The sequence below is a fragment of the Pongo pygmaeus genome, chromosome 11, assembly GCF_028885625.2.
Source record: "Pongo pygmaeus isolate AG05252 chromosome 11, NHGRI_mPonPyg2-v2.0_pri, whole genome shotgun sequence".
Classification (NCBI taxonomy): Eukaryota; Metazoa; Chordata; class Mammalia; order Primates; family Hominidae; genus Pongo; species Pongo pygmaeus.
In genome coordinates, this window is record NC_072384.2 from 71,110,660 (window position 1) to 71,182,460 (window position 71,801).

General features: G+C 41.3%; 2 protein-coding genes across 4 annotated transcripts; one reads left to right on the top strand and one right to left on the bottom strand.

Moving 5' to 3' along the window:
* Positions 1–20,798: 20,798 nt before the first annotated feature.
* Positions 20,799–56,453, top strand: LOC129031128 (plasma membrane ascorbate-dependent reductase CYBRD1). 2 transcript variants are annotated; one of them, XM_054477024.2, is made up of 4 exons: positions 20,799–21,253; positions 39,933–40,141; positions 51,668–51,822; positions 52,844–56,453. In XM_054477024.2, the coding sequence occupies exons 1-4, from the start codon at positions 21,061–21,063 to the stop codon at positions 53,145–53,147; spliced, it is 861 nt and encodes a 286-aa protein (XP_054332999.1). In that variant the 5' UTR covers positions 20,799–21,060; the 3' UTR covers positions 53,148–56,453. The 2 variants fall into 2 exon arrangements, with proteins under 2 accessions (XP_054332999.1, XP_054333000.1); XM_054477025.2 differs by lacking the exon at positions 39,933–40,141 and having other exon boundaries at positions 21,061–21,253; positions 52,844–52,969.
* LOC134737692 (uncharacterized) lies at positions 20,931–26,243 on the bottom strand. Of its 2 annotated transcripts, none has more exons than XM_063647620.1 (2): positions 24,393–24,468; positions 20,931–23,453 (listed from the first exon to the last, which is right to left on the bottom strand). In XM_063647620.1, exon 2 carries the CDS (start codon positions 21,956–21,958, stop codon positions 21,239–21,241), a length of 720 nt encoding a protein of 239 aa, XP_063503690.1. In that variant the 5' UTR covers positions 21,959–23,453; positions 24,393–24,468; the 3' UTR covers positions 20,931–21,238. The 2 variants fall into 2 exon arrangements, with proteins under 2 accessions (XP_063503690.1, XP_063503689.1); XM_063647619.1 differs by lacking the exon at positions 24,393–24,468 and adding an exon at positions 24,717–26,243 and having other exon boundaries at positions 20,992–23,453.
* Positions 56,454–71,801: the final 15,348 nt, after the last annotated feature.

Genomic DNA, 71,801 nt, shown 5'->3' on the forward strand with positions numbered 1-71,801 from the left:
CCAGCACTTTGGGAGGCTAAGGCAGGCAGATCACTTGAGCCCAGGAGTTTAAGACCAGCCTGGGCAACATAGTGAAACCTCATCTGTACAAAAAATACAAAAATTACCTGGGCATGGTGGCACATGCCTGTAGTCCCAACTACTCGGAGGCTAAGGTGGGAGGACTGCTTGAGCCTGGGTGGTGAAGGCTGCAGTGAGTCCTGGCCATGCCACTGCACTCCAGTGGCTGGACAACAGAGTGAGACCCTGTCTCAAAAAAGGAAAGAAAAGAAAAGAAAAAAAGAAGCAGAAAAATACGACCAATGACCAAGAGAAAATATTAACAATAGAAGTAGACCCATGGAGGATCCAGATATCAGAAATAGCAAAGTTAAAACTGTTATAAATATGTTAAGTTAGAGGAAAATGTAGAAAAGATGCATGAAAACATGGATAATTTCAACATGGAATTGAAATATATTTTAAAAAACAGGATGAACATTCTAGAACTGAAACACATAATCTGTGAAATTAAGAACTCACTGGATGGCTTTAACAGCAGACTGGAAACAGCAGGATTGGATTAGTGAATGAAAGACAGGCTATTAGAAAACATTAAACTACAAGGAGGAAAAAGATTGTAAAGAAACAGAAAATTATGTGCTTATTGGCCACTCATATCTTTTTTGGTGAAGTATCTGTTCAAATCTCTGGGCCATTTTTTAAAAAATGTGTTGTTTGTGCTTATAGAAACAACACATTGAGTTGTAGATATTCCTGTAGATATTCCCAACACATTGAGATGTATACATCTTGAGTTGTAGATATTCCTTTTATACCCTGAATACCAGAACTTTCTCAAGTATATAGAAATATTTTCTCAAATATTCAAATTTTTTAAAAATTGAGGTGAGGCTGGGTGCAGTGGCTCATGCCTATAATCCAAACACTTTAGGAGGCCAAGGCAGGAAAATCAGTTGAGCCCAGGAGTTCGAGACCAGCCTGGGCAACATAGCGAGACTCTGTCTCCATAAAAAGTTTTAAAAAATTAGTCAGGCATGATGGCGCATGCCTGTAGTCCCAGCTACTCTGGCGGCTGAGGCAGGAGGATTGCTTGAGCCCAAGAGTTCGAGGCTGCAGTGAAATAGTATCACACCACTGCACTCCAGTCTGGGCAACAGAGCAAGATCCTATCTGAATCAATCAGTCAGTCAATCAATCAATAAAAATTAAAACTGAGGTAAATATACATAACATAAAACCATTAAAAGTGAACAATGCTGTGGCATTTAGTATATTCATGATATTGTACAACTAACATCTCTATCTAGTTCCAAAACATTTTTATTACTCCAAAAGGAAACTTTATAGTCATTAAACAGTTACTTTCCAGTCTCCCTTCCCCACAGCCCTTGGCAACCACTAATCTGTATTCTATATCTATGAATTTGCCTAATCTAGATATTTCATATAAATGAATTCATGTAATATGTGACTTTTTGTGTTTGGCTGCTTTCACTTAGTATAACGTTTCCAAAGTTCATTCATGTTGTAACATGTCACTATTTCATTCCTTTTTAGGGCTGATTAACATTCCATGGTATGTGTATGCCACAATATGTTTATCCATCAATTGATGGGCATCTGGGTTGTCTCCACCTTTAAAGTATTGTGAATAGTGCTTCTATGAACATGTATGTACATGTATGTCTTTGGGTACCTGTTTTCAATTACTTGGGGTATATTCCTAGATGTGGAATTGGTGGGTCATATTCTATGTTTAACTTTTTGAGAAACTCTCACCCCCTTTTCCACAGCATCCATACCATTTTACATTTCCATAAGCAATGTATGAGGACCTCTATTTCTTCAAATCCTTACCAAAGCTTATTATTTTCCCTTTAAAAAAGTTATAGCCATTCTATTTCTTCAAATCCTTACCAAAGCTTATTATTTTCCCCTTTAAAAAAATTATAGCTATACTAGTTGGTATGAAGTGATATCTCATTGTGGTTTTGATTTGCATTTCCCTAAAGACTCATGATGTTGATCATCTTTTCATGTGCTTCTTGGCCATTTTTTATCTTCTTTGAGAAATATCTTTTCAAGTTCTTTCCCCATTTTTAAATTGGATTGTTTGTATTTTTGTTGTTGAGTGATTAAGAGTTCTTTTTCTAGATGTTAGACCTTTATCAGATGTATGATTTGCAAATATTTTCTCCCTTCTCCCATTCTGTAAGTTGTCTTTTTACTGTTCTTGATAGTGTTCTTTGATGTACAAAAGTTTTTAATTTGGATAAAGTCCAATTTGTTTTATTTTTATTTATTTATTTATTTATTTTTCAGACAGGGTCTCACTTTGTCACCCATGCTGGAGTGTAGTAGCGCCTACCAGTAGGCTGGTCTCAAACTCCTGGACTCAATCGATCCGCCCACCTTAGCCTCCCAAAGTGCTAGGATTACAGGCATGAGCCACTGTGCCCAGCCTTTAATTTATTTTTGTTGTTGTTGTTTCTCTTGCTTTGGTGTCATATCTAAGACTCCATTGCCAAATCCAAGGTAATAAAGATTTCTTTCTATGTTTTCTCCCAAGAATTTTATGGTTTTAGTTCTTCTATTTAGGTTCTTGTCTTAGCCTGTTGGGGCTGCTATAACAGAATACCATAGACGGGTGACTTATACACAACAGAAATTCATTTTTTGTAGTTCTGGAGGTTAGGAAGTTCAAGATTAAGGTGCCAACAGATTTGCTGTCTGGTGAGGGCTTCCTGGTTCATAGATGCTACCTTTTTGTTGTGTCTTCACATGCTGGAAGAGGCAAGAGAGATCTCTGGAGACTCTTTTATAACTGCAATTATTTTTGCACTAGCCTAATAGAAGGACACTAATCTCATTCATGAGGGCTCTGACTTCATGGCCTAATCACCTACCAAAAGCCCTACCACCTAACACTACCATATTGGGAGTTAGGTTTTCAATGTATGAATTTTAGCGTGACACAAGCATTCAGTCAATAACAGTTGTTGATCTATTTTGAGTTAATTTTGTATATGGTGTGAGGTAGAGGTTCAATTTCATTCTTATGCATGTGGATATTTAGTTGTCATGTACTCTTTGAAAAGACTATTCTTTCCCCCCTAGAATGGTCTTACCAACCTTGTTAAAAATCAATTTGCCATAGATGGATGAGTTTAGTTCTGGACTCTCAATTCTATTTAATTGGTTTATGTGTCTATCCTTATGCCAGTACCGCACTCTTTTAATTACTGTAGTTTTGTAGTTAAGTTTTGAAATCAGAGAGTGTAAGTCTTCCAACCTTTTTCTTCTTTTATATTATTGGATCAATTTTTCCATTTCAGCAAGAAGAAAGTTATGGCATTTTGATAGGGATTCCATCAAACCTACAGATTGCTTAGATAGTATTGCCATCTTAACATTGTTTTCCAATCCATGACACAGATCATCTTTAATTTCTTTCAGCAATGTCTTACACTTTTCAGTGCCCAAGCTTTACCTCTGTGGAGGCCAAAGCAACTCCATCTTGGCTGCTAATCCACCACATGGGCTTCTGATTAATCCAAGTTCTGGAAAGGCCTCTAAGATTTCTAGTTTACTTATTGTTCCTTGTTTAAGAGCAGGTACTAACCATAAATCCTGTGCTTTTGTCAAACAACCTTGATGTTATTGTACTTCAATTGTCCTACACATCCCTTCTGAATCACTCTTTCCCTGTGGTAGATAAGCCCTGGGTCTGAGGGGTAATGGTGCAGGGATCCACCATCTTGTCTCACCACCACCCAAGACACGGACATGACTTCTGTTCTTAAGTTCCTATTAAATGTTTCTTTCCAAGAAATTGGATTTATCAATCTCTTTCTTCACCCTCTCAGCTTCCTCAGACTTTGGGGCAGATTTGCGTAGATCTGCCCACTGCAGAACAACCTCCTTGGATAAATCTATTCCTAGGTATTTTATTCTTTTGGACATTATTGTAAATGGAATTATTTTCTTAATTTTCTTTTGAATTTGCTCATTACTGACATATAGAAACACTGCTGGCCAGGAGCGGTGGCCCACATCTGTAATCTCAGCACTTTGGGAGGCTAAGGCAGGTGGATCACTTGAGGTCAGGAGTTCGAGACCAGCCTGACCAAAATGGTGAAACCCCATCTCTACTAAAAATACAAACAATTAGCTGGGTGTGGTGGCAGGCACCTGTAATCCCAGCTGCTCTGGAGGCTGAGGCAGGAGAATTCCTCGAACCTGGGAGGCAGATGTTGCAGTGAGCCCGGGTTGCGCCATTGCACTCCAGCCTGGGCGACAGAGCAAGACTCCGTCTCAAAAAAAAAAAGAATGAAAAAAGGAAATGCTACTGACTTTTGTGTGTTGATTTTGTACTCTGCAAATTTGCTGAATTTATTAGCTCTAGTGGTTTTGTTGTTAGTTGTGGTGGTGGTATTTTGTGTGCGTGTGTGTATTCTTTGGGATTTTCTGTATATAGGATCATGTCATCTGCAAATAAAGATAATTTTATTTCTTCTTTTCTGATTTGGATGCCTTTCTTTTTCTTGCCTGATTACTCTCACTGGAATTTCCAGTACAATGTTGAACCGCAGCAATGAAAGCAAGCATCCCAATCTTTTTCTTGATCTTAAAGGGAAAGCTTTCAGTCTTTCCTCAGTGCGTGCGATGTCAACTGAGGGCTTTGTGTATGTTGGAGGGAAGTGTCATAAATGCTCTTTATCATGTTAAGGAAGTTCTCTTTTTTTTCCTGGTTCTCTGAGTGTTCCTTATCATGAATGGGTGTTGGATTTTGTCAAATGCTTTTTCTTCATCAATTGAAATATCATCTGCCTTTTTTTCTTCATTCTATTAATGTGGTACAAAACATTGATTGATTTTCTTATGTTAAACTGCCCTCAGGTATACATTTTGGAAATATTCTTTCACAGTCTGTGGTTTGCTATGTTTCTTTTTATTCATTTATTTATTATTTTATTTTATTATTTTTAAGACAGGGTCTCGCCCTGTTGCCCAGGCTGGAGTGCAATGGTATGATGTTGGCTCACTGCAACCTCCGCCTCCTAGGCTTAAGTGATACTCCTGCTTCTGCCTCCCAAGTAGCTGGGACTACTAGCGTGAGCCACCACGTCCAACTAGTTTTCATCTTTTTTGTAGAGACGGGGGTTTCACCATGTTGGCCAGGCTAGTCTCAAACTCCTGAGCTCAAGCAATCCATCTGCCTCAGCCTCCCAAACTGCTGGAATTACAGGCATGAGCCACCACATCCAGACCTATATTTCTTTTCAATGGTGCCTTTTGGTGAGCCAAAGTTTTTAATTTTGATGAAGTTTATCATCTTTTCTTATATGGCGAATGCTTTCTGTGTCTTATCTAAGGACCTTTTACCTATCTCTGAATATGAAGATATTCAATTTCCTCTAAAAGTTTTATGGTTTTAGCTTTTATATTTAAGTTCATAATCTATCACAAATTAAGTTTTGTATGGTGTGAGGGAATTAAAAAGTCCAAGAAGAGGATAAAATCAGCTCTTTTGCTTAGAGATGCATACAAAGATAGTAAATTTATAAAGTAGAGCAGGATAACTAGTATAATAGAAGTCAGGATACTGATTATATCTTGGAGGAGAGATAGAATTATTATCAGAAAGGCATATGCATGTAGCTTGTAGGGTGCAATGATAATCTACTTTTTGACCTGGGGAGTGAGTTATGTGGTTATTTGCTTTGTTACAGGTCATGGCCTTAGAATAGTAAAGAATATATGAAAAAAGATCCAAACTATAACAACCACAAAATAAAAGACTGATAATTCAACCACATTAAAATTAAGAACATCTATTCCTCAAAAGACTCCATTGTTATTGGATATTATTACACATCCTTTTCTAGGAGCATTATTTTTCTTTTCTTAGCTAGGTCTTGCATATCCCTGGAACTGATTTTTGTGTTTTTAAAAAACTTTCTTAAACATTTTATTTATAGCTTTTTTATATTTTTTTATTGTTTATGCAGATTCTCACTAACGGTGGCTTGCTTTGCCTTCTTATGAACTTGATCATCTTTGATTGCAAGCTTGATCTGAATCTGTGGGTCCTATAGCTCCAAAGTGGAAAGCTCTCTTCCAGAGAGGATTTGTTCCTGCTTCTGTTTGTAGCCAAAGATTCTAGGTTGGTGCAAAAGTAATTGCAGTTTTTGCAATTACTTTTAATGGCAAAACCACAATTTCTTTATTTTTTTATTTTTTATTTTTTATTTTTTAAGATGTAGTCTTGCTTTTGTCACCCAGGCTGGAGTTCAATGGCACAATCTCAGCTCACTGCAAACTCCACCTCCCAGTTTCAAGTGATTCTCCTGCCTCAGCCTCCTGAGTGGCTGGGATTACAGGTGCATGCCACCAAGCCTGGTTAATTTTTGTATTTTTAGTAGAGTTGGGGTTTCACCATGTTGGCCAGGCTGGTCTCCTGACCTCAGGTGATCCACCTGCCTTGGCCTCCCAAAGTTCTGGGATTACAGGCATGAACCACCACACACGGCCAAAACCACAATTTCTTTTGCACCAACCTAATACCATTTCAGGACCACTTCAGCGTCTTGGCTCAATTCATCCTTCCCAACCATGCGTTGGCCAAAACTTTAGTATCTTAACAGCAGTGCTACTACTATCAGCATTTTGCTCAGGACAACTCTAGTTTTGTTTTCTTTTTTGGAGGGGAAGTTTCTTTAGAGACCTTCGCTACCTCTTAAGAGACTAACACTGTCTCAGAGAAATGAATCTATCCAAGGTCTAATTATTCCATAGCAGAAGGGTGCTTCAGCAAACCTAGTCAGCCTTTATAGGATATTTGAAAGTCCCTAATAATATATTTTGCACAGTGCTCCAGCTGCTTCATTTTATAAGGCTGCATAGCCATCTGTTGTATGGGATCTATTTAGCCAGTTTCCCAATTATTGATCCGTAGATTCCATCCAATTGTTTGCTATCACAAGCAATGTTGCAGTGTCATTTCACACCTGTGTGAGTACATCTGTATTATAAATTCCTAGAAATAGAATTACTGGGTCACATTTCCTCTATAGAGGTTGTATCAATTTATAATTTTATATTGTTTATACATGCTGACATTCACATGGAATAGTTGCTTTATGTAATTTAAAAGAAATATACCATATTCCTTTTTGACAAAGAATCAATGCAGTGTTACAATTTGGATATTTCATTGAACTCATTAAGAAGGAGATTTTATGAGATTTGAAGGAAAAAGTAAAACTTTCCAAGTACACATGGAATACTAAGCAAAATTGATCAAATGCAAGTTCATTGCTTCATGAGCTCCAAGTGTCTCAAATGCTATTCTTTACATGCGGAAGAATATCTTATTTTTCTTTCCCTATCAAGAACCAATCTTTACAAAGATTTATTACTGTCAAACTTTTAATCTAGTCAATAAATTTGTGAATCATTTATTTGAAAGTAGTTTAAATGAGCATGCAAGTCTGAAGTCTCACAACAGATTAGATGTCATGGAATTAAAGGTATGATGCTAAAACGAGTAACAGATTCTTTTATGTTTCTTCCTTTGCACACAGAAGTTAATAGCACCTTCCCATGATATTTTTATGATAGAAAACTAGCCCTGCCTCTTAAGCATTCATAAACCAATAAATCTAAATGATAAGAATATAAATAATCATTAACTTAGTACATTACTAATTGAACTGAAGTCCATTTCTTGCTTTAAGATTATAGTTGTAAGGTTTTGGAAGCAAATAAAGAAAAAGGACGTTCATGTCTTCCAAGTTTTCCGGTTTAGAACACCAGGGTTTCTAATGCAGAATATCTTCAGAGTAAAGCACGTTAATGCTCACATTACTTGATGTCTTCAAGGACCAAATAGCTTATGTGTATTTTACTAGCAGAATATATTCTTATACTTTCTTTGCTTGAGCCATTGATTAAGTTATATTTGATTAAATAGTAAAGAAAGCCTTTATGATGTTACAGAAGGAAAGCCAGGAGGTTACTAACAACTTTTTAGTACTTTAGAGCTAAGTAATCATCTTGACATACCTCAAATGTAAATGTATTACCTACGAGACGGTAAGGTGGGCTTGGAGGAATTTCTAGAAGCTGGTTTTGTCATAGTTTGGAACATGGCTGGACCTGGACTTGGTTTGGTTGATGGCTATGATCTGGGTTGTGCTGCTTTCTATAGTTTCTCATTTCAGAATTAATTGGCCTACCAGGTTGAAGAAGACCCTGAAGGGACAGACCCAGCTAATGATGACCATGAGTGGATGTCCAGCCCAGCAGTCAGAACATGGTATCCAAAAGCTATGGCCATAAACAACAGTTAGAAATACCAAGGAAATAACAGGAAAATGCAACCTAAGGGATCATAAAACTGATCTAGGCTCCCACATATGGTTGTTCAGATCATGCACTGCACAACCCTAGATGATGCTATTTACGTAGATGGTATGTCCTAACAAATAGACCAAGCATAGATTGGGAATGCAGGAATGATAAATAAATAGTTGTCCAAATAGGAAATACCTACAGTTGGAACAGAGAAAGCCTACTAATAGTCAAAGATTCAGAGGTAGGACTCCAGACTAAGAAGATGGACCCAAAAGGAAATATTTCTGTCTTTAACAGAAAACAGAATCTTAAAGGTTTTGGCAGCTCAGGGTGTCATCAAGGAGTGATTCAGTAGGTGTCACCTTGAATTTCACCTCCTCTGGATTCTTGCTATTGCCATGGGCACTGTGGCTCAGTGGTGCACTACTCTGCCATTAAAGTTCTGGCACAAGTGGGCAAAAATACCTTCTTTTAATTCTTGATAGAATAGAAATAAACTGGAATTTTTCTTAAAAAAAGATTTTACTAAATACAAAAAAGAACAAAAAATAAATATTTAAGGTAATATAAAATTGAACTAACTATCTTTACTCAGCTTTTGCATGTCTAGGAATTTATCCAAAGGAAATAATCATGAATGTCAATTAAGGTTTGATCAGAGAAGCAGAACAACTATGAATGATTCAGAGGGATTTGTGTAGAGGACAGACTTTACACATTAAGTCAGTATAGGAGCTGGTTGTGCAGTCTTTGTACAACTGTGGTCGTTTGTGTGGTACTGAGCCTGAAGTTAGCAGGGCCTGTAGTTAGGAAGGGAAGATGCACGTGAAGTGAGAGTGAGCAAGGACAAATGGGGATTCACAGGTTGAGCTAAAACTGATAAAGTGAAACTAAAATTTGCATCTGCCTCTCATTGTTTCCAAACATCCAACTTCAATGATGTGGAAGACTTCGAGATGATCTAATGCATTCCACCATGGAGCTGCACATGTACAAGGGCCAAAATCTGGAGAAGGTGAAAGCTGGATCTGTTGGACCCAGATATTACCCCATGGAGACAGAGCTGGAATTTCTACTGGTCTGGTTGCTGGCTCCTTTAACAAGGTGAGGCAGCATGACAATGTACGCGAGCTGCAATGGTGCCTGACCCTGCACCAATCTTCCAAGCCTAAGCATGATTGCTGCTACTATTCCACCATCCAAATCTCATGCAATTTTTTTATGGTTCTCATTAGCTCAGAAGCATGCAGGGAGGCGGGGTCTGGGAAATGTAAAGTCCAGTTTACGTGACACCATACAAAGTCACTGTGTAATGCGTGTCATAAATTAACTACAGAGATTTTTATTGCAGTATTACTTGTGATAATAAAGAATAGGATACAACCTAACTTCCAACAATACAGAAATGGTTAAAAATGTGTGAAACATCCACACATTAGAACATACTACATTACAAAGGGGGCTGGGTGTGGTGGCTCATACCCATAATCCCCAACTTTGGGAGGCCAAGGCAGGTGGATCACTTGAGCCCAGGAGTTCAAGACCAGCCTGACCAACATGGTGAAACCCCCGTTTTTACCAAAAATATAAAATTGGCTGGGTGTGGTGGCACACGCCTGTAATTCCAGCTACTCAGCAGGCTGAGGCTCGAGAATCTTTTGAACCTGGGAGGTGGAGGTTGCAGTGAGCTGAGATTGTGCCACTGCACTCCAGCCTGGGCGACAGAGTGAGACTCTGTCTCAAAAACAAATTAAAATTAAAATATAATATAAAGGACGTAAAAGGATGTTTAAGCCCACGAATGTATGTTCACAATACATTATTATTGTACCTGGTTGTGTAAATACGAAGTGTTATTGAGTCACTATGGCAAATAGACTAACAGCATCCCAAAGATGGCCACTTCCTAATCCCAGAACTTGTGAATGTGTTAGCTTACACAGCAGAGGAGAATTAAAGTTACAGATAGAATTATTAAGGTTGATAATCAGCTGACTTTAAAGTAGAGATTATTTTGAATTATCTAGGTGGAATATTTAAGAGTGGATAAAAGTGGAAGAGGGCAGGAGAAGAGGGTCAGAGAAAGAGATGTGATGATGGAAGAAAGGCTCAGAGAGATGCAGGTATTGTTTGCTTTGAAGTGGAGGAGGGGGCCGTGAGCTAAGGAATGTCGGTGGCCTATAGAAGCTGGAAAGGCAGATAAATGGATTCTCCCCTAGAAGCTTCAGAGAGGAGCTCAGCAGCCCAGTGAACCCTTGATTTTGGCCCAGTGAGACCCATGTCAGACTTATATGCTCCACAACTGTAAGATAATACATTTGTGTTAGCTAAGCTGCCATGTGGTCATTTGTTGCAGCAGCAATGGAAAACTAATACTGCACTGTAACATAATAAATGGTCAAGGCCACCATGCATGCCACAATACCAAGTGGAAATTTCCAAGTGGATGGCCTAGAACATACGATGTGGCTCTCAAACTCAAAAGAAGATATAGGAAGATGGCAAAAGCAGAGATGGACAACTTTATGAGGTTTTCTTTGGGCAGAGCTGTGACTTTGCACTCCCCCTCCCAGCAGGAGAGGGGGACAGAGGGTAACTTCCCCTTCCCTTCACTAATTAGAGGGGCTTTAATAACTTAGTCTGTATCCCCTGGAGTTTGGGGCCACAAAGGACTGAGTCTAACTGCTGCTCAGGAAACCTAAAGGGCAAGAAAGATGAGCTGGTGATCTGCTTTGGTTTCAGAGGATGAAGGTCTGCAGCTGCATTCGGCTCAGCCTGTCTCTCCCAAAGTTTGTCAGGACAGAGTAAATAGGTCATTTCTGTGGAACAAGTGTTTTTGCTCCTGCCTTAGGGAATAGGAAGCAGATGATGAAGTTGCAATAGGAAGAGTCTGAATGAAAAACCCAGAGCTTGAGCGGGTAACAGTAGCCGAGGAATAGGCTGTACAGCAGTGGCAGGGGAATTATAGCTAGAGGGGCTCAGCAGGGGAGTCCCCAAAGAACCCATGGGTGTTTTTCCATGAGAGGTATTCAGCTTTGCATGTGTGCCAGCCTATGACAGTAAATCAAGTAAGAACTTCCCCCTTCTCCCTCCCTACAAAGTAACTAGGGTTACTTTGAAGAAGTGCTGGGTATAATTGATAAATTGAGATATCTGCAAAAATTCTGATGCAACATGAAATTATATTTATATTGGTGATTATATTGGTGACAAGGTCACAGGTCCTATGAATACTAGTGGGGTTTGTTGTCTGTATTCATAATAAAGAGATTGCTAAATTTCAGTTAGGAGTTACTGAAAATAAAGATGCAATTTCCCCTCATCCATGTTCTGTCCACATATACCGGGTTAAGAACACTAATCTAGTCCCAAAGTGTCCTGTCACGGATTAGCAAACTGCAGCCCAGTTTTTGACCCCTGTGAATTGTTTGATGACAAAGTAAACTAGTAGCAGATTGAAGGCCTAGAACAATATCTATTCCCTTATTCCAAACTGCTTCATGTTGACTAGAATCTCAAGGATTCAGCATTGGCTTTAGCAACATGCAAATGACAGAAGTCAAGCTAAATTATTTTGCAACAAAGGTAAAATGCTGACTTATACCATTTGATTTCTCTTTTAAAAAAAGCTTTATCTGCTAACAGAAATGGAGTCAAGCCTTCCTAAGATCCACTGAAGTGTAAGATAAAGTTTATAGGCAAAATTTATCTAGCCAAACACTTGACCTATTAAGAGGGCCTCTCTGGTCTACATTCAGAGTTCTTTTTGGACTTGCATGATTCCTTCATACTTCGATAAGGCCCTCAGATCTATGAGCCAAAATTCTGAGACACTGCCAGTGAACGTCCTTTAAAAAATGCATGTGATAGAGATTATAATTAGAACATTTGTTCCTGTTATTACAAAGCCAAACGAGAAAGCATCCAATAAAAGTTCTCCAGGGCCAGGCGTGGTGACTCAGGCCTGTAATCCCAGCACTTTGGGAGGCTGAAGTGGGCGGATCACGAGGTCAGGAGATCAAGACCATCCTGGCTAACACGGTAAAACCCTGTCTCCACTAAAAATACAAAAAAATTAGCCGAATGTGGTGGCATGCGCCTGTAGTCCCAGCTACTCAGGAGGCTAAGGCAGGAGAATCGCTTGAACCCAGGAGGTGGAGGTTGCAGTGAGCCAAGATTGCGCCACTGCACTCCAGCCTGCGCAACAGAGCAAGACTCCGTCTCAAAAAAAAAAAAAAAAAAAAAGAGTTCTCCAAAGGTAAAACAATGTTTCTGGCTACTCTATAATAATAGTATAACCCAGTTCTTACATACTAAAATGTGCCATCCAAACAGTCCAATGTCGTAAATTTGGTTATAAGAAAAATGTGCCAGGGCATTTCTTTCCTTGCTAATTCTCTGTCTTAGGCTCTCTAAACTTCTCGTCAGTCTGTCAGCCAGTCAGTGCTTGAATGTGTTTTTAACGGCCTCTTCTCTGTTGACAGCTGTTCTAGGCTATGTTAACTATTTGTCTGTATTCTTAGATCTCTGGCATGTGGAGCCTTGTGGACCTGGGGAACCACTCCTCTCAGAGTTAACTAATTCCTAAAGATAACAATTTGCCTACCAGCACATCTTTGATATGCAAACCAACCAATTAGGGTTCCACACCCCAACCTACCTCGTTTTATCAGATCACTACAGGGCCTGCTGAAATTATTCAAACTGTCCAATCATAAGGTTGTTCTGCTTGCTTACTTCGCTTTCCCCTTTCCTCTTTTCAAAAGCCACAATAAAGGCTTCTGCCCTTTCTGCCTGCTCATGTGGCTTCGGTGCTTCCCTCTGTGGCCCTGCCTGCCATGCCTTGCCTCCTGTTTCTAGGGGACTGTGAACATAAAAAACCTTCCTTCATGGCATTTTGTGTCTGTGTGTTGTACTATATCTGCTCAAAACAATTTCCAGGTACATTTTTAGACAACAGGCTGGAAGAACAGCAGCAAGTAAGACACACCAAATCTGTCCTTGAAAAGCTGAAGATCCTTGAAGGAGCTTATATTTTAGCCTAGGGTTTATACATTTGCATGCGCGTGGGCTCTAAAATAAATGGAACCTAGATGTGACCAAGCACCATTCTTTTCTTCCCCATCTGGGTATTTTCTGCTAACATATGGGATAAAGGTAGTAGATGAGAATTGGGGAATCAAGGATTTAATCCTAATTCTCTTTTGCCTGGATAAAGAGCAGACTCTGCCTAGAGCACACTCCACCTACTAATGCCTAGGCTGGGGAGAAAGGACCAGGATGGGGTCCTTTTAATTTTATCTTGCCACATGATTAGGAAGATGCAAGATGATTAGGAAGAGGTGTGGTGACTCACACCTGTAATCCCAGCACTTTGGGAGGCTGAAGCAGGAGGATCCCTTGAGTCCAGGAGTTCAAGATCAGCCTGGGCAATATAGGGAAACTGTGTCTCTATAAAAAATTTAAAAAATTAGCTGGGTGTGGTGGCACACACCTGTATTCCCAGTTACTCGAGAGACTGAGGTGGGAGGATTGCTTGAGCCCGGGAGTTTGAGGCTGGAGTGAACTGTGATCATGCCACTGCATTTCAGCCTAGGTAACAGCGGGAGAGCCTGTCTCAAAAGAAAAAAAAAAAGGAGGGGGAGGGAGATGATTAGGAAGACTTACCAATGTCTTTCCTGAGTGCTTCCTGCCTTACCAGTTTTCCTTAAACTAAACTTGCACTGGATGGTGACAGAAGTGTGAAAGGAAAGTAACTTTTGGGGCCCCCAAATCACTCAGCTAAAGGGAAAAGTCAAGCTGGGAACTGCTTAGGGCAAACCTGCCTCTCTATTCTATCCAGTCATCCCTCTGCTCACTGAGATAAATGCATATCTGATTGCTTCCTTTGAAAACGCTAATCAGAAACTTTAAAAAATGCAACTTTCTATAACCTGGAAGCCCCTCCCCACTTTTAGTTGTCCTGCCTTTCCAGAGCGAACCAATGTACATCTTACATATATTAATTGATGTCTCATGTCTCCCTAAAACGTGTAAAACCAAGCTGTGCCCCAACCACCTTAGGCACATGTCGTCAGGACCTCCTGAGGCTATGACATGGGCACATGTCCTTAACCTTGGCAAAATAAACTTTCTAAATTGACTGGGACCTGTCTCAGATACTTGGAGTTCACAGAAGTATTTAAAATTTAAATGGAGGATCAGGCAGATCTTACAAAGCAGTGTAATGTGGAGGGAACAGAAGTCATGCCTAGGTCTAACCTACTCTTCTTCCCATGCTCTTCTTCTCCCATGCTCCCCACATAGCACAAAAGAGGCTCTATTGAATTAGACATTTTGCTTGAATGCCTCTCAAAGATGCTCTGCTCACTCCCCATTCTCCCAGATACCTTCCTCTTATCCTTGTGTCTGCTTGTCAGTCCACTGTCTTACTCTGTTCCCTTAGTAAGAGAGTTTCTTCCTGACTCTTCTCAAAGGAAGAGGCTATGGACCAATACAAATGAAACCTTCCACTGCCCCAGCCCTGCCCACATGGGGCAGGTGGACCCAGAGCCTCTTGAATTGGAGAACTGGTAGAGGCTGCTTCCACAGCCAGTATCCCCACAGTGAGAGCAGAGGCTAATCTCTCCAGTTCCCTCAGAGGAAAAATCCCTCAGCAATGCAGGTGTTTCTTCTAGACAACACAGTCCAGCCTCACATGAAGAAAGCTTATTCCTCCCATTAGCATGGGTTTGGCTATGTTCTCTTCAAAGCAGTAATCCTTGCTTTATTTCATCAAGAAGCCTCTGACCACTCTGGGGCTTGGCTTGCCTCATGAGTCATGTTGCCGGCAGGGAGTTCCTTTGTCTTGGTCATCCGGGGCAGCTTTCTGGTCCAAATCTTTGTTTTTTTTTTTAGATGGAGTTTCACTCTTGTTGTCCAGGCTGGAGTGCAATGGCACGATCTTGGCTCACTGCAACCTCCGCCTCCTGGGTTCAAGCGGTTCTCCTGCCTCAGCCTCCCAAGTAGCTGGAATTACAGGCACCCACCTGGCTAATCTTTTGTATTTTTAGGAGAGATGGGGCTTCACTATGTTGGCCAGGCTAGTCTCGAGCTCCTGACCTTGTGATCCACCCACCTCGGCCTCCCAAAGTGCTGGGATTACAGGCGTGAGCCACTGTGCCTGGCCACTGGTCCAAATCTCTTAACCAGCAGAAGGGAGGAAAAGAGAAAGTGGGAAAGTATGTGAGCTCATCCCTCCTGCCTGTGATTTTCTCACACTGCGTCCATTCCTCCATTCATCATATGTCTTCAGAAGGCATGAACAAAAGGCTAGGAGAACAGTAGTATTAGGTCAGAATATTTTCCCCACTTGTATCTGGTCTTGCAAGAAACAGCTGATTTGCACAAAGGATTTAATTGAAGTGAGTTTAATAAATGGACTATTAACAGAGGTGCAACAGCCTTAAGGGAACTCGGCAAAGAGTGGTGAAGACCAGGGACAAGCACAGCAGGAAACCAATGCCACTCATAGACGCGTAGAAGCAAGTGGTGATGGTGTTACCAGACCCCTGTGAGAGCCGCAGCTGTGGAGGAGGGAACACTTGAAAGTCCCGTGGCAAAGAGGAATGCAGCCACTGCAAAACCATGTCCCAACAAGGAGTCGCAGTGGGATAAATAGGCTGACCTGGCTTCCTGCCTTCTAATCCCCAGTCAGCACCAACCATCAGCCAAACCCAACTGGAAGCCAGAGGACAAGGAGGGTCAGATGACACAGTCTGTAGGCGTCAGCCTCCCAGAGCACAAGCCAAGGCAAAGGGTGGAGAGTGGAGGGGCAAACATAGAGGAACCAACACACAGTCAACAATCAGAAGTGAAAAATGTTTGGCTTATCCCACAAAGCAAACCACTGTGTTCAGCTTATTACGACTTTCTGTTAGCATACTGGACTTCTGTATGCACCAGAAGAAATGCAACATTACTTTGTGGAAGTTCAATAGACAGATGGCATCTAGGGCACCCAGTGCCTCATCTCTTGATGGGTGGGATTTGGATTTTCTTTCCACAACCCTCACAACATGTCTCCTTACTCTACATTCTACATCTGTGCCAGGGACAAAAAATTCTGCATCAGCATGTTTCTAGCATCCAGGTTTTTTTGTTTTTGTTTTTGTTTTTTGAGACAAAGTCTCGCTCTGCTGCCCAGGCTGGAGTGCAGTGGTGTGATCTCGTCTCACTGCAAGCTCCGCCTCCCTGTTTCACACCATTCTCCTGCCTCAGCCTCCCAAGTAGCTGGGACTACAAGTGCCCGCCACCATGCCCGGCCAATTTTTTGTATTTTCAGTAGAGACAGGGTTTCACCGTGTTAGCCAGGATGGTCTCCGTCTCCTGACCTCGTGATCTGCCCGCCTTGGCCTCCCAAAGTGCTGGGATTACAGGCATGAGCCACCGCGCTCGGCCAGTATCTAGGTTTTTAGGAAGGCCATCTTCTTCAATGCTCTCCCCCACCTGCTACATCAGGAATCACCCAACAGCATTGCTGACAGGTTATTGAGTCTGATTAGATACTTTGGTGACAAACTGCTTACAACCTCCAGAGGGAAACTTCTATCATTTAACAACTCTGTTTTAAAAAAGTTCACAGGCCGGGGTGGTGGCTCATGCCTATAATGCCGGCACTTTGGGCAGCCAAGGCAGGTGGATCTCCTGAGCTTAGGAGTTCGAGACCAGCCTGAGCAACATGATGAAACCCCCTTTCTACCAAACATACAAAAATTAGCCAGGCATGGTGGCACATGCCTGTGGTCCCAGCTACTTGGGAGGCTGAGGTAGAAGGATGAGTCCAGGAGGTGGAGGTTGCAGTGAGCCAAGATCATGCCACTGCACTCCAATCTTGGTGACAGAGTGGGACCCTGTCTCAAAAAGAAAAATAATTAATTAATTAAAAGGTTAACAGTAAGCCACAACAATATTTATTGAAAAATTTCCCCTTCTCAGTGACAGTTTTATTTAATATCAAAGTTAGGTTCTTAAAAGATAACTTAAACGTTAAAATTCTCTCAGTTTTACATATAACTTCAAGATGATTTAACACCGTTGGTACCATTTGGCCATGTTTTCATCCTCCCGAAATGTTTTGTTAAATGGGGTCTGGAATCCCAGAGATTCTCATCTGCTGCTGCTATGAAACAAAATTAACTCAAGAGTGGAGTGAAGGTGTTAGGTCAAGGGGGTGAAAACATTAATTGAGGACAAAGACTAGATACTTTTAGGGAGAGGGATAGGGATACAATGACGTCGTTATAGAATTACAAGCTAAAGTTCACAAAGGAAAAGAATCAGTGTAAGATGAAACAGGGAATGTTTGCAGCACTCAAGAACAAAAAAAAAGTTCTGAAAAAATAAAACTGGAAGATTCAGGGATAGTTTCCATTTATTCCTAGGGATCTGCTCTCACTCTTCTCTCTTCTGCTCTGTGCCCTAAGTTGACCTGGGATGGATTACATGGACTGCCCTGTGGCGTCTGATTAGGTTCTGGTTAGCCCCTGGGAGACCCTAGGCAGAAGGTCAGACGGGAGAAGAGTAAGGCTGGAATATTTATCTGCTTCCATCTTTCTCCCTGTGGGGTCTCTGCAGGCTGGCTGCATCGCTGTACTCAAGGCCTCTATCGGACCTCCCCCTCCGCACAATTTTCTCTCTGGATTCCGGTAATTCTCTGTCCTTCAGACCTGGGGCACTGCCTAACCCTGAGGTTTCCTACACACTGCACACAACTTCATAAACAGTCTTGTTCATTATTAAATTACTCAATTCCAATATGCTGTTTGTTTTCTGCCAGGACCCTGATTAACACACTCAGTCTCATTAGCCTCCCAACACATGTTTATTGAGTAACTACCACATGCCAAGGAGGAATAAAATGATTAATTAGAGAATCAATGCCTTCAATAGGGCAGTCTGAGAGTGGAGACAGCCAGAGAAGCAGATCATTATATTACATCCTGACAGGTGACACAAGGAGGCACTGGATGGGGAGGTCAGTGGGATATAAAAGTCTGGGCAGGGGCAGACTCAGGGAAGGTTTCTCAGTGGAGATGGGGGTCAGGGAAATTTAGAGGTAGTGGTGTGGGTAGGAAGTGGTCAGAAGCTGCCAGAGCAGTTTACAGCCAAGGACATCAGGGCCAGTCAGGTTGTGGTAAGAGACTGGTAGGGGGTACTAGGCTGGACCAGATCAAAGAAAGCCTTGTGCTGGGGAAAGGTATCCTTCTCTTCCATTTGCTTACTCTCCCCACCAAGGGAAAGATAATGACACAGGTGAGGTCTACAGCCTCTTACTCTGAGCCCTTAATCCTGCCCTACTACGATGGCTTGCCACTCCTATTTCCTTAGCCTGCTTTGAAAATCATCCCCATATACTTCCTGCACATTCTAAGGTCTTTCAAGATGGCAACAAGACAATACAGCAAAGTAGTCCTTGGAGATGAGCTACAGAAGAGGGCTAGAAGTGAACATTCCCAAATGCATTCTGGAAGCCCTGGCAGTCAGAACCCCTTTTCTTATAATAGCATTAGACAATGCTGACACTGTCTTCGTCCAGTGGAGAAGGGTGAGGGTAATGTTGGAAAGACGGCAGGGAGTGAGCTTCACTTCATCAAGGAGGGGCTTTGGTTCAAATCGGTTTGGGTGGGCGGGCACTTTGAAAATCCATTTGTCACACTAAAGGGCAAGTCCAGGTCCAGGAGGTTCCTGTCTTCCCTCTCTCAACAGCAAACTGCAAGTAGTTTCATTGCAGGATAAGGCCAAGCCCACTGCTGCCCATGCTGTTTTTGTTTTGTTTCCAGACAGAGTCTAGCTGTCACCAGGCTGCAGTGCAGTGGTGCGATCATAGCTCTCCTGAGCTCAAGTGATTCTCTTGCCTCCACCTCCCAAAGCCCTGGGATTACAGCTGTGAGACACCTTATGGGGACCCGGTTTACTGGGTTTTTTGGTTTTTTTTTTTTGAGACAGAGTCTCACTGTCACCCAAGCTGAAGTGCAGTGGTGCAATCTCAGCTCACTGCAGCCTCGACCTTCTGGGCTCAAGTGATCCTCCTTCCTCAGTCCCCCAAGTAGCTGGGGCTACAGGTGCACGCATTTGTATTTTTAGTAGAGACAGGATTTCGCCTTGTTGCCCAGGCTGGTCTCAAACTCCTGGACTCAAGTGATCTGCCCGCCTCAGCCTCCCAAAGTGCTAAGATTACAGGTGTGATCCACTGTGCCCGGCCTTTACTGTTAACTTAAAACAAAAAATTATAAATTTGAAAAAAGAGGAGATTTTATTTCTTATAAAAGGTTATAGCCTGCATGGTGGCCATTCCATAGGCTGATAAACACAGCCTCTGGCCTAAGACCGGAGACAGGCACTTGGAAGGCAGAGGGGTTGGGGTAGGAGCTTTATGCTGAACAGTTTGGCCAAACATACATACGTAACAGGTTATAGGAGGAGCTATGAATATTAATGGAGGTGGTCCTTACACATGCATATTGAACAAACATGCATGTAACATGTTCTCTTTGGGGTGGAGACTTAACATTTAATTGTATTACTTCAAATACATTTAAATGTATTACTTCAAACCTATGCTTCAAAAGGTCTTTTCAGGACGTGAATGCATACAAGTGCACGATCCCTGTACACTGGCCAGAACCAGTCCATGGTCGGTGGTCTTCTTATCACGAAAAAGTTCCTGAAATCAGTCCAGTGAAAGCTGTAGTTCTGGCTGGTGCAACGGGGGTTCAGCTGGTCAGCGTCTGTGAGCTGATTAAGTTGTAATTGTTTTAATATTGCTTATCTCAAGTCAGTGCTTGTTTAGCCTCTAGAGAAAAAGAAAACCTTTGTGGCAGTTAGACCATAGTTTATTCCTTAAGTGTAGGAGTGTGTGACTTAGGTCCTTTTTATAATTTGATGTCTTATTGCTACAAACAGTCTGTTCTGTCCGCCTTATGATTTCTATTTTAAACATTAATGCTAGTCAGCTGTTGAGTCTAAATTCCAAAAGGGAGGGGGTAGACTTCCCTTCTGGCTGTAGCTAGAAACTCAGCTTTAAGGTTTTTCTGGGGTCCGCTTGGCCAAGGGGGTCCATTCAGTCAGTGAGGGGCTTAGAATTTTATTTTTAGTTTATACCACCTTACAGGTTCCTCCTTAACACCCTTTGATGTCAGAGACAGCCAATTCTCTAGCACTGTGGCTAAGGAGGCTTCATTAGTAGTTAAAAGCACACACATAACCTTACCCAACGGATCCCTCTCTTCTCTTAACCAAGAGGGCGCACCACTGCCCTACTCAGCCTCCCCACAAATAAGGACGAGACATGGGAAGCGTTAAAAGCAAGTGGTGAGTATAAAATCCTCGGAATTTTCTCTTTGAGCAACTAACTAGGTCTGTTACTGAAGCCCTCTGCGAGCTTGGATGCTGGGCGAGGGAGAGGGTGAGGCCACCAGGCAGTGAGCGCCCTCGGCGGCCGCGTGATCCCGGGGGTGGGGCCCGTTTCTGAGTTGGGGCCAGCTCCCCACCCCCAAGGGGCCCCACATTCCGGGCCAGCAGCCCAGAAAGTCCCTCCCTGCAGGCGGAGACAGCCCCAAGAAGTCGACGCCCCGGTCCCGCCGCCCGGCCACTACCCAGAGGGCTGCCGCCGCCTCTCCAAGTTCTTGTGGCCCCCGCGGTGCGGAGTATGGGGCGCTGATGGCCATGGAGGGCTACTGGCGCTTCCTGGCGCTGCTGGGGTCGGCACTGCTCGTCGGCTTCCTGTCGGTGATCTTCACCCTCGTCTGGGTCCTCCACTACCGAGAAGGGCTTGGCTGGGACGGGAGCGCACTAGAGTTTAACTGGCACCCGGTGCTCATGGTCACCGGCTTCGTCTTCATCCAGGGCATCGGTACTGGCACCTCCTGGGGGGTGCGGGGAGGAAAGCGGGGAGAGCGGCGGGGGCAGAGGGTCCTCCGTGAAGCCCTTTCCAGCTGAGGAAGTGCTGGAGGATCGCGGGGCCCGGAGGAGTGCGGTGAGGAGCGCGCAGGAAGCCAAGTCGGCGGGGCGGGAGGGAGGCTGGCTGGCTCTGGGGCGGGACAGAGCTGCGGTTCGGGCGGATAGCAGTGAACGCGGGGCCGGGGGTGCGCGGTGGAGACGCGCTGCTGGGGGCGGCGGAGCGGGGCCGGCCCCGCTTGGTTAACTCTTTGCGGCGAGTGGCTAGGACGCATTGGAGGGGCCTCCAAGACCCAGAAACTTGAGCCCGGGCGCGATGCCGGAGCGCCGCGCAGTTGGGCCGCTGCAGCCCACGCCCCCCGGAAAGTAGCCCCTGTGGACCGAGCCTGCGCAATTGGGGGCGCGGAAACACTTTCGCCTCAGCCTTTTGCTGAACTTGCTTCCAGGCTGCAGATGAGGAGGGGAAGGCAGCAGGGAAAAGATTGCCGGAGCGAGAATTTGCCCGTATTTGTAACATCCTCGGCCCTGGGTGAAGGGGCTGGCCAAGCGAGGGCGAGTGAAGCATCCTCCCTGGGTTCCTCTCCTCCTGGAGTGTTAAACTCAGTCGAGTCCGGGAAGCTGCCAGGACTTCAAAGTGTGTTTCGCCGCCCTGCCCAGTCATTGGACGGTCTTGAGCCCGACTTGTTTATGTGGCAGCAGAGTGGCGAAAGTTCCCCCTCGGGGCTTCCTATTGGGCACTGGCCCAGCATTCCGGGTGGGAGATGCCCGGAGAGGGCCCGCGGCTGCCTGGCACCGAGGGATGCCTCTGCTCGGGATGCCCCCGGCGCGAGCTGCGTCCGTGTTTGGCCCGCAGCGAGCCAGCCCCGGGCCTGCATTCTCTGGGCTGAGGCTGGCGCGGGGGTGGGGCTCAGCAGTCGCTGGCAGTGTTTGTTGTCGTTGTGTAGTGCCTCTCACAATGTCCTGACAGCTTCCTTCGGTTTCGCTTTTGGCGCAAACACCATTTATTTGTAACCACTTCCCCAAAGGCACGGCCTTGAGAAAGTAGTTAGAGAAAGGCAGCAAGGGGTGGAGTGGGGTTGTGTCGCAGAAAATAATGGAGAGGAGTAGCAAGGGTTTGGAAAGATATGCCCACTGGCCGAAATCTCTAGCTTTGCCTCCGGGCAGGCTGCCTTTTCTTCATCAAATATTTAACTCCCCACAAACGAGTGTGCAAAAGAGCGCTGACCTCATTCCTAAAGAAAAGTGATTTTGGCTTTTGTTTTTGTTGGTTGTTTTAAATTTGTACTGCAGCTTTCGCAAGTGTGGCCAGCATTCTCCTACTCTGGAATGTAGTGGAAGGTGTTACTAACCCTCAGCATTCAAAGGCTTCCCTGGTGTGAGATCGGCATCAGGGTGTGAGCACCACTGGGCACCTACGGCATTTCGTTGCGTAACTCTCAGTTATTTTGCCACTACTCTTCTAAGAGAAAAACATACTCAAGTTCCAAAGTAACTGTCAGAAGCACTCTTTCCTTCATGGTGGAGCCCTTAAGTTTGGCCCAGAGCTGTCTACACCTTGTTTGCTCAAAGATTAGAGCCAGTCTCCTCTTCTACCCAATTCTTCAGAGCAGCTTCTAATACCAAAAAGCTTTCTGGAGGTCTTAGAATATCTTCTCATAATTGAGGGTAAGGGAAACACAAGTGTTATTACTCGTTGCCTGACTTACCACAGAGGAGAAGACATCAGAATAGCTAATAGTGATTGCATGCTGTGTCACCACTAAGTGCATTATTGTCACATGTATGTAAGAGTAAACTGAGGCAGAGAAGTTATGTAACTTACCCATGAAAGTTGTTTTAAGTCTTTTCAGTGACCTTATCGTCAAAGTTGGATTCTCTGCTTTTATGGCAATATGCCATAAAAGATTTGGCAATTCTGCCAAATCTTTTTAGACAGCGAAAACCTTCATCTAAAATAAGTTTTGAAACTCTTCATTCATGTTAGAGTCCAGTATACAGTTTTCCTAAAAGGTTTTTTAATTTCTCTAAACTTTGTACTTCTCTTAATCTGTTCATACTTAACTCTTGGACAAAAATGTGTAAATTTTGGCAATTTTCATCTGCTGCTCTTATGAAAATCTTGTTTCTTTTTTTCTTTCTTTCAAGACGGAGTCTTGCTGTGTCGCCCAGGCTGGAGTGCAGTGGCGCGATCTTGGCTCACTGCAACCTCCGCCTCCCAGGTTCAAGCAATTCTCCTGCCGCAGCCTCCCCAGTAGCTGGGATTACAGATGCCTACCACCACGCCCAGCTGATTTTTGTATTTTTAGTAGAGACGGGGTTTCACCATGTTGGCCAGGCTGGTCTCAAACTCCTGACCTCAAGTGATCCGCCTGCCTCAGCCCCCCAAACTGCTGAGATTACAGATGTGAGCCACCGTATCCGGCCGATCTTGTTTTCTTTAGGTTCAATTACTGTATTTGTATCAATGGTCCAGAGTTTGTCCCGTCATTACTCATCCTGTTTCCTGTTTGGATCCTGGATGTGCAAATCACTTTAATCATGTAATGCATTTAATTGACATGAGCATAAATGTTTTCATACATGTAGGCACATGCATAGTTCTCCCCAGTTCTTTCATATCTTGGCCCACCCACCCACATTCCTCACCCTAAGTATTAGGAAGGCGCCAGTGGAAGGAGGGGGAGTAATAAATAAACTTTATAGGCTGCGAGGGACCCACACGTTACAGACTCGCCATGTTATAACACTTTTTTTTACCGTGTGTGATTGCTGCAAGGAGGAAAATTTTAGGCTATGAGATTTCAGTCTCTAACAAAGAACACGATGTAATGGAGTTCTTCTCTTCTGTAATACACAAATATTTGGAGATGGGAAGGCTAAAGTACAGTTATTACTCTAAGTATAAAATGCTTTAGAAATGCAATATACAAATAGTAAACAATATTTGAAACTAAGAACAAGTATAAGTCCTTTGAAACACCTTTAAGAAGTAAGCTCTGGGCCGGCACAGTCCAGCTACTTGGGAGGCTGAGGCAGGAGAATTGCTTGAACTCGAGAAGCGGAGGTTGCGGTGAGTCGAGATCTCGCCATTGCACTCCAGCCTGGGCAACAAGAGCGAAACTCCCGTCTCAAAAAAAAAAAAAAAAAAAAAAAAAAAAGAAGTAAGCTCTGGCCGGGCACGGTGGCTCACGCCTGTAATCCCAGCACTTTGGGAGGCCGAGGTGAGTGGATCGCCTGAGGTCAGGAGTTCGAGACCAGCCTGGCCAACATGGTGAAACACTGTCTCTACTAAAAATACGAAAATTAGCTGGGCGTGGTGGCAGGCACCTGTAATCCCAGGTACTCAGGAGTCTGAGACAGGAGAATTGCTTGAACCTGGGAGGTGGAGGTTGCAGTGAGCCAAGATTGTGCCACTGCACTCTAGCCTGGGAAACAGAGTGAGACTCTGTCTCAAAAAAAAAAAAAAAAAAAAAAAAAAAAAAGGTAAACTCCAAAGAAGCAAAGCTAACATAGAAGTTACAAAACAAATCTCCCTCTCCTTCTTTATTCCCCTTTCCCTTTCTTTCTCACCCTCTCTCTCCTTGTCCCATTTTCTCCTCTGTGTCCCTCTCTCCCTCTCCCTCTCCCTTCCTTTCCCTCTCTCTCTCCCCACCTCCCATACTCCAAGTATATTTTGGAATATGTATATATTCTAAATTAAAGTATAACAGCTCATGGGAAATCTAAAACTAAAATAAAATTTTAAACTAGTGGGAAATCTAGCTAACAGACTCTAACATGAATGAGGAAGGGTTTAGAAGAGGCTTTGTGCTTCTCTGAAAGAAATGTTTCCCATGAAATAAGTACACTACTAGGAAATCAGAGAAACGAACCTTGAAAAGAAGGCCACAGAAAAGCCTGAAACAAACGCTGTCAAAGTGGCTGTTGACCTTTTAAAAGGTTCAGCAAGGTGGAATGTGTTCTTTAGTGAAAGGTAGAAAATTCAGGTGTCTAAATTTGGCGAAAAGAAGTCTTGGCAATTCTATACTCCTTCCTTTCCTGTGTAGAACTCCTTTTACTGTATAAACTGAAGGGAGAGAAATTAAATAGTTTAGTGATCTCAAGTTGATTTCGTGAGAGAATATAACTACCTTTAAGTAACATTTAAAAGACTAACAGAAATTAAGAGCAGTTCTTAAAAAGCAGTTGGGATATCCTATTAATTTATCTAAAAGTGACCACATTCCAAGATTACTTAAATAGACTTGAAAAGGCTCTTGGGGTAAAATCCAGCAAATAAGATAATGGAGAAAGTGCCCCAAATACCTACTCTAAAAGAAGCTTCAGGGACACCATTGATAATAAAACCTATCAATCTTAGTGATACAAGGGTTTTTACAAAGCGTAAAGAGATGATTTAAAGAAATTTTGTGACCAAAACCACAAAAAAATCCCCAACATATTTTTTTGTTGTAAATAAATACACATAGATTTTTAAATAATGCAACCAATAAAAATGTTTTAGATATGACTGTGATGCTCAGTGCTATATCCCCAGTACCTAGAATAACACTGAGAACTGGCACATGGTAGACGAGTAAGTGGTTGTTGAATGAATGAGTGATTATTTCTGTACCATCATTGGATTGTTAGTAACAAAATGCAATTTACAGCCACTTATTTGTGACAATAATAATAGTGTCTAAAGTAAACACACCCTCGCTTTTCCCTAGTGATTCTCCTGTTCAGCCAGTTTAAAAGCACTGGCTTAGTCAACCTCCAGGAAGAATGGACATCATATTGCACTGGAAATGCATCTTTATTCTGAGGCCTCTAGCTGATGAGAATGTTGCTGCTTAAGTACAATCTGTACCTCCTCTTCCCTTCATCCCAGTTCTCCCTCCTTTTTCTGCATCATTAAGTTTCTCCCCCAACTGGCTTATTTCCAACATGTTATAATTTCTATCATCTTCGAAAACAAAACAAAGCAAACCAAAACAAAATCACTCTTGACCCTGTATGTCTCTCAGCTACTGCCTCAATTCTCTGCTTGCCTTACTACAAACTTTTTGAAATTTTTGTCCATACCTGCAGTTTCTAGCTCCTTTCTTCCTGTTCTTTCTCATGTTGCTAATTCCATTGGTCAATTCTCAGTCCTCATAGTGTTTGAGTGGAAGGCAGCATTTGACATAATTGACCCCTCACTCCTCCTTGGGACACTTTTTTTTTTTCTTATTTTTGTTTTTGAGATGGAGTTTTGCTCTTGTTGCCCAGGCTAGAGTGCAATGGTGTGATTTGAGCTCACTGCAACCTCTGCCTCCTGGGTTCAAGTGATTCTCCTGCCTCAGCCTCCAGAGTAGCTGGGATTACAGGTATGCACCACGATGCCCAGCTAATTTTGTATTTTTAGTAGAGACGGGGTTTCTCCACGTTGGTCAGGCTGGTCTTGAACTCCTGACCTCAGGTGATCCGCCTGCCTCAGCCTCCCAAAGTGCTGGGATTACAAGTGTGAGCCACCGCGTCTGGCCGGGACACTTTCTTTACTTGGCTTCTCTTTCTTCACCTGGTAAGTTGGGTGGCTTCCAGGACACCTGATTCTCATGGCTCTTCTCTCTTTCCTGGCTGCCCAATCCTCAGTCTCCTTTGCTGGTTCTTCCTCATCTTCCTGATGACTTCAGGTTAGAGTGCTCAAGCCTCAGTCTTCTGACCACTTTTTTTCTACACTCACTTCTTTGGTGGTCAATCTTATCCAGTCTCTTCTTGGCTTTAAGTACTATCTATACACTGAACCCTCTCAAATTTGTATATTCAGCCCAGACTTCCCTGAACTCCAAACCCAAATGTCTATTTGCCTACTCAAACTCTCTACTTGAATATCAAATAGGCATGTCCAAATCTCAGCTCTTGATCTTCCTCATGCCTGCAAAACCAACTCCTCCCATAGGTTCCACCATCTCAGTAAATGGCAACTTTATCCTGGTAGCTGTTCAGGACGAAATTATGCAGTCATCTGTGATTCTTCTCTTCCATACTTCTCAGCCATTTCACTAGAAAATCTTATAGAGTCTGAATTCAAAATACAGTATTATCTAAATTCTGATCACTGACTATTAATTTATCGTCTGTCTTTTCCTACTAGAATATAAGCTCCCAGAAGGAAGGGATTTTGTCTGTTTTCTTCAATGCTGTATCCATAGCATTACCTAACACATAATAAACATTCAATGAGTATTTACTAAATTGATGGAAGTTTGGCCAATTCTTTAAACCAGAGGGTCACACCAACAAGGATCGGTGTACAAAGTAAATAGATGAAGTAGATTTAGTATACTAGTATACAGCACCCACCAGGGTGTCTTTCTGGATTCAACTAAACATTCAGACACGAGAGACTACTGCCAGGGGTGTGGCTCACGCCTGTAATCCCAGCACTTTGGGAGGCCAAGGCGGGTGGATCACCTGAGGTCGGGAGTTCGAGACCAGCCTGACCAACATGGAGAAACCCCATCTCTACTAAAAATACAAAATTAGCCAGGCAGGGTGGTGCATACCTGTAATCCCAGCTACCCAGGAGGCTGAGGCAGGAGAATCACTTGAACCCAGGAGATGGAGGTTGCGGTGAGCTGAGATCATGCCATTGCACTCCAGCCTGGGCAACAAGAACGAAACTCTGTCTCAAAAAAAAAAAAAAAAAGAAAAAAATAGACATGACATGAGAGACTATTGAGACCATACTGGACACTAGTCTACTCAGAAGGATGTAGGACAGAAGCCAGAGCTTGCTGGCAGGACAGTGGCTGGGCAGTGGCAGTGGGCATCCTTGCAGCAGCAGTCATCATAGCCCTCAGTAAGCTATCCTTTCCTCAGGTAACAGCTCGGGCACCAGGAGATGAGATCTGCACTGGTGAGATCAGAGCTTAAAGTTCCCATGCCCCATAGGAACCATTGTCTTTTGTAGTACTCTGTATGCCTAGTTCTATGATCCCTGCAAGGGATAGGTAGTAGGTTGAATAGTGTCCCCCAAAAAGGTATGTCTAAATCCTGATCCCAGGTATCCATGAATGTGACGTTACTTGGAAATAGGATCTTTGCAGATGTTAACTATGGATCTCAAGATGAGATCACCCTGGATTTAGAGTGGGCTCTAAATCCTATGACTGGTGCCCTTATAAGAGAAAGGAGAAGGAGATTTGAGACAAAGACACACAGAGAGGAAGGCTATGTGAAGACAGGCAGAGATTGGAGTGATTTGGCCACAAGCCAAGGAAAATGGAGAATTGTCGGCGCCCCTAGAGGCCGAAGAGGGTATGGCATGGCTTCTCCCTCAGGACCATCCTGCTATTGTTAACACCTTGATTTTTAATTTCTGGCCTCCAGAACTGTGAGAGAATAAATATGTTGTTTTAAGTTACTAGATTTCTGGTAATTTGTTATAGTAGCTCTAGGGGATTAATATAGGCTATAACAGTTATCACTGCACTCTGGGAAGCCCAAAGTATTGGCATCGTCATCAGGTATTTACAGATTTTTCATTGTTTCTCTTAGTCCAGACACAGTTTACCAACTGGGTCAGTTTTTATTATAACCAGCGTTGCCTAATAACTGGTGACAAACCACTTTATCTGTTTACTAGGACAGTTAATTAAAGGTCAAATCCTCATGCAGCAGAGTATAGGTGTACACTTGTGTGAGAGGTGGGAACTGTAGGGAACTAGAGAGTGCTCACTCCTGGCAAAACAGGAAGCTTCCACTTAGCCCCAGTGGATCGTGGCTACCTGAGGATGCCAGTCCAAGGTGGCCAGGGCTTGTCATTCTCCCGAGAGAATCCAGATTTTAAAAAAATTGGTTCAAACAAAAACTAAACCAGTCACGAAAACAAAACAAAACCCCCAAAACACTGGGCTGATCAAACAAAACAACATCTTTGGAACAAATTCCAGTCCATAGCTTCCAGTTTACAGGTGACTCCTGCTAGGGTTTTCTGACTTGACTTTGCGAGGTTTTAAATTTTTCCCTTAAAAGGTAGAACATTCTTCCTTTTTAAGAAAGATAGAGGGCCAGGCACAGTGGCTCATGCCTGTAATCCCAGGACGCTGGGAAGCCAAGTAGGGAGACAAGCCTGGGCAACATGGTGAAACCACATCTCTACAAAAAAAATACAAAAATTAGCCAGGCGTGCTGGTGTGTGTTGGTAAGTCCCAGCTACTCAGGAGGCTGAGGCTGGAAGATCACTTGAGCCTGGGAGGTCGAGGCTGCAGTGAGCCGTGACCATGCCACTGCACTCCAGCCTGGGGAATAGAACAAGACCCTGTCTCAAAAAAAAAAAAAAAAAAAAAGAACAAAAGAAAGACTAGAAATCTTTGTTATAACTTTTTTCTTTATATAGAAACTTCCTTAAAAGGTCAAAACAAGCTTTGAAATGACTATACAGACTTTGGCTGTACTTTTCTAAGTTTTTGTTGTTGTTGTTGTTCATTCAATTTCTTCATATTATCCTATCCATTTAATTAACGTATTTATTAAGTACTTACTCTGTGCCAGACACTGTGTAAAACAAATATGATACAGCTCGGTCTGCAAGCTGTTCCCATTTGATTTGGTTGGACACAAGTTATGGTTTCTTTCTTTTTGCTTGTTTGTTTTGATACAGGGTCTTGCTCTGTCAGCCAGGCTGGAGTGTAGTGGTGAAATCATGACTCACTGCAGCCTCAACCTCCCGGGCCCAAGTGACTCTTCCACCCCTCTCAAAGTGCTGGGATTACAGTTGTGAACCACTGCACCATCTCAGCTCAAATTATGATGGGGTTTTTTGTTGTTTTGTTTAGAAATGTAGGTTATATTGATCCTTAAATATCTAGAGCTGGCTGGGACCTTAAGTTCTACCCTTCATTTTAGAGACCAAATGTCTGGCCAGGGTCAGACAACTAGGTAGTATCAGAGCCAGTACCCTTTCTAATCTGTCATAATATTGATATGAGGCACAAGAAAATATAGCTGATCTTTCTGAAAACACACAATTTCTGAATATTTTTAAATGTGTAGTCAATTAATTGAATTTTTTCTTTTTCTACATGTATTTGGTACCAAGTAGCTGCCTTTGCGAGGATTTTAATCACTCAGAGATGTTTCTAGGGCTAAAAATATCTTCCAAATCATCTGAATCACTTCCTTCATTTTGACTTTCCAGAGATTTTCAGTTTCATGACATTCATGCTGTGAGACAGTTTGAATGCACAGACATGTTTCAAAGCTCTAATTCTCTTTGACAGCCACTGCAGGAATCTTTTCAAGAAGTTTATTTAAAGAAGATTCTCTGCTTTTTCATTTAAACTTAAGGTCCTTTGGATAGAATCTGGTAAGCTCTTGCGTGCAGAGGGAAATGAGTTGTGGAGACTGATAATCCTGTTCTGAGCATTCTGCCAAGGAGAGTGAAATAATACTTTATTCAAAGAGGGAAGGGAAGTGTAATGGGCACACCATGTTTAAGTAGAATTCATAAGTGTTTTAAAATTCCAGTGTACTTCAAACTCAATAACTTACTCTTATTTTATTTTTGAATTCACTTCAAGTTGTTCAGTGGGTCCAAGTGCAGAATGCTTTTTACTTATTTGAAAGGGCCATTTGGTCTTCTATTAGCTAATACTTGCATCAGCAGTACAATTTTTCTTGAGTTTTTTGATTTGTGCATTTTATGGGTCTGGCATGGTGGCTTATGCCTGTAATTCTAGCACTTTGGGAGGCTGAGGCAGGAGAATCACTTGAGCCCAGGAGTTGGAGACCAGCCTGAACATCACGGCAAAACCCTGTCTCTACAAAAAAATACAAAAATTAGCCGGGTATGGTGGTGTGCACCCGTGATCCCAGCTATTTGGGAGGCTGAGGCAGGAGAATATCTTGAGCCCAGGAAGCAGAGGTTGCAGTGAGCCAAGATCATGCCACTGCACTCCAGCTTGGGCGACATAGTGAGACTCTGTCTCAAAAAAAAAGAAGACTAAAAAATAAGTGTGTGAGGTGATGGATATGTTAATTAGCTTGATTTAACCATTTCACGATGTGTGTGTGTGTGTGTGTGTGTGTGTATATATATGGAAATATGTTGTATAGCACAAATATATGCAATTTTTAATTGTCAACTCTCTTAATTAAAAAAATAAATTGTAAAAAAAGTAAAAGAGGATTTGCTCATTTGCTGGGAATACCGAATGAACTACTGTGCTTTATTAACAATTATTCCTGTGCTTTATTTAGAATTATTTGGGCCGGGCATGGTGGCTCACGCCTGTAATCCCAGCACTTTGGGAGGCCAAGGTGGGCAGATCACTTGAGGTCAGGAGTTCGAGATGAGCCTGGCCAACATGGTGATACTCTATCTCTACTAAAAATACAAAAATTAGCCAGGCATGGTAGTGCTCGTCGGTAATCCCAGCTACTCTGGAGGCTGAGGCATGAGAATTGCTTGAACCTGGGAATCGGAGGTTGCAGTGAGCCGAGATCCCGCCACTGCACTCTAGCCTGGGTGACAAAGAGAGAGACTCTGTCTCAGAAAACAAAAACAAAAACATACTTACTGAATTCCTACTATATGCCAAGCTCTATGCTAAATACTGGGATGTGACAGTGAACAAGATAGACATGTTCCCACCCTCATGAGTCACAAGATTTAAACACAGAAGAACTAGAATCAAAATGTTTTCCATGTTTGGGGACATTTCTCTCCCTCTAAGCACTCCTCCCCTACCACACACACTTTGACAGATTCTAAATTTGCACTGCCTGCTCTAAGACAAACTTGTGTATATAAATAGTTTTGTGATGGTATATGGATGGAAAGCTGGTGTCAAACCAGAGATTACATTTTAGAGAGTATACATTTTCACATATTCCCAAGTTTTGGTTATGCAACAAGGAGCTGAGACATTTTCTTTTCTTTTCTTTTCTTTCTTTCTTTTTCTTTTTTTTTTTTTTTCCTGAGACAGAAACACCAGCTCTGTTGCCTAGGTTGGAGTGGCTCACTGGGACTACAGGTGTGCGCCACCATGCCCGGCTAATTTTTGTATTTTTTTATAGAGACGGGGTTTCACCACATTGGCCAGGATGGTCTTGAAATCCTGACCTTAAGAGATCTGCCTGTCTTGGCCTCCCAAAGTTCTGGGATTACAGGCGTGAGCCACCGCACCCAGCTGACATTTTCTAATAATTAAACCCAAATTCAAGTTACTGTATTTTTCTCTTCATTGTCTTAAGATAATTATACACAGGTTTTCATTTCTTCCTCCCTCCCTTTCTTTCTTTTTATCATGCTAGCATGTTCCACCATCAATATCTTTTATTTTAAAGGATTTAAAATGTATTTCTCATATATAATGTTTGTATTTCCCCTCATTTTCTGGGAGAAATGGAATGCCAACTAGAGCCTCTAACAGCAAACCCTTGTTTCAGTCACAAGTAGCTGTTTTATACCATTTCCCCTTCTTGTGGGCTTAGGGGACCTTTTTCTTCCTTCTCATTGAACCTCAGGAATGGTGTCTAGGTAAGTGCCAAGCCAAAGAAGCAAGAAATATTTAAATTCCACTCTCCAGGCAGTTTTTATAACGGTTGAGAATAGATTCTTGTTTAGGAAATATGGCTTGATTTGTTAAGATTGCCCTTTTCTCCCAAAGTCCACCATATTTCAGTTACTTATACATTTTAAAAAGCATGTAAACAGCTTATGCAAATGCAACATTTTGCATTTATCGTTCATTTATCCAGAGAGCATTTTGAAGCATATTGAGCTTTGCAGCAGAGCCTCTATGTAGCCAGGATAGATGCTGTGAAAACTCCATGTGCTAGAGGTCACCTGCCTCACTTGTGTGAGAGCCCCTCAAATCTCTGCAAGCCGCCTATTGAGTAGGTAAGACTAATTGGCTAGTGGGTTTGCAGGCTTATGAAAATATTGTTTTAACTTTAAAACTGGAATGAGCTCTTTCAACCATAAGAAAAAACATAATAGATCCCTAAGTACCCACGACCCAGATTTAACAGATGTTAAGATTTTTAGCAACATAAAATTTTATAAGCTGTTAGCTGGGTGTGGTGGCATACACCTGTAGTCCCAGTTACTCTGGAGGCTGAGGTGGGAGGGTGGCTTGAGCCCAGGAGGCAGAAGTTGCAGTGAGCCAAGATTGCGCCACAACACTCCAGCCTGGGTGACAGAGTGAGACCCTGTCTCAAAATAAATGAATGAATAAATAAAAATAAGACATTTTATAAGCTAAAACTTAGAGCTGGTGGGAATCAAGGATAAGACAAAGTGATGGAGGAGAGAGGTTGGAAGTAGGTGCCCTAACTCAAGCCAGAAACAAAACGAGATGGAAAAACTCTTAGAGAGACCCAGGGACTCTCAAACCATAATTATATGGGCTCATTTGGATCAGAGGTGAGCACCTCTCCTGCTTCAGAAACCCCTAAGGGCTTCCCCTTAGAGTAACAGGATAATAATTGGTGTTTGATTGATGACCCCAAATGATCAATAAAAGATTGAATGTATTCTATTCATTCTACTGCTGGACAGGGAAAGCTAGTGTGCAGCCAATTTGTGTAAATGTAAAAGGTTTTTAAAAAGCAAGTTTTGACACTTAAAGGGGGCGAAGTTCAGTTTTACAGCAAATTTGACACATTTCTCTGTGATGCTTCATAGTATTAGAAAGAGTAAGAAGTCTTCACTGGGAACACAGTTGTCTTTGAATTTTTGGCTTTATTTATTTATTTATTTTTGAGACAGAGTCTTGCTCTGTTGCCAGGCTGGAGTGCAGTGGCTTGATCTCAGCTCACTACAACCTCCACCTCCTGGGCTCAAGCAATCCTCCTGCCTCAGCCTGCTGAGTAGCTGGGACTATAGGCGCACACTACCAGGTCTGGTTTATTTTTGTATTTTTTTGTAGAGATGAGGTTTCACCATGTTGCCCAAGCTGGTCTTGAACTCCTGGGCTCAAGCAGTCTACCCACTTTGACCTCCCAAAGTGCTGGGATTACAAGTGTGAGCCACTGTGCCTGGCCCCAACATTTTTTAAAAGTAAACTTTTTACTGAAGAACAACATACACGCACAAAAGTACCTAAATCAGAAGGGATGTGTTTTTATCACACGAACACATCTGGGTACCCAGACCAAGAAGCAATATTCTATGCACATCAGAACCCCCCAGAAACCCTTGTAACTCCTTTGAGTCATGATATCATGTTAGTTACTCTTTTTTTTTTTTTTTAGACAGAGTCTCACTGTGTCACCCAGGCAGAGTGGAGTGCAATGGTGCGATCTCAGCTCACCTCAACCTCTGCCTCCTGGGTTCAAGGGATTCTCCTGCCTCAGCCTCCCAAGTAGCTGGGATTACAGGCACATGCTACCACGCCCAGCTAATTTTTTGGGTTTTTTTTTTTGAGACGAGTCTGGTTCTGTCGCCCAGGCTGGAGTGCAGTGGCATGATCTCTGCTCACTGCAACCTCTGCCTCCCAGGTTCAAGCGATCCTCCTGCCTCAGCCTCCCAAGTAGCTGGGATTACCGACGTGCACCACCATGCCCAGCTGATTTTTGTGTTTTTAGTGGAGACGGGATTTCACCATGTTAGCCAGGCTGGTCTCAAACTCCTAACTTCAAGTGACCCACCCACCTTGGCCTCCCAAAGTGCTAGGATTACAGGCATGAGCCACTGCGCCCAGCCTGTCTTTTTAGCAGAGACAGGGTTTCACCATGTTGGCCAGGCTGGTCTTGAACTCCTGACCTCAAATGATCTGCCTGCCTCAGCCTCCCAAAGTGCTGGGATTACAAGTGTGAGCCACCGCTCCCGGCCTACTCTTGACTTTTAATATCAGAGATTAGTTTTTATTTTGGGAATTTTTGATATAATATGATCCAGATTGGGGAGAAAATGCTACTATGGTTCATTGTTCATAATTTGCTTTTCGAGTGTTGAAATCCTGAGTTTTTTTTTTTTTTTCCTGTATGTAGATTTTCAAGTTCACTCATCTAAAACCCCTTACCCGGAGTGGTGTTTGTATAATATGATGGTGATGATGATAACAAAAAAACAACAATATTAATTTTAAACCATGAATTGAGGAGGGACAAACTACTTAACCTCTCTGCCTCAGCTTCCTCTGTACAATAGTAATAATAATTCTATCTTCACAGAGTTGAGGTGAGAATTATAATGAAACTGTGAAGCACTTAGATGGTACTTACTACTTAGCAAGGACTCAATTGTGTGTGTGTGTGTGTGTGCATGTGTGCGTGTGTGTGTAATAAATGAGCCCAATGCAGGCAAGGGGGAGATGTGTTATTAGGTCTTCATATATCGCACATTTTTATTTTACTATTGCCTGATCACACACAGATTGCAGAAGGCTCCACTTTGTAGATAAAATGTCACTAGGTCATTGGGTAAAGAGGCATTTGCTTTCCCAGGAAACTAGAGAATTATGTAGTGTGCGCTTAGAGGAGAAAAAGCATGAGGAGGGGAAACCACAGTGTTTGAGTTGGCATCAATTTGGTTTCTAGATTTGATCAGTCTGTAGAGAGTGCTTTGTGTTTGTTTATTTAAACAATACTTATGGGTCACACATACACACAAGTAATCTAGTGAAATCTGAATAAGGGATGGAGAAGGAGGGAGAGAAAAAAATAAAAAATAAGTAAATTAAAAAAAAAAACCTGAATAAGGTCAGAGGATTGTATCAATGTCAATTTCCTGGTTGTGCTATGGTACCATAGTTATATAAGATGTTAGAGAAAACCGGGTGAAGAGTATATGAGATTTCTCTGTACTATTTCTTACAACTGCTTGTGAATCTACGATAATCTCAAAATAGTTTAAAAAATAAGTTCTAGTGTTCTATATAGCACTGTAGGATGACTAGAGTTAACAATAATATGCTATATGCTTTCAAGTAGCTAGAAGAGAGGATATTGAATGTTTTCAACAAAAAGAAATGAGTTTGAAGTGATAAATATGCTAATTACCTTGATCTGATCACTATACATTGTATGTTTTGAAACATTACTGTGTACTGCATAAATATGCACAATTATTATATGTCAAGTTAACAATTTAGGCCAGGCACAGTGGCTCACACCTGTAATCCCAGCACTTTGGGGGGCCAAGGTGGGCGGATCACCTGAGGTCAGGAGTTCAAGATCAGCCTTGTCAACATGGCAAAACTCCGTCTCTACTAAAAATTAAAAAATTAGCTGGGCGTGTAATCCCAGCTACTCAGGAGGCTGAGGCAGGAGAATCTCTGGAACCCAGGAAGTCGAGGTTGCAGTGAGCCGAGATTGCACCATTGCACTCCATCCTGGGCAACTAAGAGTGAAACTCCATCTCAAAAAGAAAAATACAGAGATTTAAAAAATACTTATGGAGGAGCTACATGCTTTGAGTCCAGGGCTGCCTTAGGCTCTGGGGATACGGTGGAGAAACAGCAAGACACATTAACGCCCTCAGAGAAGATGAAGTAGGGGTGAGAGGGGGCCTTGAGTTTGCTTTAAAAGTGTACTTTTTAAGGTATTGCATTAAATCATTTGAAAAGATTCCTTGAATATAGAAATGATTATCCAGAAAGTCTCCACATTCTCAAGGAAGTATAACCAATCGACGTTCATAGGATACCCATATACACACTAAATTTAGTAAGCAGCAGTACTTCAGGGTTGGGATTAAGTAAAAGAAATATTGTCCTAATGGTGAGGACTGTTAAGTGTTAGAATGGAACCAAAGAATAGGAAAAATGACATCCTATGCTGAAAGCTTTAAAGGGGCTGAATTCACATCTGTCTTTGTAGGTTTAGATGTGTTTCTGCCTGAAAAAGGAATAGATAATCCCTTATATTTTTATAATCCTATGAAGTTCTTGGGTGTTTGTTTGTTTTTTGAGACAGAGCCTCATTCTGTTGCCCAGGCTGGAGTGCAATGGTGCGGTCTTGGCTTATTGCAACCTCCGCCTCCCAAGTTCAAGCGATTCTCCTGCCTCAGCCTCCCAAGTAGCTGGGATTACAGGTGCCCACCACCATGCCCGGCTAATTTCTGTATTTTTAGTGGAGACCAGGTTTCACTATGTTGGCCAGGCTGGTCTCGAACTCCTGACCTCAGGTGATCCACCTGCCTCGGCCTCCCAAAGTGCTGAAATTACAGGCATGAGCCACTGCGCCTGGCCTGAAGTTTTATATATTAAAATTATAAAAGCCTTTGGTGAAGTGAGGCTCCTTTTTATTTTCTGGAATTAAGAAATGTACATGAGGCCAGGCACTGTAGCTCATGCCTGTAATCCCAGCACTTTGGGATGCTGAGGCAGGTGGTTCACTTGAGCCCAGGAGTTCAAGACCAGCCTGGGCAACATGATGGAATCCCATCTCTGCTAAAAATAGAAAAAATAGCTGGGTGTGGTGGTGCGTGCCTGCAGCCCCAGCTACTCAGGAGACTGAGGTGGGAGGATCACCTGGGCCCAGGAGGTCAAGGCTGCAGTGAGCTGTGATCGCACCACTACATTCCAGCCTGGGTGACAGAGAAAGAAAAGAAAAGAAATATACGTGATACCCTGCTGATATAGTGGAATCCATCGTCTGAGGAAGTATTCTATAAACTTTTTCAATCTGCCACACATTTCCAGATATCTAAATTTTCCCTGACACAGACTGGAGGGATGGATGGGGCAGGATTTTATCTTCAGAACAAAAATTAACTGCATGTTGGTCAAGGTGGCCATATAATTTATTGCTTAAACCAGGACACTTAAGAAAACCCTTTGTAAAAAACTTTTTTTTTTTTTTTCTGAGATGGAGTCTTGCTCTGTCACCCAGGCTGGAGTGCAGTGGCATGATCTCAGCTCACTGCAACTTCTGCCTCCCAGGTTCAAGTGATTCTTCTGCCTCAGCCTCCCAAGTAGCTGAGATTACAGGTGTGCACTACCACGCCTGGCTAATTTTTTGGTATTTTTAGTAGAGACAGGGTTTCGCCATGTTGGTCAGGCTGGTCTTGAACTCCTGACCTCAAATGATCTGCCCGCCTCGGCCTCCCAAAGTGTTGGGATTACAGGCATGAGCCACCACGCCAGGCCCATAAAAAACTTAATTGGAGTTTGTTCTACATGCAGAATGATGAATCTTCTGTCTATGACACCTGTGAAACCAGCACCTAGATTGAGAAACAGAATGTTAGTAGGAGTCTTCAAAATCCCTTGTGTGTTCCGTTGTAGTTGCTATACCCTTCCCGATGAAGGCAACTACTATCCTGACTTTTCCAATGCAGAGATGAGTTTTGCTGGTTTCTATACTTCATATAAATTGAATTACATTATATACTTGTTAATGTCTGGCTTCTTGAGATTGACATTATAGGTTGATCCATATTACTGGGTCTAGTTCTAGTCGTAGATCATTTCTTTCCATGGTGTAAATTTATTTATTCATTCTATTGATGATGGGCATTTGGGGGAGTTTCCAGGTTTTGGTTACTATAAATAGTACTGCTAATAATATTCTAGTATCTTTTGATGATCATATATACATATTTTCTTTTTGGCATATACCCGAGAGTGAAATTGCTGGACAATAAGGTATGCATAACTTTACCTTAAGTAGATACTGCCAGTTTTCCAAAGTTTTGTTCTCATTAAAGCACTCATCTGTACAACATTAGAGTTCTGACTGCTGTGTATTCATTTTGATACTTGGTGTTTTCCAGGTTTAGCCATTCAGATATGTGGTAGAGGTATTCTCACTCGGTTTAAATTTGTATGTCTCTATTGCATGGTTTAAATTTGCATGTTTTTCTGTTCCTTTCTTTTTCTTATCAAACTAAGCCTTTTTTTTTTTTTTTTTTTTTTGTCTTGCTCTGTTGCCCAGGCTGGAGTGCAGTGGTGCAATCTCGGCTCACTGCAACCTCTGCCTCCCGGGTTCAAGCGATTCTCGTGCCTCGGCCTCCGGAATAGCTGGGATTACAGGTGCATGCCACCCCATGCCTGGCTAATTTTTGTATTTTTAGTAGAGACGGGGTTTCACCATGCTGGCCAGGCTGGTCTTGAACTCCTGACCTCAAGTGATACCCCTGCCTCAGCCTCTCAAAGTGCTGGGATTACAGGCATGAGCCACTGGGCCCGGCCAAACTAAGACATTTTTAAGAAGAAAGGAGACAACAGGCATAAATCAGATTGTTAAGATTAGGAATTTGGTTTTGGATGTGGTCAGTTTGAGATGTCTGGGAAGCAAACACCGTATGGAAATACCAAGAAGACATTGGATTATGCAGGTCTGGAGCTTAGAAGACAGTTCTGGGCTGGAGATATAAATTTTTTGGAGTCCCTGCCCTGGAGACAGCATTTCAGTGAAAGAGTGAATGAGATCACCCACAGAGGGAGTGCAGAGGGAGAAAAAGCCCTAGGACCGATCCTCAGAGGCACCAAGGTTCATTCACAAGTTGGGAGTGAAGAAAATGCCAGCAAAGGAACCCCTCCACCGTCCCCTAGAGGGAGCCACTGAGAGGCAGGGGTAACATGGGGAAGAAGGGAGAAGCAAAAGCCAAGGGAAAAAGGTTTCAAAAAGGGAGTGTCCAGTGTGTCAAACTGTTCATTTTGTGTTGATTAAAAAACAAAACAAAACACATTCTGTGTCCTTTCATCTCTCCCTAGCCATCATCGTCTACAGACTGCCATGGACCTGGAAATGCAGCAAGCTCCTGATGAAATCCATCCATGCAGGGTTGAATGCAGTTGCTGCCATTCTTGCAGTTATCTCTGTGGTGGCCGTGTTTGAGAACCACAATGTTAACAATATAGCCAATATGTACAGTCTGCACAGCTGGGTTGGACTGATAGCTGTCATATGCTATTTGTTACAGGTCAGTATTGCAGTGTATTTACAAGCAAGTTATAAAAACAATTCAGAGACTGTAGATGTTTTCTTTTTTTTTTTTTTTGAGACAGAGTCTCACTTAGCCGCCCAGGCTGGAGTGCAGTGCCGCGATCTTGGCTCACTGCAACCACTGTCTCCAGGGTTCAAGCGATTCTCCTGTTTCAGCCTCCCAAGTAGCTGGGATTACAGGCACTCACCATCATGCCCGGCTAATTTTTGTATTTTAGTAGAGATGGGGTTTCACCATGTTGGCCAGGCTAGTCTTGAACTCCGGACCTCAGGTGATCCGCCTGCCTCGGCCTCCCAAAGTGCTAGGATTATAGGTGTGAGCCACCGCGCCCAGCGACTGTAAATGTTTTCTAAACATTCTTTACATTTGTTTCTATTATAACTATTTTCCCCTAAGAGGGCACCAGAATTGCAGAATTCACAGAATAAAATAATAAGAAATAAAGATTTCCTATACTAGATATGACTTTTAATCTGGATTCTCTAAAAACCAGCTTATACTCTGCTCTGTATCTTAATATGTAAAATTAAGAAATATCAGGCTGGGCACACTGGCTCATGCCTATAATTCCAGCATTTTCGAAGGCCGAGGTGGGAGGATCATTTGAGCTCCGAAGTTCAAGACCAGACTGGGTAACATAGGGAGACTCTGTCTCTACAAATAAAAGAAAGACAGAGAGAGAGAGAGAGAGAGATTGAACTAACAATTAGCAATAAAGAGAATACCTATTTAAAAATCTGTGGGTCTTGGCTGGGCATAGTGCCCTGCTCACTCCTGTGATCCCAGCACTTTGAAAAGCTGAGACCAGTGGATCGCTTAAGCCCAGGAGTTTGAGATCAGCTTGGGCAACATGGCAGAACCCCATCTCTAAAACAAAAACACAAAAATTAGCTGGGCAGGGTGGTGCACGCCTGTTGTCCTGGCTACTTGGGATGATGAGGTGCGCAGATCCCTTGAGACCAGGAGGCAGAAGTTACAGTAAGCTGAGATTATACTATTGCACTCCAGCCTGGGCAACAGAGCCAGACCCTGATCTCAAAAAAATAAATAAATAAAAATATTTGGTGTTTAATTAAAATGGTTCCCAGAGGAATAGGCTTAAATGCTTTTATTATATTTTTTGGAAAGAAAACTTAAAATACATAAGCTATTTACTTAGGTAACTATAAGGGAACAGCAAAATACACCAGGAAAAGTAAATTAATAAAGGTAACAAAAATCCATAAATAATTCATTTTCCATTGTGGTAACAAATTACCACAGACTTAATGGCCTGAAACAACATAAATTTATTACCTCACGGTATCTGTACATCAGAAGTCCAGATTGGCTTGGCTGGTTTCTCTGCTCTGGGTCTAACAAGGCCAGTATCAAGGTGTCAGCCTTCCAGGGCTCTGATTGGGAGACTGGGGTAGAATCAGCTTAAAGCAAATTTAGCTTGATGGCAGTCTAGGTCCTTCTGTGTGCAGGACTGAGGTCCCTGTTCCCTTGCTGGCCATCAGCTGGGGCTGCCCTGAGCCTTGGAGTCCTCTTTTCCTTGTACCCGGCTCCCTTCATCTCCCTGCCAGCAGTGGACATCCAGTCCATCTCGCTGGCTTGGAAACACTCTGACTTCTCCTTCTCCTTCCTCCTCATCTCTTCTCCTCAACCAGATAAAGTTCTTACCTACCCCAACCCCTAGAGGTTACCATTCTCCCGGTGTTTATTCTCATTCTCTGCTTTTTAAAATACTTTTATCACATACTGTGAATCAGTATATTGATTAAACAAGATGTTTAATTAAATAATATTGATTAATTAAACAAGATGTTTAGTTAAATATTAATTAAATAATATATTGTTTAATTTTGCTTTTTAAATGAAACTTTTTAAAAAAATGGTCTCATATATATTCTATTGCAACTTTTTTTTAACTCTACTGATTAAACTGTATTGATTCTTCTGGCTATAGTTCATTCATTTTTACTTTTGTATTCCACTGTATAAATATGCCACAAATTTACTTACCTGTTCTCTTGCTATTTTCAGTTAGAAACTATGCTGCATTGAATATTCATATATACATCTCCTGGTCCTCATATCTAAAGGTTTTTCTGGGCATATACATAGTAGTGAAATTACAAGCTCAACCTAAAAAGATAGTGCTAAATTGTTTTCCCAAGTGATTGATCCAGATTATATTCCTGCCAGAAGTTTATGAGTTCCCATATCCTTACCAGCTTGCATCCTCTTTAAACTTTAAATCCTTGCTAAACTAGTTGGTATTTAATGATGTATTCTTGTAGTTTTAATGTTCATTTCACTTGTGTTTTATCTTCTAAGACACACCTGTTTGTGTCTTTTGTCTATTTAAAAAATGTTTCTCTTTTTCTTAAAGATTTATAGGAATTCTGTATCGAATTCTTTTTCATTCATATATATTGCTATATCTTCTCCTAGTTTGAAGCTTGCATTTTCTCTTTTGTTAATATCTTTTGATAAACAGAAATTGTCAACTTTAATGCAACCAAATTAATCATCTTTTCCTCTGAGACTATCATTCTTTGTTTTGTTTTCTTTTGGTGACTTGTTTATGAAATTCTTCTCTACCCTGAGGTCAAAATATTATCTTATGCTTTCTACTAAGAGCATTAAAATTTTGTCTTTTACTTTTCTACTCTAGTACACAGAAAAAACAAACCAAAAAAACCCCAACAATATGAAAAATAGTTTTGTCTTTGATATTTAAGTACTTACTTCATCTGGAATTAATTTTAATGTGTGAGGTGATGTGATTCAACTTCATTTTTTTCCAGATGGGTAAACTATCTTCCCATCACCATTTATTGAATCATCTCTGCTCCTACTATTTATGTGCAAAGCCAATTGCGTCCTATAGAGTATCTTATCCTCTGTATCCTAGCCAGCGCAGTACAGAATTCAAGTGTGTAGAAGTACTGAAGTACGTAGAAGTGTATAGAAGACATAAGATGTAGAGAAGTAGAGAGAAAAATCTTTGACTTTTGGGGCTGGGCACAGTGGCTCATGCCCGTAATTCCAGCACTTTGGGAGGCCTAGGTGGGAGGATTGTTTGAGCTCAGGAGTTCTTGACCAGCCTGGGAAACATGGCAAAACCCCATCATACAAAAGATGTAAAAATAAGCCAGCTCTGGTGGTGCACACCTGTGGTCCCAGCTACTCAGAAGGCTGAGGCAGGAGGATTGCTTAAGCCTGGGAGGTCAAGGCTGCAGTGAGCTGAGATCCCACCACTGAACTCCAGCCTGGGTGACACAGCAAGACCCTGTCTCAAAAAAAAAAAAAAAAAGAATCTTTGACTATTTTTTATTTTAAAGAGAATGCTTGCCAAAGGCTAAAAAAGAATTAATAAATAAGAAGAATGCTTCTAATATTTTACCATTGAGTACAGATGCGTCACATTTCCTCCTATCCCTGTTTGTGCAAAGGTTTTATTTTTCTTCTTAAATCATAAATGGATGTGGAATTTTATTGAATGCTTTTGCTATCTCTGCTGAGATGAATATAGCTTTTTTTTTTTTTTTTTTTTTGAGATGGAGTCTTGCTCTATCACCCAGGATGGAGTGCAGTGCTGCCACCTTGGCTCACTGCAACACCTGCCTCCTAGGCTCAAGCAATTCTCCTCCCTCAGCCTCCTGAGTAGCTGGGATTACAGGCTCGTGCCACAACATGCAGCTAATTTTTTTTTTGGTTTTTTTTTTTTTTTTTTTTTCAGTAGAGACAGGGTTTCACCATGTTGGTCAGGCTGGTCTCGAACTCCTGACCTCAAGTGATCCACCCGCTTTGGCCTCCCAAAGTGCTGGGATTACAGGTGTGAACCACCACGTCCGGCCAATGTTTATTTATTTTTTAACTGATGTATAATAGTCGTAACATATTTTTGTGGTACATGTGATATTTTGATACAAGTATACAATGGGTAATGAACAAATCAGGGTAATTGGGATACCCATTATTTCATTTATCTTTACTTTCTGTTGGGAGCATTCCAATTCTTCTAGGTATTTTGAAATATACAATAAATTATTACTAACTATAAACACCCAACCTTAAGTTTTCTTCTTTAATATCTTAATACAGTCAATTATATAAATATATTCTATTTTTAAACCTGGGTGAGTTAAAAACATATTTGTCTCAAAATTCTCTTTTGCTTTCTGAAATATCCAGATTCATATCTTGCGTTGTTGTCTTTGTGCTAACCGAGCTTCTCAGAAATATTATTTCACAACTTCATGGCTTTGCTTAGTGGGAGGAATTTTGGCACCTGGCTTCTTTCTTGCTCAGATCCAGAGGACAGGTAGTGTTTAAGAAAACAGGATTTGCAATTAGGGAGACCTCAGTTTGGATTAGGTTCATCCATTTGATAGTTGGTGACCATGGACCAAGTTACTTCTCTGAATTTCTTTTGCTCAGCTATAAATCAAGGATTATAATCCTTCACAAAATCATAAGAATCAAAGCCAAATAATGCATCTAAATGTTCAGCCCAGGGCTTAGCACACTGGCATGACACAAATTAGCTGTTGTTATTTTAAGTGTAAATCTTGTGGTATGCCCCTTTATGACCTGCAGATGGTATTTTCCACTTCTACTATTGATCATAGGTACCTTCATGGTTAAGAACATGCATTTTATGTCATTGCAATTTTATTCCCAAATCTATTCATGTATTCAGCAGTGAACTGAATACCTGTTATGTGCCAGATACCTTGCTAGGCTAGGCTGTGTGGGTGATACCTGTTCCACAAGACAAATGTGGGCTCAAAGAGACATGCTCTCTGCCCTTGTAAAGCTTGCAGGGAAGATAGGCAATTGAGTATTTGGTAGATAGGAAGTGTTCTGGGAGACCTCTCATATAGTATGTGAGAGCTCTCATATAGGGGATAAAGGAAGTCACACCTCACACCAAGACCTGAAGCCACAAGCCTGGTGTTGAAAGGGCAGAGAGTCTTCTAGGTGGATGGAATACCATGTGGGGAAGAGTTTGTGGTATTTGAGGAGTAGGGAGGAGACCAGGCTGCCCAGAGTAGGGCATGGAAGATTAATTGGAGGCTGTACAGGCATAATTATAGGGAGACTAGCTTGCAGGTGTTTATGGAGTTAAGATGAGAAACAATGGTGGCCTAGAGGAGTAGCAGTAGCAGTGAAGCAAAGTGGATAGATTCTAAAGATATTTAGGAGGTAGAATTAATGTGATTTGGAAAGTAGATGATATAAAGAATGAGAGAGAGTCACTCACAGGCTTTATTGAGCAGGTGGGTGGCCACAAGTTTGAATAAGTGGGTGGATGAGAAGGGAAACATTGGAGGGGAGGAGAGGGCTGGAGGAGTGTTAGATGCTACTGAGGAGATAAGCAAAATAAAGTCTGAAAACTGATCATTAGGCTTGGTAACCTGGAAATCACTAATGACCCCAGAAAGCAATTTCCTGGCTTCCTTCCTAGGAACCAGACTGCAATGGATTGAAGAGGGAGCAGAAGGTGAGGAAACAGAGTGATAACTCAGTTAAGAGATTTGAGTGAGAGGGGAGGAGACAGAGAGAGTGGCAATTGGACAGGGACGGGAGTCCAAGGAGGCATTCGGGTGTTCCTTTTTTTTTTCCTACTTCTGCTTTTTATTGTGAGAAGTTTGGGCTTATGGAAAGGCTAACAGGATGGCACCAGTAAAGAAAGAGACACTGCAAACACTGGAGAGACACAGTGATCTATAGCTAGGTCCTTGGAAAGCAGGTCACAGAGCACAGCTGGAAAATTGGAGGACATAATCTCCAATGTAATTGAAGAAAAGAATTGTTGGCTTGGGGTGATTTCTTGCTTTGTTTTGTTTGGTGGCAGGAAATTGAGGCTCTTCTCTGAAGTTGCCTCTGTTTTTCCCATGAGGTGATAGTAAGATCATCCCCCAAGAGCAAGGAGGCACATCGGAGAGTCAGACATTTGAGGATGGGGGAGAATGGAGAGCTCATTGATAAATAAGACAATAGAGGTTTGCTGAGCAGGGTTGTTGAACTGCTCATAATCATGAACTTGGAGTGATGCTAGTCTCTGTGATTGCGGTTTACTCCAGTATTACCTAGCAGACCAGGGGTAGTCATGAAGATGGCTGAGCCAGGGTTGGGGTATTGCCAGGTGGATGTGATGAAAAGACAGTGTAGCAAGGAGATGTAGAATATTGGCAGGAGACTTAATGACCAGTTTGAGTGTCTGTTATGTCCTTTATAAAAAAATCTATGGGCATATTGTAGTTGGTGCTGGTTAGATTTATTTATTTATTTTTGATTTTTTTTTTAACCCCTGGAAGAAAAGTGTCATTACATTGGAGGAATGCAATTTGGCAATGACCTAAGACAGCGTTTGGTCCCTAGAACAGCAGCATTAGCATCACTAGGGAAATGAGAAAGACAGATTCTCAGCTTCCACCCTAGATCCACTGAACCAGACTCTGGGGCTGGGGCCCAACAATCTGTGCTTTAACAAGCACATAAGGTGATTCAGATTAGTGCTAATGTTTCAGAATAATTAATCTAAGAGAAAAGCCTATGAATGGTCAAAAAGTTGGACATTAACAGTAATATTAATGAAAATAAATGTGAGTTCTTTAACATTGGGAGCTTGTCTGTCTTGTGTAGCATTCCCAACACTCAGAACATGTGGGTCATAAGAGGGGCAAAACGTATGTGGAATGAAGGACTGAATGAGTTTATAAAATAGCACAAAGATGAAGGAGAGCTGGGAAGAGCTTCCATATAATAATCTATAGTTTACTTGAAAGCTCATTAAATCTACCTCTACCCTAAAAAAAAAAAAAAAAAAAAAAAAAAAAAGCAAACCATACCTATTACAAAAGCTAGCCAGGTAGATATTTTCTGGTCTCATTAATGTCTTTTGCAATAAGAGTGTTTGTTATGTCTAAAAGCTTACACACACTAAAAAAAAAAAAGAAGACAAAAGAAAAGAAAAAACCAACCTCAGGCCAGACATGGCATGGTGGCTCATGCCTGTAATCCCAACAATTTGGGAGGCCAAGGTGGGAAGATCAATTGAGGCCAGGAGTTGAAGACCAACCTGGGCAGCATAGCAAGGCCCTATCTCTGTAAAAATAAAAACAAATAAAACTCATCTGCTTCATAAAGTGAGAAACTGCCATAGTAGTACACATTTATATCTTTAAGAATAGTAATAATTAACTGAGAAATGCCCAGACATTTAAGATGGAAACTTTATTTTATTCTTTTTATTTATTTATTTATTTATTTACTGAGACAGTGTCTCACCCTGTCACCCAGGCTGGAGTACTATGGTGCAGTCTTGGCTCATTGCAACCTCTGCCTCCTGGGTTCAAGCGACTTTCATGCTTCAGCCTCCCAAGTAGCTAGGATTATGGGCCCATGCCACCACACCTGGCTAATTTTTGTATTTTTAGTAGAGACAGTGCTTCACCATGATGTCCAGGCTGGTCTCAAACTCCTGGCCTCAAGTGATCCACCCACCTCGGCCTCCCAAAGTGCTGGAATGGCAGACATGAGCCACCGTGCCCAGCCAACATGGAAACTTTAAAAGTAAACTTTTATTGTCTATTTCTAATTATAAAAGTAATACACATTAATGTTAAAGTTTATAAGATGTAGAAAGATATAAAGAAAAAACCCTGGCCATTCTGGGCACACTGCCTATGGGGTATCCCTGTTCCACAAGGAGCAGAACCTCTGCTGCTGCTACAAATTAAATAAAAAAACAAAAAATGAAAAACCCCACTGATACTGCCATAATCTAGAGATATCATTACCTTTTGGCTTATTCCTTTTAGGCTTTTATTATGCCTATGCAAATGTAGATATAGACATTTAATTTTTAAACATAATTGATTGGGTCATACTGTATTTTCACTTTCATCTCTAAGTAATAACTTTTTATGAAAGTTTATTTTTCCTTAGCTCTTAAGAACTTCCACTGTGGTGAAGAAAGCTTCCTGTAGGTGATGATTCCTAAACACTGGGGCACTTTGTTTGCATCTAATTGGCATTTAGTGTGTTTGTCGACTATATATAATGGAAGATTCCACTACCTTCTCTTTTGAGGGTTTTCCAGACTGTTTAGCCATATCTCTAGAATAATTCGAGTGAATCAACAGCAGTCGTTTTCAAACTTCAACATGTGTAAGAATCGCCTGGGCAGTGTGTTAAAAATGCAGATTCCTGGGCCCTAATCCAGAAATTGGATTTAGCAGGTCAGAATGTGGCCCAGGCATCTTTTTATTTTTTATTTTTTTGTTATTGTTGTTTTTGTTGTTGAGACAGAGCTTTGCTCTGTCACCCAGGATGAAGTGCACAATGTCAGCTCACTGCAACCTCTGCTGTCCGGGTTCAAGCAATTCTCTTGCTTCTCTGGGACTACAGGCACGTGCCACCATGCCCGGCTAGTTTTTGTATTTTTAGTAGAGACGGGGTTTCGACATGTTGGCCAGGCTGGTCTTAAAATCCTGATCTCAAGTGATCCTCCTGCCTCGGCCTCCCAAAGTGCTGGGATTACGGCAGGCATCCCTTTAAATGCATGCCTTCTGTGAACAGCACTTCCACTACTGACTTAGAGAGACAAAAGGTCTTATAATTTTCGGTCCACTAGGTTATAAATGATCACCTTCACTTGTAAGGTGCTAAGATTAAGATAGTTAAAAGGAAATAATGATTATTTATAAATTATGTTATTATAAATTATAAATACGCATCATTGTAGCATTCAGAACACTTTTAATCAAAGTTAAGTATTCTGTAATGTTTTTCTTTTCCTTTTAAATGTAATTTTCTTTTGTTGCAAAAAATGTTTAATGGTGAAAGTCAGATTTAGGGTAGTTAAGTTGCTCAGGGATCCTGTAAGCAAATTTCTGACCTCCTACCTGCTTAGACTGTTGAGCCCTACAGGATTGTGAGAGACACACATGACAAATTATGGAGGAAATGAGAGAAAACAGAAAGAATCTTAGGAATGAAAATAGGAGAGCAGGAATGAGAAATATATGTTTCTATGGGTAAGCCACAGAAAAGATATGATGATTTATGGAGATATATTTGTGCTAAATCCCTGAGCCCCATTTTCTTTTCCTTTCTTTTCTTTCTGCTTTCTTAGACAGGGTCTCACTTTGTCACCCAGGCTGGAGTGCAATGGCACAATCTTAGCTCACTGCAACCTCCATCTCCAGGACTCAAGCAATCCTCCTGCCTCAGCCTCCAGAGTAGCTGGGACCACAGGCGTGCACCACCACGCCCAGCTAATTTTTTGTAGAGATGGGGTTTCGCCATGTTGCCCAGGCTAGTCTTGAACTCCTGGACTCAAGTGATCTTCCCACCTTGGCCTCCCAAAGTGCTGGGATTACAGGCGTGAGGCATCACACTCGGCCCCCATTTTCATATAGAAAGCACAGCATGGACATCAGGAAGCTTGCCCTTTGATACTAACAGAATCACTGAAGTTCACTGAAGAAGATTTAGGAATATTCTGAACCACCAAGAGGGAACCCTCTGAACCATTTCTAACATATTCAGGCATTTTGGGTATTAACTAAATAATAAAATATGCAAACCAACCTATCAAATGCATTTGTTATTACTTTTTTATTGTAAATTACAGAATTTATTGTATTAGGATATACTTAAGAAAACAAAAGTTAATCTTGGCTATTCTTGGCCCTTTGATCTATGTAAATTTTAGAATCAATGCATCAAATTCCACCAAAAATCTATTAGGATTTTATTTAATCTATAGATGAATTTGAGAACCGACATCTGTATAATATAAGTCTTCCAACTCATTATCATGAGCCTGTTTTTTTTTAGCCTTCTCCAAAATATTGCAAAGCTTTATATTTTCTTTGTAGAGTTGTTGTCTCCAACTTATTGCTAGCTCCTTGCTATTAAAAATGGTATCATTAAAAATTAATTCACTTGTTGCCTCTACAAAAAGTGCAACTGATCTCAAGTATAAATTTATACCTAGCAAACTTGATAAACATGTTAGTAATTAATCTCAAGATTCTTTTGGATTGTGTTTTATAATCTTATGTGATTAATAAGTTTTGTTTCTTTTTCTATCATCATTTCTTTTGCTTGCCTAACTCAGTAGCTGAGACTTTCAGAAAAATGCTGAATAGGAATAGGTGATAAGGGATATAAGACAAATCCCTTCTAGATCTGAGTCATGTCTTAGAAGAGAGCTACTCTGAAATGCCTATAGACCATAAGCAGACTGTGTGTGTGCAAGAAATATACTTTTATATGTTAAGCTCTTGAAAATGGAGCCTGTTAGTTCCTATAGCATGTTCTGTCCTAATATAATCAGATTAAAATAATTATCTTCTATTGCTAGTTTGTTAAAACATCTCATACATGAATGTTGAATCCTACCAATGTTTTTCACCATCTGTTTTGATGATTTTATGATTTTTCCTCTGCAGTCTGTTAAAGTGACAAATCATACAAATTGTTTTGTTATTAGTTTCCATTTATTACTATTTTGTATTACACATGAGCTGATTCTCAGTGTGAATTAGGGCGTTGGACGCCTCACCCTGCCTCCCTTCTTCTGTCTGCCCATTAGCCATTGGATCTCAATCAAGAAAGCTGAACACTGATGTTAGTGCTTTCTCCCCACTCTCCTCTCTTTTCATAACTGTTTTGCTAGGATGGTAGATCCTAAATAGGCATCTGAAAAAAAATGTTTCTTTAAACTCAGTAATTCAGTAGCCACTAAGTCATCTTTATCTTGTTGAAGAGAGGATACTTGATGGGCAAAGGTGTGGGGTGACAAAACCGTGAAAGCGTAACAGACTTCAGTTTTTATAGGAACCTTGCTGTCTTCTCTGCAAAGATGTATCCCACTAGTGATTTAATTATCAAGGAAATGAAGAAAACTTTTCTGCAGAATTCATTTCTTTCTCATAAAACAAAAATCAACTTCTTTCCACATAGCTTTTTAGGTTGAACTGACTAAATTCTGTGTCCTAATGTATTTGGTTTTAGTGATTTAAAAAATCTTTTCCTTCCCTTCCTACTTAGCAACCTTAGGAGACTGGTAAAAACAAACAAGTAAGTACCAGAATGTTCACTATAGTCGGATTAAGGATAGCAAAAACCAAACAGAAACAGCTATAGAGAACTGTATAAATAAATTGTTATAGCCTTAGGATATTAGCCATTAAAAGGAATAAATTAGATAAATGTATAGGTATGAAAAAGATTTCCAAGACATTCTGTTAAGGGAAAAAAGCAAGATGCAGAACAATATGTATAGGGATAATAAATTTTCTGGAAGGATCCATGAGACGGTGATAAAAGGGGTTACATTAGGTAGTGGAACTGGAGTGAGGAAACTTCATTTTCTACCCTTTGGTTCTATATGAAAGGTTTTCTCATATTACACATATTGCTTTTTAAATAATTTAAAATTAGTTTAAAACTTAAAATTAAATGATAACCTTTGCACTTTTTGGTATTTAGCTTCTTGCAGGTTTTTCAGTCTTTCTGCTTCCATGGGCTCCGCTTTCTCTCCGAGCATTTCTCATGCCCATACATGTTTATTCTGGAATTGTCATCTTTGGAACAGTGATTGCAACAGCACTTATGGGAGTGACAGAGAAACTGATTTTTTCCCTGTAAGTTGCATAGTCTTCTCAATTGTAATACTTAAGCCACAAAATGTTAAATACTTGTTCACTGGGAAAATGTAATATAAATATAACAAAAATTTTTAGATATTAAAATTAAAAAATATTTTAAATAATTTGTTATATCATATAGGTAATATGATATCACTAAAAGTTTAGAAGGACCAAAAAGTCTGACAAATTGTATTACTCTTATGAAACAACTATTGAAGTTATACATTCCCTTTCAATCTTGTTGATATGCATGTTTTTATATTGTAATTATAGTGTACATACATTTTTGTTTCATCCTTTTTAAAAATTTTAAGTGATAACTGTTACTGGTGGAGGGTGTCCAGGTTCTTGGCGTTTTGAACAAAGAAGTGGACAAAACACAAAAACAAAGCAGGTAAAGAATGAAGCAACAAAAGCAGAGAGTTACTGAAGATGAAAGTACACTCCACAGGGCGGGAGTGGCCTGAGCAGCCTCTCAACGGCCCCGATACAGAATCTTCTTGGGTCCAAATAGCCCCTAGAGGTTTCCCATTGGCCACTTGGTGTTTACCCCATGTAAATGAAGTGGTGGCCCGCAGTCAGTTTGATTGGTTGTAGAAAGCAACCAATCAGAGATACTTTCAATTTTCCATCTGCCATGCAGAAAAGCGGGGTTTGCAAAGGGAGTAGCCTCCGGTCCTTTTGCTGCTTAGATGTGGAAAGTTGGGGTTTTCCTTTTGGTTTAGATCTAGGAAATCCGTGTGAATTGACCTGAGGTTGCCTGCCTCCAGACCCTACCTGCCTCAAAACAAGTGTTACAGATACTATATTATTTTCATATTTATTATTTTTAAATCAATTTCATTATATATTCCTGAGTGAATTGTAGCATAATTTATATTTCTCCTTAATAGCAAGCTTTGAGAGTTTACATTGAAACTGTTACTAGTGTGCATTTTGAGCAGATAAATTCAAGACTGTTTTGCATGTTGCTGTATCATCCTGTTTGTAATTGGATACATCTCTTATTTCATAGGAGAGATCCTGCATACAGTACATTCCCACCGGAAGGTGTTTTCGTAAATACGCTTGGCCTTCTGATCCTGGTGTTCGGGGCCCTCATTTTTTGGATAGTCACCAGACCGCAATGGAAACGTCCTAAGGAGCCAGATTCTACCATTCTTCATCCAAGTGGAGGCACTGAACAGGGAGCAAGAGGTTCCATGCCAGCCTACTCTGGCGACAACATGGACAAATCAGATTCAGAGTTAAACAATGAAGTAGCAGCAAGGAAAAGAAACTTAGCTCTGGATGAGGCTGGGCAGAGATCTACCATGTAAAATGTTGTAGAGATAGAGCCATATAACTTCACGTTTCGAAACTAGCTCTACAGTTTAGCTTCTCCTATTAGCCATATGATAATTGGGCTATGTAGTATCAATATTTACTTTAATCACAAAGGATGGTTTCTTAAAATAATTTGTATTGATTGAGGCCTATGAACTGACCTGAATTGGAAAGGATGTGATTAATATAAATAATAGCAGATATAAATTGTTGTTATGTTACCTTTATCTTGTTGAGGACCACAACATTACCACGGTGCCTTGTGCAGAATAGATGCTCAATATGTGAATATATGTCTACTAGTGGTTAATTGGATAAACTGGCAGCATCCCTGGCCTGTTGTCATGCAGTCATTTCCTGTTAATTCTGGGAGACAATGATTTCACAACTAGAGGGAAGCAGTCCTAAAAGTTTAAAATCCGATAATGAATATCTGGGACAGGGTTTAGATCATGACACTACACAGATACCATGATGAGAGTATATTAAAGAAATTTAGGAAAGCACCTGGTTCCTTTCTCCCCATGCCTGCCTTCTGCTCCCTCCCCAGCTGGTTTGGGCTCAAATTGTCCCTGGAGACTAGGGTTTATGTTAGGGTATTGATAGATTAGAGCAGGTGGTTGAAGAGATCTTCTCTGGTCAGACTTGGAAGAATTTCCAAAACTGAAGTTAGCCCCAAGACTTCTCTAGGGTTGATGTACTTTATGATCCAGATGCTAAACCTCTTAGAATGAAAATATGCTTCAACACTTAAGTAGCATACACTGCCCTACAAACCTCAAAGAGCACTTTTCCCCAAGTTCTTGTTTTTATTTTTGAAAGTACTCACATGGCACTTACTATGCTCCAAACACTCCTCTAAGCACTTTACAAATATTAGCTCATTCAGTCCCCAGACAGACGGGATGAAGTAGGTATTGTTACTGTTCCCATTTTACAGGTGAGAGATTTGAAGCCTGGGGAGGCTAGTAACTCACCCCAAGGTCACACGGCTCATACATGGTGGGACTGAGACTCAGATGCAGGCAGTCTGGCACCTCAGTCTGGATTCTAACCATTTCACTATGCTATTTTTGTCTTGTACTACTTTGACCCACCCCTGAATAAACCTCAATTGCTGGAGTGGGGTGGAGTTATTAAAGGGATGCTTTTTACCTTTTGCTGTCAGCTGAGGCAGATTCCCCAGATAACCAAGGAAAAGGGGCCACCCATACCTGGAAATAGGCCATAGGACCCCTACCACTGCCAACAAGCCATGGCCTACCTTGAGACTTGTTTGATCTTAAAATTGTGTCTTGGTAACACAAAGATTTGGACAAGCACATCTGTAGCTTTCAAGTTAATTAATTGCAATATTTTTTTCTTCAGGATTTTAGCTGCTGAACAACTTTCAGTTTGGAGCAAAAAGAGACCTATCTCATGGTCTGCCCTTCCCTGGGGCAATAGCTAGGGTCTTTCCTGATTTTTATGGAATTTTAGGGGATATTTTGAGCTTTGGGTTCTCAGTAGTGAATTGAGACTTGGAGGTGACTTTTCGTGTTTGGAGTATCATCTCTGTCTGGGCTCTGGGCTGACAAATTAAAACCTAGAGTAGTGCTTATGCTGAAATGATACTTTTCATTTTTTGGTTGATTTTTTTGCCTTCCCTTCAATTTTAAACTGAAGCATTTTAATGTGGGTAGAAACTCTACACCAAATACACTAAACATTTTGGTGCTTAGTGGATTTCTTTTTAGGTAACTGGTACTTACTTCAAAGACTGAATACAAGCCACACTCCATCATATCCCTTAAACTTCATGAAAAACCATTCAAGATCCCCTTGCTGCAACACTGTTCTCTTCCTCTCTACTACATTCTATTTCCAAAATTGGTAATAGAGCCAGAAGGATCCCCAGTACCCAGCCCTCTGCCTGGCACAAAGTGGTGGTACAATTAAATTCAGTATGGGTAGAGCATGGCACCGTCTTGCTGCCGTAGAAGGAGTAGTTGCATAGTCACACATCATTTGATAAGTTGGGTGTTCCATTACACAGAGGTACACAACATTCCAGGATTTTTGGAGGAAGGGATTAGATAGTGACTAAGCCGCCAGAATTGAGGTGGCCATTCCTTTTTATATAGGCTAAGAAACAGGTTATCAGTGAAAAGTTAATTATGGCTTTGGCACTAGAATAGCTCTGTTGCAAAGTATTTAAGCACCCCTCATCTCAGCCCTTTATTTTATCTTTCATGTGGGCTAATGTGAGGATAATCTTACAGATATTATAGGAATTTCTTTTCTATCTTTATGAAAACAACATATATAAAATATATCTAGAAAACCTTTGTTTGAGACTCTTATTTAATGGGCTTTTGATTCTAATGATAATTGTACCTTTATCTTTCAAAAGCTGATATTTCCTACCTAAGCATCTCCCCAGAAAAATATCTCATGAAAAAGCCCACAAATAATAGGGGAGAAGAAAGCCTTAGGTATCAATTCTAAAACAGTGATTGAAATTTCCCCAAATAATTATGGCTTCTGTCATCTCCAGAGATAATCTGGCTTGGTTTACCCCATAATCTAATTTCAGAAAAGAAAGCTTTATTTTAACACTCATCTGAATCAACATTAAAGCCTTTTCTCTCAAAGCATTTATTGAGAAACTCAAATGAATATACTTTTTGGATTAATGTCATCAAAAGTGTACGGCTTCCTGTGTTGCTTGTGTCAAATGGAACCTGCCCTCTAAAGCACTTTCTTTCCTTTCCTTGCGTGGTTTCATGTAAGCTGTGCTGTTTAGAAACAACATCTCAGACTCTACAAAGAAATGACAAAGAAGGCAATTGCACTTTTTAAGGGATACCGACAAGCAGTTTCTGTTTTCTAAAGGACAAAATATAGAGTGTGTGTCATTTTTAATTAGATTCTTTCCCCTGCTGAGTTGGAAATTCCAGTGCAGCACTGATTGACCACAGTTGCCAACCTAAAAGCACAAAGACAGAAGTAAAGCTTTATGCTAATTTTATTTCAATATGATAGAAAATTTATCTTGGTATGTCCTTTTTTAGATAACTCCAGCAGAAAACTGTAACTGCTATGTCTTTAGGAAAATGTAGAAGAAAGAACATTATTATTCTTTAATTCCTACGAGGTACCTGAAAACCTTAAGTGGAAAAGATTTCTATCTTTTTATCTTAGCGCATTTATGGAAAAAATATTAACTATCCTGAATATTTTATAATTTTGTAGGAAAAATATGCATCTATTTTTTCTTGACTTCTTTTATATAGTAATAAAAGTTATTTTGGAAGCTCTTTGTGTGTTATCGATTTGTCTGGGGTAGCAGGGGTAGGCATTGTTGTGAAAGTTTCTTTGCCATGGTTTTTGGTTTATTTGTTTATTTTTCAGCAGAGATAGTCTTTTTTCAATTTCTTGATTATGTTAACTGAAAAGCCAGCTTCTGTAATATATAATACATATTTTATAATATTTACTATTAATATTATATAATATTTATATATAATATTTAATATTATATATATATAAAATTTTTCGCAGTAAAGAGTTTAATTAATGCAAAGCAGCCAAGCAGAAGGACTGGAGTTCTCACTCAAATCAGTCTTCCTGAAGGCTCAGAGGTTAGGGTTTTTCAATGATAGTTTGGTGGGCAGGGGGCAAGGGAATGGATGCTGCTGATTGGCTGGGGGTGCAATCATAGGTGTGTAGAAAACAATCCTCATGCACTGAGTCCCCCGCTGGAGGGGGGCCACAGGACCAATTAAGTCATGAGTCACAAGTCCAGGTGGGGTCAGCTCTTCACTACCTGACCAATCTTAGGTTCTACAATAGTGATGTTATCTATAGGAGCAACTGGGGAAGTCACAAATTTTGTGACCTCTGGCCACCTGACTCCTGAGCAGTAAGAGGTTAGAGAAACTGATGCAGGTCAGGGGAGCCCCAACGTGGAGCTTAGCCCGTGTAGGTTTTTGTCTTTGCCCAGGAAAGAATTCAAGAGCAAGCCAGAGGTGGAAGAAAATAGCTTTACTGAAGAGGCAGTGTTACAGCACCATGACTGCTCCTGTAGAGCAGTGCTACCCCCTAGGCAGAGAGTAGCCTGTAAAATATTTTAAAGAGGCTTATTCCGAGCCAATACAAGTGTCAATGGCCTCGGGAACACAGTCTCAAGAGGTCCTGAGAAAGTGTGCCCCAGCAGTCGGAATTACAGTTTGGTTTTAGATATTTTAGGGAAGCAGGAGTTATAGGGAAAGGCATAAATCAATGCATGGAAGGTATGCAGTGGTTTGCCCCAAAAAGGTGGGATAACTTGAAACAGAAGCTTAGTTTATAGGTGGGTTCAGAGACTCTTTAATATGCAATTGGTTAAAGGAATAGAGCTCTGCCTAAAAATTTGGAGTTGGCCAGATGCAATGTCTCATGCCTGTAATCCTAGCACTTTGGGAGGCCGAGGTGTGAAGATCATTTAAGCCCAGGAGTTTAAGACCAGCCTGGGCAACAAAGTGAGACCCCATCTCTAAAAAAACAAAATTAAGAAGTTATCTAGGTGTGGTGGCGTGTGCCTGTAGTTCCAGCTACTCAGGAGGCTGGGGTGAGAGGATCACTTAAGCCCAGGAAGTCAAGGGTGCAGTGAGCCGTGATCATGCCACTGCACTCCAGCCTAAGTGACAGAGCAAGACCCTGTCTCAAAAAAAATAAAAATAATAAAAATAAAATTTGGGAGTCAACAGAAAGGAATATTTTAAGATAAGGAGCTCCATTAACCAATACACTGAATTGGGGTGAACTGTAAGGGTGTGTGACTTAACCCTTATCTGACATGGCCTTAGGTCCTGTATATAATTTGGTATTTTATTGGCATAAAGAGTCTATTTTGTTAGTTGTATGATCTCTATTTTAACATTAACGCTGGTCAGTTATACCTAAACTCCAAAAGGGAGGGGCTGTCATGAAGGGTGTCTGACCTCCCTTCTGGTAGTAGCTGGGAATTCAGTTTTTAAGACTTTTCTGGGGTCATTTTGGCCAAGAGGGAGTGTAGTCAGTGGGGGGTGGGAGGTGCGGTTAAGACTTTATTTTTAGTTTACAATAGAAAATGCTGTCCGATTTTTCTATAAAATGTATATTGGTACCATGCCTTTTACATTGCTACAAGTATCAGAGGACTGTTTGAAAATCATCATGGTGTTCCCTTCCATACAAGATCCGAATTGGAGCCACACTCTGTAGTGTAGAAAGGTGCCAGAGATGTAGGCAGCCCACACAGATGCAGTTTCAGTTGGAAAATCATGAAAGAAGAGTCTATTAAAACTGCCAGTTATTACAGAACTCTGTGTTTATAGTACATAAATTATAATGGTCCATAATTTATAATGGGTGAACTGGTTTTTTCCCAAATAAGAAAGAAGGTTAATTAGCATTCAAGTAGTGCCAAAACTCATCCACTCTTAATATGGTCACTCATTTAGCTCTTTTTCACCTACTTTTTGTTTCCATGGTGTTTTATGCCATGTTGCTGTAATAACACCATAATACTATATGTCCTATTATCCAATAAAGCTATAATGTTATGTATGCATTGAATTTTTATGTTACATCATATTTTGTCACTAACTTATATTAATTTCAGAAGAATTGTATTTCATTTCAGATTTATCTTAATTGGCAAGTACTTTTAACACATATAACTCTATGGCTCAAGCAGATTACTATACAATTTTACATATATAAATTCATTTAATTTAATTTACAGTTGCACTACATAACTACTACCTATAGTCTATACTTGTTACTTTTGCTTATTCACATTTCTAGTTATCTATCCATCTCTTTATTCAAATATTTCCTCTTAAAAATTTTTTTTTTAGATTCTCTTCTTTACTAATCATCTTAAATTTTTGACACATTTCAAAATATTGCAACATCAGTAAATTAGTGTGGCTGGCCATTCTTGGTGTGTTTACTATCATAGAATGAAAACATTCAATATTTTATCACTAAATATGTCATTATGACCTTCATCAGGTTGGGGACTTTTAATTTGCTGAGTTTTAAAATTTTAATCATGAATGGGTGTTAAATTGTATAAAATGATTTTATTTATTTATTTATTTATTTATTTTGAGAAGAGTCTCACTCTGTCACCCAGGCTAGAGTGCAGTGGCACAATCTCAGCTCACTGCAAACTCTGCCTCCTGAGTTCAAGCCGTTCTCCCACCTCAGCCTCCCAGGTAACTGGGATTACAGGCACATGCCACCATGCCAGGCTAATCTTTGTATTTTAGTAGAGATGGGTTTCACAATGTTGACCAGGCTGGTCTCGAAATCCTGAGCTGAACTGATCCACCGGCCTTGGCCTCCCAAAATGCTGGAATTACAGGCATGAGCCACCAAGCCCAGCCTCTTCAGGTAGTTTTTTAAAAAATGTTTTGCCCAGAATTTTTAGTTGTTATCTGTGGGAAGCTTGTACCAATAGAAGCGAATGCCTCCAGTACTGGAAGCCAGCACTTTGTAACACTTTTAATTGCTAGTATGTAATGTGATTTTCCAAGATAGGGAATATAATATACAGTATTTATAGTTATGATATTTTCCTAACTTACTCGATCAAGGAGTTTTTGTTTTTGTCTTTAATGGGACAGCTACAGAATCACTACTTTGCTCTGCTTTGGGAAAAGCTGGTCAAAAAACAGCTTTACTCAAGATGCCCTTACAACTGTTTGCCAAGTTACAGACTTTGCTTTTTATCCACTTAAATTTAATGTTTGCCTAATTATCATAGCTGCCTAAATCATACCTGCTTTAAATACTTTGCAATTAAAGGCAAGAGTTTGACCCTCCTTGTAGGGTAAGTATGGTAAGAGTATATTAAGTACTTGTGATCTCCACTTAAAAATGTTAAACATCGAGGTTTGGGTTATTGGACAAGAGAAAAATCCTGCATATAAGATTGCATCTGGCAGCTTGACACTTTGAGATGGAAATACGGACAAAACAAATTCATGCAAAAAATAGACACATGAAGCAAAAAGCATCATGTAAAGGCAAAGGCATTTTTTACACCTACTACTGACCAGTTCAGTCTTTTGTCCCAAGTGAGCAATCTATTCATATTTTCCCAACTTTCTTTTTTTAAATTTGAAATTGTAGAACAATTGAAAAAAGTATAATAAAGACACATACTGTCTAACAGATTTAATAATTATTTACATTTTGCATTTGCTACATTTGATTTCTTTCTTTCCATCTCTTCCCTCCCACACAGTTTTTAAGGTAAATTGCAGACATGGTAAGATATCTCCTAGGAATAAATGAATTGCATTATATCATCTAATATCCACGTAAGGAAAGCGTATATATCTTGTCCCAGATGATGTCTTTCGAATAAAATAATTCCCTCTTTAGTACAGAAATTACGTTCCCTTTCAGAAAAGAAGGGTGAAATAGAAGAGGAAAGCAAAGGGGACAAAAGAAAGAAAAGATTATGTGAAGTTAATAATGGTTATTAGTCCATAAAGTACATATGTACGTAAAGCACTATTGTACAGGATACTATAGTATTCTAGTATACTATTAATATACTCTATGGGAATAGCAAATTATTCTAAGTGGTGGTTCTCTGCTAGGTTTAAGACAAATTTCTGCTCTGTAATAGCTACAATATGGTCATGAGGATCTGGTAAAACATACTCAAATATCCTACCCAACTTTCTCCACCTTGCTAAATTCAGCATCTCCTCTAAAACTCAGATTTTAGAGCTTTTCAGCTCCTGCTTCATCTCCTTTGCCCCTGCCCCCACCACGCCTCGGTCTGGGTGGAATGTTTCTCCTCACAGCTCTCAAAGAACTTGGTTCCTGCTTCTAGCCCATCTTTTTTTTTTTTTTTTTTTTCAGTTGCAAGATTTAATAGAGTGAAAACAGAGCTTCCATAAAATGGGAGGGGACCCAAAGAGGGTTGCTGTTGCCGGCTCGAATGCCTGGGTTTATGTCCCAATCATTGTCTCTCCCCCTGTGCTCTCAGGTGATAGATGATTGGCTATTTCTTTACCTCCTGTTTTAGCCTAATTAGCATTTTAGTGAGCTCTCTTTACTACCTGACTGGTCGTGTGTGAGCTAAGTTACAAATGCCGTGCTTAAAGGTGGATGCGGTCACCTTCCCAGCTAGGCTTAGGGATTCTTAGTCGGCCTAGGAAATCCAGCTAGTCCTGTCTCTCAGTCCCCCCTCTCAACAGGAAAACCCAAGTGCTGTTGGGGAGGTTGGCCGAAGACCGCTCTAACTGCTTCCTGCTGAATTGGGACGTAGTAGGGGTCGTGCAGTTGAGATTTCCTTGGGAGGGGTGCCTTCGATGTCATTAACATCGGAGCATGAGCTAGCAGGCCGGTCCAGGGGTCCACGGTAGATCTTAGTCGTGGACTGCATCTGGGGCTCCATTTGAAGAAGGATTTGTAGTTGTACAGCTTCGATTCTGGAAGAGACAAACTTAACAAGGAGGTTAAAGATACAGGGATTGAAATGTATGGCCTGCAGTGCAGGGGATTATTTCTTTGGCACACTTCACAGGCCCTGACTATCTGCTTGATAGTTTTGAAAAGTCCTGGTGCCATAAATAATGATTTGGCCACATGATGGGTGCTTTCAATGGCTAAGTGAAAGGTTTGGTGAGGGTTTTAAGTAATTTCCATTGGTTAGCTGCAGGCAAAAGTATTTTCCCTTCTTCGGTGGCTAGCCATCCTGAGGGGAGAAAACTATGTCCCTGTGAGTTTCCCCATTCTATTTCTCCTGCTGAGTACAGAGGTGATTACGCCATACTAGGGGTCCTTCTACAAGCATTTCTAATAGAGGGTCCCACCTTGAGGCTCTTTTGGCTTCAATATCCACTTGGCGGTTCCCTTCTGAAGACCCCGACAGTGTAAGACTGCCACCTCTTTAGGTTTCTGTACAGCCAATAATAATCTCCTAATGGCTTCCTGATGTTTGATAGGTGTTCCCTCGGAAGTTAGGAATTACCTTTCTCTCCATATTGCTGCGTGGGCATGGAGGACTAGGTAAGCATACTTAGAATCTGTATATATATTTACCCTTTTTCCTTTTTACCCTTTTTCCTTCTAATTCTAGTGCCCGAGTGAGGGCTATTAGTTCTGCCAGCTGAGCGCTAGTTCCTGGAGTGAGGGGATTACTTTCAAGTATTCCATTATCACTGACCGTTGCATACCCCACTTTTCGAAGTCCTTTTTCTACAAAGGAACTTCCATCAGTATACAAGTTGAGGTCAGGATCAGTCAAGGGAATCTCTAGAAGGTCCCCTTGAGTGGCGAAGGCTTGAGCAATTACTTGTTGACAGTTATGTTCTATTTTTTTCTTCTTTGTCTGGAAGAAATGTGACTGGATTAAGAGTTGCCCAAGTGTGCAGTCGCAGCACTGGTCCCTTAAGTAATAGAGCCTGATATTTAAGCAAATGGTTGTCTGACAGCCACAAGTCTCCACACAGTAAGAGCTCTTCCCTGTATCATTTTAACTGCTTCAGATACTAAGACTGCTACTGCTGCCACTACCAGTAAAAAGTGAGGCCAACCCATTGTCACTGCATCAGTTTCCTTACTCAAGTATGCCATGGGTTGCAAGCTAGTCCCTCAGACCTGTGTAAGGACTCCTAGAGCTATTCCTGTTTTTTTCTGTTACATATAAGGAAAAGTCTTGCCCTGTTGGCAAGCTTAACACTGGGGCTTGGTTAGGGCCTTCTTTAGGGCCTGGAAAGCCGCTTCTGCTTCAGGTGTCCATCTTACTAAATGAGTATTGGCTTTCTGAGTTTTCTTAATTAGTGTATATAATGACCTGGCTATTTCGCCATACCTGGGAATCCATATTCAGCAGAAGCCTGTTATGCCAAGGAACCCTCTTAGTTGCTTTAGTGTTTTGGGATGAGGATAAGCCAGTATAGGCTGGATACGTTTCTCACCGAGGGCAAAACTTCTGGCGATTGTATCCTTTCTGCAGGAAGTAAAAATGGCCTTACTAAATAAATTAAATTTGTGTTCAAGTACTATTTCTTTACGGCACCTGGGAACAAGCATTTCAAACAACTCCTTACCATTTATTCCCCTGGGTCCACATCTCTTCTTAAAGGAATGTGGACTTTCTTCCATGATTATCGGCTATATGAAGAACTGGCTTGGAACCAAGAGAATACATCTTCACAGGATGCTAGGCTTCAGGGAGCTAGAATAGAGGAGTGGGGAGCACAAACTGAAAAGGGTTCCCCTCACTCACTACAGAGGCACAACCCGTAAGGCCAGCCATTCTAAGGACAGGCCAATTTGGGTGGGTGAGGATGCTGGATACAGGAGCGGTCCAGGAGCACATGTATGCCGACCTTTGTTCATGTCAGAGGTAGCCCACAGGGCAGTGCTCATTTATATCACCAATCCATAAGAATACATTTTTGTTTTGTCAAAAAGACAATGTCTATAGAATTATCTGAAACCTGTTTTTTCAGATCTGACTAGAGTGAGTTAGCTACCATCACTTTCCTTCTGGTAGCCGCTCAAGGGGCATGATAGGCGAGTGAGGTTTATAGAGTGAAAGGAAGAAGGCTAATGCAGGATTTGGCTGGTGAGTGTTCTATTAGGGTGAGAATTTTGGAAGGAGGAGCTTTCTGATTGACTTTCAAATACAGTTGGCAATCTGGTTGGTTTAATATCTACTGGTACATAATTAGGAAATTTCTAGGCTGAGTGGAATAGTATGAGTTTTTCTGTTTCAACTGGAAGAATATCTGGTTGTCAGCCTCAGGGTCAGAACTGTACATAAGCAATCCCTTAGTTTGGTGAATGTTACGGTAGAAATTTAGTCTGAAGTCTAGTCCAAATAAATGTTTTCTTTATTCTCATATCTATTTATATGAATCTTATCACATTAAGGCTAGACTGAGACATGTCACAAATTTCTCTCTTGTGGAATGAAGGTGAAAAAGAGAAATATAAGCATTGGGTGAATGTTGAAATGGATAAGTTCTGAGATTCCTCTTAAAGTTTAGATTCTGATGTGATTTCCTGAACAGGTACCTCTCTTGTGGCTCAGGGGCCAGAGGGACTCTGTAGAACTCCAGGGGGCCAGGCCCTAGCTCAGCCCTGGCACACACAGGCAGGCCCTAGAGTAGCCACTGGTGATGAAGGAGGAGGGTAGGAAGCATCCTTGCCCTCCCCAACCCACAACCTGGCTCCCTGTCTCTATCAGCGCTCACATTCCCCATTCAAACCTCTAGGTCTTGAGCAGATTGTAGGAGGTTCTGGCCCAGTGAACTCACCTGGAACATGCAAATGAGGGAAGTAAAAGAGTGTGAGGCAAGAGGAGCAGTGACAGCCTTAAGTGTGAGCTAATCCACCCAAGAGCATGCAAAAGTTCAAATAAAACTCAAGGGCGTGGAAGAGTGTGGAGTGATGATTACGATTTGGGCCTTTCCTTACCTAGCCTTCCTCCATTCTCTCTCAACCTCTCTCTCTCTCCCTCTCTCTCTCTCTTTCTCTTTCTCTCTCTCTCTCTCTCTCTGTCTCATTTACCAGAGCACTGGATTGCTAATGGAGTGCAAGTAGAGACTGAGAATCACCACCGTAGTGATTGTATCTGTGTGGCAAATCATCTTAAAGATTTCTTGTATTTGGAAACAATATCTAATAAAGAATGGCCAAATACAAAGTTATACTATACAAAAACTATGTCATCAAAAATTATATTGTTCAAGTGAATAGCAATATGAAAACATGTTCATAAAATATTAAGTGAAATAAATCAAATATAATAGAGTTTGTAAATGTGAATGTGCACACACTTCCAAATAACTGGAAGCATATTATACCAAATAGTTAATTAGTTAATAATGGTTATCTTTGGCCTGGTGTGGTGGCTCATGCCTGTAATCCCAGCACTTTGGGAGGCCAAGGTGGGTGGATCACCTAAGGTCAGAGGCCAGCCTGGTCAACATGGTGAAACCCTGTCTCTACTAAAAATACGAAGAAAAAAAAAAAAGACAGATGTAGTGGCGCAGGCCTGTAATCCCAGCTACTTGGGAGGCTAAGGCAGGAGAATTGCTTAAACCTGGGAGGCGGAGCTTGCAGTGAGCCGATCGCACCACTGCACTCCAGCCTGGGTGACACAGCGAGACTCTGTCTCAAAAAATAAAGTAAAATAAGATAAAATAATTTTAAAAAATTGTTATCTTTGAGACTTGGTAAGATAATGGGCATTTTTCATTTTCTTCTTTTTGTTTTCTCTGTATTTTCTATAATTATTACTTTTGTGCTAAGAAAAACATGTGTTATCAGAATCCCATCTCCCTCATTGACATCATCCAAATGTTTGCTTAGTCTAATTTATCAAGAAACTGAAGATAATATATTTTTAAGTGAAATAAATGTTTTCCTAACACCAGGAAAGAGGAACTAAAGCATTTGCCAAGAGCCTAACTTGGTCAGATACCGGAATGGCCTGAGGGACTATTTTCTTTGCAGCATTGTTAATCTCCAGATCGCAGAGACATAAACATTTACAAGTCTTCCAAAGGTAATGCAATCACTGGAAGCTGGGCAGTATATACCTGTAAGAACTTGTAAGAACTGTTCTTACTTGTAAGACAAAGCAGAAAAATCTGGATTCTTGTAGGAACTCTGTCATGGTCCAGGGGAGTAATCTTGGGCAAGCTGCTTAATCTCTCCATCTGCTACAAAAAACAGGTCCTTTTATATTCACTCGCCAATTAGTGATTGAGGATCTCTTGTGTGCACTGCTCCTAGGCACTGCCTGGGGCTCATGCTGAATGCTATGAATCTGTTATTTTATAGACTATTGCAACCAGTTTAATTCATACACCATTTCCATCCTTCAGCACACAATTACCTACAATTCTCATGGCCTACAAGTGGAATAAATCTTTGTAATCTAGGTATCGAGGGCTCCAAAAAAGAGAGACAGTTAGTAGGCTTTGTAAAAGTGACAAAAGAGGCAAAAATGGGACCAGACACAGTGGCTCACGGATATAATCCCAGCGCTTTGGGAGGCTGAGGCGGGCCGATCACTTGAGGCCAGGAGTTCAAGACCAGCCTGGCCAACATAACAAAACCCAGTCTCTATTAAAAATACAAAAAATTAGCCGGGCGTGGTGGCACACACCTTTAATTTCACCTACTCGGTAAGCTGAGGCAGGAGAATCGCTTAAACCCAGAAGGCAGGAAGCGAACGTTGCTGTGAGCTGATATTGTGCCACTGCACTTAAGCCTGGGTGACACAGTGAAATTCTATGTCCAAAAAAAAAAAAAAAAAAAAGAGGCAAAATGGGGTAAGGAATAGACTGAGTAAAGAGTTAGAGATGGGTCAGAACGGAATCCACTTGGCCCAGATTAGCTTGGAGGGCAGGGAGGAGGGATGAAACCCTGAGCAAAAAGCAATAAAAGAAATTACAGATCATGGTGGTAAATTCCCAAACACGGTGTTTTAAATACCTTATTTACGACAATGTACAATTCATTATTCTTTTCTGGCAACAATAATCTGTACTAAATAGTGTGTATGTGTTTGCTATTATTGCAAGAGAAGGAGAGGTCGAGCAAAACACCTTTGAAGATCTAATACTGTACACAGTGGTTAAGGTCATAGGCTTTAAAAGATATGGGGACTATAGGCCAAAACCAATAGAGACTGGTTTTGGTTCCATGAAAAAAATGACATAAACTAAACATGATCATAAAAAACACCATAGTGTCCGGAAAAGTTATTTGTTTGCTTCTCAGAAGATATTTCCATACATTGCTAAGCACAATGGTTTGCTCTATTTTGTTTTTGATATATTGTAATTTGATTGTCTTTTGTCATCGCACAAAAATTTTGTGCAGTTAATTGCTTTTCCTCATTGTACAACAAAGTGCTCATTAAGAAAATTCAAAGGGCTGTTAGTAACAAACAACTAGAAAACAAACTATTTGGAAACATGCTCCCATGAGGATATGCACTCACATTTGAACACATACACACACAGATACAGATAAATGCCATCTAACAAAAAGAAATATGAGGTATTCAATTAGCAAAGCTGATCATTAACCAGAAATTTAACTATAAAGCCAAAAATACCTTTGAGCAAAAGTTGGTGAGCACATTCTCTCTTTGTGAGAGACCAAAGAGCTCCATATTATGCAATGTCAAAGAGCTCCCCTCAGCTCAGCTGTCTTAGCCAAACATAGGGCTAGCAAGGTAAAGGTACGTTGTATGTTAAGTTAGATAGAGAGTTGATAGGAATATAGAACCTAGTTAGATGCTCTGAAATCAGGACAGAAGGTATTTCCAGCCATTATGATAGTTTGATCTGATAAGAGAACACTTATGAACAAAACAAACACATTTTATTATACAAAAAATAATAAAGCTTCTTGATTCATAACCCATATGCCTGATGGGCTCTATTCCTCGTGTCAAGAAGCTAGGAAGCTCAACTGAGACAATTAATAACATGTCATAGCTTTACATTGCCTTACAGATTGCACATTATATATAATGTATTTAAATATGTAAAGTACAGTCACTTTATAGTCCCAAGCCTTATCCCTTACTAATTTTGAGAACTTCAGCAAGTTCTCCGAATTATAGCTTATGCATCTATAAAATGGAGCTAAGGATACCTTAATATTGGTGGTTTTAAAATAGGTCCTCAAATTCTTTGACACTCTTTCCCATCAAAAGATGGAAACTTATTCTCCTCTCCTGAAACATGGGCCAGGCTTAGTGACTCACTTGTAAAGAATCGAAGACAAGACTGGTGCAGTGGCTCATGTCTGTAATCCCAGCACTTTGGGAGGCCAAGGTTGAAGCCAGGAGTTCAAGACCAGCTTGGCCAACATAGCAAGACCCCATCTCTACTAATAAAATAAAAATTAACCAGGCATGGTTGCACACACCTATAGTCCCAGCTTAGGTGGGAGGATCACTTGAGCCCAGGAATTCAAGACTGCACTGAGTTATGATCTGCCACTTGCACTCTAGCCTACGCAACAGAGCAAGACCCCATCTCTAAAACAAACAAACAAACAAAACAGGAAGGCAGCAGACAATACTATGTGACTTCAGGGACTAGGTTTCCCAGCTTGCTCGCTCTCTCTCTCTCTCTCTCTCTCGCGTGCAATGCTTGCTCTGGGAACCCAACCACCTTGTCATTTGATGGGGAAATCAAACACTACATGTGTATTAATCTATTTTCACATACTATAAATAAATATTTGTGAGTGGGTAATTTATAAAGGAAAGGGTTTTAATTGACTCACAATTCACATGACTGGGGAGGCCTCAGGAAACTTGCAATCATGGCGGAAGGGGAAGCAAACGCATCCTTCCTCACATGGCAGCAGGAGAGAGAAGTGCCAAGCAAAGTGGAGAAAAGCCCCTTATAAAACCATTAGATCTCGTGAGAACTCACTCACTATCATGAGAACAGCATGGGGGAAACCAACCCCATGAGCTAATCACCTCTCTCCCTCAACATGTGGGGATTACAGGTCCCTCCCTCCACACATAGGGATTACAATTTGACATGAGATTTGGGTGGGGACACAGAGCCAAACCCTATCAACATGGAAAAGTCACGTGTCGATATTTGGACAACAGTTCTGCACGAGCTCCCAGCTAACAGCCAACATCAGCCAACCGGACACGTGAGTGAGTGAGTGAGTTTTGAGTTTATTCTAGCCCCCAATCTTTGAACCACCCCAGCTGACACTGAATTGAGCAGAGATAAACTGTCCCCTGTAAGTTCTTTCCAAATTTTTTTTTTTGGAGACGAAGTCTTGCTCTGTCACCCAAGCTGGAGTGCAGTGGCACAGTCTCACCTCACTGCAACCTCTGCCTCCCAGGTTCAATCTTCACTGGGAAGCCATTTCATTTGCCATATGAAGAAGCTAGAAAGGAGAAATTTTTATTTTCAAACCCAGCAATTCCTTGCTCCTCTATATTTCACAGTTCTCTTTCACTTCTCTCTTTCTCTTGAAGTTTACTATACTCACTGAGAAAAACCAGGCAGCTTCTTCAACACTTTTCCCAAAAATCTCCTTAGATAGACGGTTCAGTTAACTTGGTATATTTTCTATTCTCCATGTTACCACAGGTGACAGTGTTGCTAAACTTTTTTGCTGCTATATGACAGCTCCCAGTAACATTTTCCTCACTTTCCCATAAGCCCTAACCAATAACTTCTTCAAGAACCAAGAGGTTTCCACTAAAAGTCTCTTGAAGACTCTCAAATTCTGCCTGCCACCCAGTCCTGAAGCCATTGTCACATGTTAACAGTTTTTGCTGTGCTACCAAACTCTGTTCCAGTTATCTATTACTGCATAACAAACCGCCCCAAAATTTAATAATTTAAAACAGTAACAACATCTATTTATTCATGAATCTACAATTTGAGGGCTGGGTGGGGTGGCTTATGCCTATAATCCCAGCACTTTGGGAGGCTGAGGTGGGTGGATCACCTGAGATCAGGAGTTGGAGACCAGCCTGGCCAATATGGAGAAACCCCGTCTCTACTAACAAAAATTAGCCTGGCGTGGTGGTGTGCACCTGTAGTACCAGCTACTTGGGAGGCCAAGGCAGGAGAATCGCTTGAACCCAGGAGGTGGAGGTTGCAATGAGAGGAGGTAGCACCACCGTACTCCAGCCTAGGTGACAGAGCAATACTCTGTCTCGGAAAAAAAAAAAGTAAAACATGGTCCAAAAATAAAGTGAGTTTATTTTTGGGTGTGACTATAAAACTCTTTGCTGAGACCTCAGAAAGTCTATAAGGTATTGTTTCATAGGCCCTTTCAAGCAGACAAAAGGTCTGGCAACTTTTTTGTTTGTTTGTTTGTTCCTTCTTTGTTTGTTTTCAACACACCATTGCTGGCTTGAAAGGCCTACAGATCTCAAGGGAATTATCGGACTGCAGCTTTAGGAGAAGGGAGAGAAGGGCTAAAGGAGATTTATTGGTATGGGTTTTGCCTAATGGAGTTAGTTATAAATTGATTAATAAGAAGACTATATATATATATTTTAAAAGAATTAGAATTAGCTTGGAGTGAAAGGGACATTCAGGCCTTTGGATTCCAGGCTTCTAAGAGCAGGAAGCAGTCTAAAAAGACTGTCACTCAGCTGCAAACATGAGCTACATTTTTTTTTCTTTTTTTGTTTTTTTGAGATGGAGTTTCACTCTTGTTGCCCAGGCTGGAGTGGCATGGCGTGATCTCGGCTCACCTGCAACCTCCACCTCCCAGGTTCAAGTGAGATTCTCCTACCTCAGCCTCCCGAGTAGTTGGGACTACAGGTACGCGCCACCACACCCGGCTAATTTTGTATTTTTAACAGAGATGGGGTTTCTCCATGTTGGTTAGGCTGGTCTGGAACTCCAGACCCCAGGTGGTCTGCCCACCTAGGCCTCCCAAAGTGCTGGGATTACAGATGTGAGCCATTGCGCCCAGCCCAACATGGGCTACTTTTAATGGAAAAGAAAGAATGGCTCAGAAGGTGGGAACAAGAGTGCAGTGGGTGGAGCCAAAAGGAAGGTGGACAACTTCCAGGTGTAGGACGGAGCCCTATCAAGGAACTGGCAACATACGCTCAGCTGGATTTCAGAATCGCTGTGTGCCAGTGGCTGTTGTGTGCCTCCCATTTCCCCCCTTTTTGAACAGAAGCGTCTACAGCGATTATCCTGTGCTTGCTCCACTATTGTACAATATATTGGGTGCGGTGAGCAGAGAGGCAGCTTATCTTTTGATTCCCAAGTCTTCAGGTGGAGAGGAACTGCACTGCAGGAGCTCTACTCCGGGAACAGCACCCAAGGAGCCTTAGCCACTCCTGCACCTGATTTATATGTCAAGATCATGGACCTTGAGCCCCAGCCTGATACTACAGGAGATACAATGTTTAAGGGGTTTAGGGCGGGGGAGTGAGTCTATTTTGCATGTAGGGGAAAATGTAGGTAATGTATGTCCAACGGGCAAATTGTGATGGTTTTAAAATATGTCCACAAATTCTATGATATTCTTCTCAGCAAAAGGTAGAGCCTAATTCACCTTCCCTTGAATCGTGGCTAGCCTCAGCAACTAATTTTTAACCCATAAAATATGGCAGAAGTGAATCTGTAAGATTTCTCCGAGGAGGTCACCAAAGGGGACACAGCTTTTGCCTTCTTCTCTTCTCTCTGGGGATGTTTACCTTCGGAACCCAGCCAGCACTGTGTGAAAAAGCCAAGGAGCCCCATGGAAAGCTCATGTGGAGGTGTTGTGGCCATAGGCCCTGCTGAGCTCCCAGCACCAACTGGCTGACCTGTGGGTGAGTGAGATTTCAGATGATTCCAGCCACCAGCCTCAACTCACCCCTGCTGATGCCAAGAGAAGCAAAGACAAACTGTCCTTCTCAAGCCCTGCCCAAATTACAAATCAATGAGCAAAATAAATGCAGTCATTGTGTTAAGGAACAAAGTTTAGAGTGATTTGTTATGCAGCAACAGGTAACCAGATATTGATATGCAAATACCTACTCAGAATATCCACATTATCGGTCAGGTACAGTGGCTCATACCTATAATCCCAGCACTTCAGGAAACTGAGATAGGATCGTCTGAGACCAAGATCAGCCTCAGCAG

Excerpts from the sequence above, each read along its gene's own strand:
- LOC129031128 (XM_054477024.2), top strand. The coding sequence starts at position 21,061 with ATGGCCATGGAGGGCTACTGGCGCTTCCTGGCGCTGCTGGGGTCGGCA. Across the intron at positions 21,254-39,932 it reads CGTCTTCATCCAGGGCATCG|CCATCATCGTCTACAGACTG; the intron begins GTACTGGCACCT and ends ATCTCTCCCTAG. Across the intron at positions 40,142-51,667 it reads TCATATGCTATTTGTTACAG|CTTCTTGCAGGTTTTTCAGT; the intron begins GTCAGTATTGCA and ends TTTGGTATTTAG.
- LOC134737692 (XM_063647620.1), bottom strand. The coding sequence starts at position 21,958 with ATGACTGGGCAGGGCGGCGAAACACACTTTGAAGTCCTGGCAGCTTCC.